Here is a 72,089-nt window from a genome sequence, read left to right as displayed (position 1 = left end):
TTTATAAAGATAGTAATAGAGAAAAAAGCATTCATTTTAACAATTTGGGACACTTCAATGCTTTTTTGTTCATTCTACTTTTCTCTGGGATAAGGTTTTATTGAATATTACAGACAGAATTTTTCTCAATGGTTTTCACGCATGAAACACCTTGTTTGAATGACGTTTCTATGTTTATCCTTAGGGCCAGGGTAAATTACATATCATCGAGTCAAATATATTATGACGTAGTAATAGCTAATGCAATAATCATATTTTTAATCTTTTTAAGGTTCAAAAAATTCCCAATTTTAATTTTTAATATAGGACCTAACTACTCGATGATCAAAATGAAAAAGACGAAAATTAATTAAATTATCATTTAAAAACTACCTATTGATTTATTTAAGTATAGTAAAATATATATTTTATATAGTATAACCATGATAGACATATTAATATATTAATAAGTCTATGAGTATAAGTAACATATAAAGTATTTTTTAATTTAAAACTATCTATGTGCCATTAAATTTATAATTATTGACGTTTTAATAATAAAAATATATCACTCAGCTATTTATTGAGGTTCTAAACTGCAAATAAATTAATTTCGTTCAAAGTTTAACCATATTCTTTTAAAAATTCAAAGTTTTGCCTTGATAAAACTTTATAAAGCATTGAAGTACTAAAACACCTTGACTTGATAAATTGTATAATTTTTTTTTTTCGTAAGATGCTAGACACATTTTATTGGCACTCATCCGAGTATCACTCAATACTGATAAATATATTGCCTTTCATAATGCATAGTATTATTATAATTGATGACTATAGTATGAAGTACTGTCTTCCTCTAATTTGTCTCAAAAACTTATATAATAATATCATATTTGTATCTCTACTTTTTAGTATAATAGTATTAAGTAGGTAGGTACTATTGTAAAAGAAAGTTTTGTTGGTTCTTTTTCATAGTAAAAATACAATTAAATTTAATTAGGTAAGTCATTGCTATTAAAAAATTAAAATAATCTGTTTCCTTTGCATGATTATACTTAATATTGTAATATAATGAAATACTATGTCAAAGAATTTATTAAAAACTTGTCAATTAAAAATATAAAACGAATTTATGCAATTTTTCGTATTTTTCAATTTTAGAACCAAAGTATACGGTTTAAAATTGTCTGACTATAGTGTTCGTAAATTATAAAATCAAATTTCAGTCGATTTGTTAAAGATAAAATATCTATATAATTTATAATAGATTATATTTGGTTAAATCTTATTGAATATTATAATATTTCGGTGGCAGATCGCGGAAAGAATTCGATGAAACAATATCTCTTAAGCAGTAACACTACTAAACAGTGCACGACTGAAAATAGAAGTATACTTAGCGGCGGGTTAAAGTCAATGCGAATTATTGTAGTGAGCCGAATACCCACAATGTAATTTGCGTCAAGTTCTGTTAGCAGTAATAACTCTCAGAGTATAAGTATACTCTGAGAGTTATTACTTGGTGATCCATAAATTCATTTAAGTGTCTTCATTAATTTCCTTGGTCAATTTTGTTGTTTTGCAAAATTTAATTTATTCATATAATGGTCGATATTTGTAAGACTATAAAGAAACATTTTTTACCAATTTTCATTTCTCCGATTTTATAAAAATGTTTAATGACCATATAAGCTCTATAAATAAATGTTACTTACATAAAGGCAGGTAAGTACATAATATATTACAAAAATGTGAAAAAATAATTGGCATTTAAACGTTTAAGTTTTATTAAACAATTGATGAAATACTGGAATTAATAACTTATTATTTTGTAAAAATTACAATTTATTTTGATAAATGATTTAATTTATTTTGTAAAAATTACAAATTACAATTACAACCCATTACCCTATAGAGGTGCAAAACTTGTTAAGAATTTTGAAGTCAGCAAAATATGCCAAATGAATGTCAAAAGCTAGGAATTTCAGTAGTTGTATATCTTAATCATTATTCATGTTTTATTAGGAAACATAATATCATGATATAAACTTATATATCTTACTCGTGGACTCATCAATATAAGTATTATAGTATGTTTAGACACTTATATAGATACAGCAGTTTCTGTATATATAGTTACACTCTACTTATACACTAAGTATGATAAATGTGAACGCACCGTATAAATACATATTATACCAGCTCGATTATTATTTTTATTGTAGTCCTATTTTTGTTGTACCATGGTTATATATATATTTCACGTAACCACTTACCGCGTGCAATAGTGAGAGTGTTCAAAAAATGATATGCGCCTCTATACATGTGGTAAATGGTGATTGGAGTTTTTGAAGCACAGATTGTACATTATATAGATCATATTTGAAATTGGGCAATCAGAGAATCACGAAAAATAAAGGAAAAAATATTGAAATTTACGGCAAAGCAAGTTTAATCAAAATCCGTTAAAGGTTGTTTATTCTTCTTTAAAAAAATATATATGTCCATGCTATTTTATTACACATTATAATATATTATTATTTAGCTGAATTGCGAACCTAACGTAATTTACAATACAATATGAATACATAATATTATTAAATGCGTTTTTAATATAAAATTAAATATAACATATTTTAGTAATATTCAGTACAGGCCAATGTTGGAAAATCAAAAATATAATAGTTAGACACTTAGACGGTTTGAAATCGGAACTTTAACTCAATACAATTAATTTGAGCCCGATGTATTTGTGTGTCGGATTCTATGCGGGAAATAGAGATGAGAGAAAAACAATTAAGTATGGATACTGTGAGGGTTCTGTTCGTCTATTCAAACACCGAATAAGAAAGCAAACAATGCATTTCTATAATAATTGATGAGCACAGGACAGTTGAATGGGACGTGAACAAAATCGCAAACCTCCATTGTATCGCGAAGGGTGGTTTGGCAACGTTATAGTATGGTGGTGAAGCGTTAAGACCTAACGAGTTTGAACGAGTGCGGGCGAATGGTTCTGCACGTCTGGCGAAAAAACACTATATACCAATAATATTTAGCAAAAAGTCGAAATTATTGAGGAAATGAAATTTAATAACAGGTAACTGTATATGTATTAACCGATACCCAAGTCGGACCAAAACGAGACGTCCATTGGTCATTCCAGTGCATTTATTCGAGGCAACAATTAGAGCATTTTTAACATATTATTTTATAAATCAATTTTTAAAAGCAATATCGAGGTTAAAAATATGATCACTGGGTTTTAAAATTTCATAAAATGTATTTTCTTGAAGTATTTAATTTCTGTGAAAAATAAAAATAAATGTTTTTTAATATCTAAAAGTTTATAGTCACCAACTTCCTAGTGGACATATTTAAAAGTTGGTTTATTGTATGAAACAAAGAAAATACGTAACATATTTACGTATAATGTAGAACTTGTTTAATAAATCTATAATAGGTATAACAAATTTAAACATAGTCTTTTAACTCTTAAATTACAAACTCATATACCAAATCAACATAATAACATATTTCACAACTCATTCAAAAAAATTATTCATGTTTTTTATTTATTACTTTTTAATTTAGGTACTTAATATTATAAATTGTTTCGTGATTATTTTTAAACCTTATTTAATTATTATATATTTGTACAGTTATAATTTATAAAAGTACAAAGTGCAAAGTGATATAACTTTATTTATGATTTATAAATTAGAATACAAATACCAATATCCAATATACCATATTTTATACGTATACAGTTAGGTACAATCTTAAATTATAACCATTGACATATTATAGTTATCGCAAACACATTGGTTGATATAATATTATTTCTAATCACTAAACATGTATAACCCAACGTGTTTAAAAAAATAAATAAAAAATATTTTTCATAATTTCATTGAAATATTTCAAGAAGAGTAAAATATTTCAAATTCAGAAACCTTGTAGTCACACACAATGTCATCTTTGTAAAATCAATATGTCAGTATTTTGCTCTACTCAGATTTCAGAATCATAAAAATACAATTAACTAATAGTTCAGAATAATATCACTAATATTTACTATATGAGTTGTCATCTAATATAGTGATAGTCGATATATTACAACAAAGTATGCACCAAGTATTTTTATTTAGGCTCCATTATATTTGAATTTTATAGGCATCATCATCGATTTCATAAATTACAAAATATTTATTACGTACAACTTCTTTAAAATAACAAACTTATAATATTTTGATGTTTATTCATTCATATAGTATTAAATATACCTATATATATATATAATATATACGGATGTATAATTTGATGAACATAATTTAAATTCTAAAGAAAATATGAAGCGCTATCTATAATACATATTCTTATCATCCCTTATAATCCTATTATATTGTACAAGTGTAAATATGTGTAACGTGTATTCAGATATATATTTTTCAATGTATCTTGGTATCAATTTGATCATCGATTACTAATCAGTACTTCGTGTAATCAATATTTGTGTGATTTTGACAATTTACCGTACCAGAAAATGTCCATTTCTGATAGCGTCACAAACAACGTTTATTTAATTGAAATATAATATAGTATTTTATGTGCTAGGTAATATTGTATTGTTCATTATTTTATACTGTGCGATTATACCAAACTATTCAATTCTAAAACGATGTACGCTTACAATGAAACAGTTGTGGATAAATGGAGAGAACATCATGGGCAATTAAAAACAAAAAACCCTTCTAAAAATATATGTAGGTAGGCAAGTGAAAACTTCGTTTAAACACGATATGCACCTAGTTGTGAACAACAGCAGTTAATAAAGTAAGATAAAAAATCCCCAAAGTTTGGGGTTATTGTGATAAATTAGTGTAGTACCTACCATTCAAATACCGAGTTAAAAACTAAAAAAATACATCAAGTCCAGTACAAAAGATAATTATTTATTATCATTATTTAATTGCTAGGTAATAATGAATAAAAGAAAACTGAAATATTATCTTTGTTTGTAGAATTATTACAGATAAAGTTGGAAATAAATAGGTAGGTATAATGTATGTCGTTAATAATTTATAATAGTTGCCTAACGAAACTATTTTTAAAACTGTACCTACTACACTTGAATATTTTTTATTGTAAGTAAAATAAAAACATATCAAAAATATTGGAAGAAAATGAATACCTAAGTATTGTATTATTTATATTTAATGGTAAATGTGTTGTAAGCAAACAATTTGAATGTAATATTTAATATTAGCTCACTGTAATCTAATATAAAATATTATTTTTTTTTATCCGCGTTTTTTTGTATTTGTTCTGGTCCACACTACAGTCGAAAGCTTCTACAAAAATATTATATCCACAATAATTATACCAGTAAAATATCAAACAGTTATTACACTTGCCAAGCGAAATAGATGTAAGGGACATATTCTCTAGAGGTGAATATATTTTATGATTTATGAAGTATAAGTCATACATGCGGTTGTGTTACCAAAAAATGGATCATTAACCGCTGCAGCACTAAACAAACTCACGTTATTTGCTAAATATATCCTCATTACGAGCGAAGAAAGTGGACTTCACCAAAGTGTTACAAATTGCAATGACGCATTTTTTTTTTTACATAGAAACTGTATTTCGTATAATTAAAATAATGCTCCAAAAGTATTATATTTATAATAGTATATGATTCTGTTTTAATTTATATTGAATAACAGGACATGCTAAAATGTTATTTATTAGAAACATTTAAGACAGATAAAGTATTGGTAGATTATTCAAAACTAAATTAAATTAAACTTTTAGATGAGAAGTTCCCAAAATGTTTTAGCAAAAACATATTATTTTACTAAAAAAAAAATAGAAAATTGTTATTGCCTAAATAATTATATACGTATAATATAGTGTAAAAAGAAATCGAAGTAGGAATACTTATGACGTGGTGATCAATGAAGTAATAAGTTAATTGAATAAAAAAAATGTAAAACACTTTCCAAACAAAAATTTTAATTACTTTTATGTAAGTAATTAGTAAAGGTCATATAGAACAGTTGCCTGAAAATATTGGTTTTGAGAAGTAAGAAGTTTTTAGCCACTCCACCTCTGATATGGGTAGGTAGTGAAAATTTCATTTTTTAAACAATGCTTTTCACATCTCGATAAACAGTTTTATCATAAATATGTTTTTGGTATGAATACACGTTTTTTGTTTCTGATTGATTTTTCAATATAAAATTTTAAAATACTCAGATTTTTATATCATTTACATTTTACGTAGTGTCCTGTGGCTTGTGTTACTCATTTCCTCGAATAATTACCTCTCTCCCCTCCCCCGTAAAATATTATTGACATGACTTTTGTTTAATGTGTAAATGTGTAGAAAAATCGAAATTCTAACGAGTAACTTTTGAGTCTTTTAACATTTAGTGCGAAAGATGATAATTAACAGTACCATTATAATAGATTTAGAAAATTATAGTTATTATCAAAAATGAATCAACAGCTTGATATGTGTACACATTGTCCAAGTATAATCAATAATAAGTAACTATTGGCTATTACCTGTTAATAATAATTAACATAAAAATATGTATGTATACTTTGATCGGAATAGAAAACATTTTTTTTTCTACCAGGTCAGCATCGGGTGAGCGTCACTGAAGGTCAGGCAGGTCAGCAGCGATGAAGATGCGCATCGATAACATGACCACTACAAATTAATATTATAATATTATGATAAATGTCAGGCGTGGCCGCACTGTTTTTCCTCGTAGGCACCTTACCTATGATATCGTATAATAATATTATTATTCCAAAATATGTTATTGGAATCGTAAGTACGAAAAATAAATGCGTCAAAACGGCTAAACGGAATAGCACACACTGCCGTTAACATTTTTTTTTCATAGGTATTAGTCGCTAATAAATAATAGGTACGCTTCCAATAGCTTGTTTACCCTACAACTCGTGGCTCGGCGTGTGGAACATATATTATGTAGTACGTCGGTATCGCGGTATTTACATGTCAAAATATTTTAAACACTCGCCGGTGTATATAGTTTTGGACCGGCGTCTTATAAGAAACTGGTTTTTTTTTTATTGTAAGTTGGTAACACGTTACTCACGAGTGAAAATATTTCAAAAATGCAGGCCTATAGTCTTGCACCTATCTTATTGAGCTGCGTTATAACTGCAGTGGGGCGCCATATATCATTGGCACGACGAAGACGCACACGGACAATATAATATTGTATGCGGAAAGTACATGTGCCGGTGTGACGCGTGTCGGTCCGCTACCAATCGATAGTAAATTATTCCATTCCTCAAAAGTAAATAATATAATATAAATCTATAATACGTCATCATCCCGCAAAAGTGCATACAAAACCACTGATTTAATAATTGTAAGTATAGGTACTTGATATTGATATGACGTATTAGATGCATATATATATATTATATTAATTATATTATAATATGTATATTTTTTTAAACATAATAATATTAATAATACAATGTTAATTACGTAAAAAACAATTATTAAATAATCAGATAATCGGTATTTGGAATGAGACGTAGCAGCGCTCTACATTATATAAGCACTTGAAATGTTAATTTTTCTATTTTATCCTAAAATAAAACAAATAATGTAAATTAAAAAATATTTGATGCAAATGTATTTTGGTCTACATTATTTTATTAAAGGTAGGTACCTAAAAATGTATAAATTACGTATTTTTGGACACTGGCAAGTTTAACAGTTTTACTTGAGATTTTCCCTTGTAACCATAACGTTCTTAACTATAAACGAAAATTTGCGTATTTTTAATTGATATCACAATTATTATAACACATTATATCATGTCATATTTACATAAAAGTAACTATGGTATGGTAGCGAAGTATTTTTTATTGCAAGTAGGTACTTAGTATTAGTGACTTCCGATCACTGACTATTTGATGAGTCCAGCAGTAAGAAAAAAAAATATTACCTTTTGTTAAAAATATAAAGTGGGAGGAACCCTCTCCCTCTCTCTAACGGTCACACATACACACACACACACATACACACACAAGAAGTAAAATACTAAAAACACAGGTGTTTAAGAATAAAAAAAAACTAATTTTGTTTTGACAACTGCAAATAAATTATTGTTATCATAGTTTGTTTTAAATTATAGCGATAAACGGAAACATGTGTGGGTGCGGAAGTAGTACAGAAGAAAGGGATAGTACTTACGGTGATAGATACTACTACCCTCGCAAACCTCTTCATCAAAACTGCTCTGACTGCAGACATTATGGCCGTTCCGTCTCCTATGCTGGCAGGAGAACTAGAAACAACGGTGGTGGTTATTACGACAGTGGTACTTACGCCGGCGAACTTCGTCATGGCGGTGGAGATGTTTTTGGCGGCGGATACGACGTTGGAGGTGACTACGGCGTCGGCGGAGGTGACTACGGAGGAGGTAGAGTTGACAGCGGTGACAGCGGTGACAGATGTGGAGGTGGAGGTGACTTCAGCGGTGGTGGATGTGACGGCGGTGGCGGTGGAGGTGACAGCGGTGGCGGAGGAGGAGGTGACTGCGGCGGTGGTGGAGGTGACTGCGGCGGTGGCGGTGGCGGAGGTGACTGCGGCGGTGGCGACTAGCTAACGTTTTTTCATAACAGTTTTTTTTTCAAATAATTCACTTACGAATAGATTTATAAATATTAAACAAATTATACCTACCTATAATTTTAATTTAATACCATAGGTAGGTAATAGCTATCGATTACACATAATAATATATTATTATAATATTATTTATTAGGTAATTCAAATTAATACAATAATGCATACTAGTATTGTGCGCATAAAAACATTTAAAACGCAGTATTATATTAACTTATAACATTTATTGTCACCAAATGGTAAAGAATAATAAAATATAATTTATGACTGCAAACGTACTATTATATTCACGTGTCTCGAATCTCTATCTTGCTATTATTATACGACTCATATTATTATATTGTGTTGAAAGAATTTCTCAATCCCACCTGAAGCTGACGCACTCAGAATTGTTATGTAAATAGGTATATATAGCCTGCATAGAATTTTTTTCATTTTTTATTTGAAAAATATTTTCATTTTATTTATTATTTTTCTCATTTTAGTATATCAAATAATTATTATCCACTGGCCAAAGCAAACCGTTAGGGTATATCGGTACAGCAAAAAAAAAATTTGCTGCTCCCGTGCACCTATGTAAATTAATTATATAGTTCATAAGCCACTTGTGATATGATTTTAATTAACTCAATTAATATTGTACTTAAAAAAATAATATGTAGTATGAGTTGTTTATTCGATGTGTTTTATTTGTGTGATCTTAGCTAGTTTGTAAATAATAATCAATTAAAAAATATATACTTGTATTTTTAAATTATGTATACTTAATACTATGCTTAAACAATTTAATTGCTAAGACATTGTTATACTTTTATAATATTTATACAATTTCAAGATCGTCATAGAAGTAATAAAATATGTCTGAACTCAAAAGTAGAAACATTTTAGTATTGAATATTGTTTATTGATTATAAATTAGTGTCCAACATTTTATTAACACAATTACTGGATACTTGTATTTTATTATTTTAACATTCAAAGTATAAAAACACTTTATTCTATTGATTATTGCTTTACCGAAAATATAAAATTATTCTTAAGAAAATGTTAGCATACTGTTTGTCTTGCCTTTTCAATCTCTGGACTACGCGCATCATAAAAAAAACGCATTAATGCAAAATCAATTAAATTTTTATGTTTTGACGTTTTATGTTGTTATAGTGTTATAGTAAAATAACCCATTATAAAAATTTTACAGAATAGTATTCTTGAGGAGTTTGCCAATATGTTTATATCGATTTGTCTAAATATTGTCTCAAGCAAATTTAATATCCATTTAAATTTATAAAAAAATTATATTTTAAAAATACGTATTTGTATTTTGAAATTCAAATAATAATAAAATATAAAATCAATATGTCAAACTCTCAAATATATATTGTCCTCTATAATTTTTGTAATAGGTGATTTTACTCGTGAATGCGTTTTATCTATGTTGTACGCGGATCCGAGAGATATAACATAATATAGTTCATTGACATCATCTTAAAAGTAATTTTATATTTTCGTTGAAGCAGTAGGCGTATGATAATATTATTGTTTCTAATGCAAAAAAGCCAAAGACTCGCTTTAAGAACTGAGAGAAAGAATCAAAAAACCATTGGCTTATATAATTACACCTGTTATAGCCAGCAGAGTTTGGGACGTGTTTGGTTATCGTCGAAATTTCATAATTGTTGGTGCGGAGGGAGGGACATATTGAACATTTGGAAAAACATTTTAGTTTTTTGATCGATACCTACTTAAATTTGTGAGTGTAATACTTTATTAAATATATTGCTTTGAAACTAGGATATTGTTTATGGAACATTCTGTATATTGCTTATGACCAGTGTACCGTTACTAGGTTATCTAATTTAAAAAGAAATGTCCAATTCGCTGACAACGATGACATGGACTACGTGCTTCTTAGCATAGAAATTCATGAACTTATCTTATTGTGAGGTACCTATCACAAGATTATTGACATCGATAAATATACTAGATATTTTATATATAGGTAAGGAACCTTAATGTATAAATCAATAAATATAACTGAAAATTCCACTGCGGTTTTTAAATAAAAATTATGACATTAGATTGCAGTAATATTTGATCTCGTAAACTTGACCAACTAGGTATTGTATAACAAACATATAACTCATACATTTTATTTTTTCCGCCTTTCTGGAATGTTTAAAAATTAAGTCAGGAAAAAATCAGTATTTACTAGAACAATATTATATTCACAATCACAGAACAGACTGAAAACGCAGAGACAGTGAATACTATGATATATAAAATGTAAATGCTCGTGGATAACTGTCGCGGTCGTACATTATTGAACAATTTAAAATATTTAGTTACATCCAAACCGTTCATACTGCTCAAAAATAAGTGCACGTACAATATATTATTCATTGTTGTATATAATTTATTATTACTCAACCAGTAATTATTCATCAGAACTTTTTTTAGTTCAATGGAATCACAGCAGTCTTATTTAATGAAAATTATTGTTTCTACCGTCCAATCATCCGTATCAAGTGACACGCGCTTAAACAATTCAACCTGAAATAATTCTCGTTCACTCTAAACTAATGACCACAATCCAAAATTAAATTTGGCTGGCTGCGTTCACTTAACTCGAGGTACGATGGCCACACGTTTTCCGTTGTTTCTATATCGTATGCGGCCATAATGATATATATTCCGGCGTTGTAACTCCGTAAAGGTAGAACGTCAAACGATTGTAACAATAATTGTTTAACGCGGTTTTTGTCGGAATCACTTTTATTGGTTTAAAAATACTAACATACAAAAATACACTTAGCCCGTATTACTGCAGTGGTGGCTCACTTGCGTACAACTTACGCTCTTACCGAGTTTCAAGACAACAGCCGGAGACTGCTGCAACGGTGTTAAATAGGAAGTATATAATATTTTGTGCGGCAAGAATTCATCGCTGAAAACCCGGGTGGTCACCCATCCGGAAACTAGTGACACCGGCCAGTGATTGCACTCGAACACGTTTCGTGACTGAATGCAACCACCGCGACACAACAAGCCATTATATACAATTTTAGTGTTACCGCAGCACATAGGTATATTGCTTCGCTGGGTCTGACCTACACTATTAATTGCTAAAATATATTATACCCAATTTTATGCTATATGTATATGACAGTATTATACTGACGACTGTCTACAATATACTAGGGTTACCATATTTTATTTTACTTAAATCCAAACAAACGTTTTTTGTATAGTTTGTATTGTCAACCAACAGTTTTAACATCCTATTTTTCGGTAACTAGAATAAGTCCCACACAAAATGGTCAGCAACGACGACGATGTTACAAATCAGAAAGAGTAACCGTTCAAAATATCAATTAGTGCTTACAAATATTGTCGCGAGAACGTGGGAAAACAATAAACGGGCGATTTTAATTGTTGCTCATGATTTTTTTCTATGCAAAAAAAATCGATACGTACACTCAGCTTGAATAAAAAAAAAACACCCTGATCTTTTCATATATTTATTTATTTGAAATACACGACCATAAGCATTCAGTACAGAAAATTACAAATACCTAATATATTAATTTGGCAATAAACATAATATAAATTATATATAACAGACATTTACAAAAAAATGTATCTGTTGGCCCACTAATTGTATAGGTTAGCATACAACATATTAAATAACAAAATATATAATAAGTATTTACCTTAAAATATTTACTAAAATATAACATATAATATATCTAAGCATAATAAATACATTATTGTGTTATAAGTTATAGCTATGATATTTATAAATTGTTTTGTTTTGAGTCATTAGATACGTACCCATGCGTAGTTAAAGATATGTAGGTAGTAAAGTTAAAAAAAACATCGGTCTTCGATATATTCGGCATTAATTATACAAACATTACACAACTATAAAAATAATAATATAATACAGTAGAACCTTGATTAACCGAACTACAATGTTTGCGTATTATCCGAACGTTAAAACGCGATGAAGCGCACTCGTACACTCACGGCCGGCAACCGATTTCATTTTTATCTTAATTTATTATTAACGCATTACATACATATTATGTATGTTTGTAAATGTTTTGCAGATATTCGAAACGCAATGGGTTTATCTAAACAACGTCCTCGTGCTCTACTTGTCAATTCGTTTTGGTTTTCTACCGTGGACACGTCTCTTTAAATAATAAATATGTATAATAATACATAATAATATGTATATAATAGTGTGTGTATACTTGTATGTTAAAAAAAAAAGTTTTTTTTAAAAAATGTCCTGTATCCAAACTAAGCGGGGTCCCAATCAGTTCGAATATTCGAGGTTCCACCGTAATTCAATAAAAAAAACAGGTGGTACCTATATAATAAGTCAATAAAAAAAATGTATGGTAATATAATAAGTTGGAGGGGCCTCGCTATGGCACTGATTTAAGGAGAATCATTTAGGCAATTTCTAATCTCGTCGTCGCCACCCGAGATCTATGTGTTAGTCGTAAATGATTATTATTAATATTATTGTAATTATTATTATTATTATTAGTGTATGTGGCGTCAATGCGGATAAATTGTAGTGGTACGGAGGGCTCTCGCACGAACTAGCACGCGCATGTCAGTATGTTATATTGTGATCAAGAAAACATTTTTGATTTTTCACTCCAACATTTGATTTTAATTCCAACAATACGTCGCAACGATTACCTCGATTTGTATTCTGATAAAATATTCTTTTTTCCCACACCATGTACGAAGGATCGATCGAGGCACATTTTTAAAATTGTATTTAGTTAATTAAATATTTAAGTTGGAAATTCTGAAATTTTTTGAAATTTTTACAATATTTATTGCAATTTAAATTGCAAAAATTAAAGATGTGGCTCAACGTTCCCTTGTATATATTACGGACAATCTGAATATTTTTTTCAGAGTGAAAATCGTGATAATTGTTGACACGTATCGTTGGAATTAGAAACAGTAGTTTTTGACAAAAAAAGACGTGGTGGTGAGGCCCCTCTAAATATATAATTATAAATAATGTATACTATATAATAATTAAAATATAATTATAACTTATAACATTGCTCTGGCTTATATTTTTTAGCCAACACGTTTAGAACCACTTATACGTTTATTACTTGTCCATTGGGAGGTGACTTTAGTACTATAGATCCTTTTGTTTACGATAAAATTGAGTTGGGAGGCAATTCTTGTAAAAATATTGATTTTTTGACTTCGGAGGCAACTAGTATAATTAGTTATAACTAGTTATGACTTAATGGCCTACTATATTCGGTGGCCTGCTAAGGGATCATCGCTGAGGACAAACGATGGTGTAACAATGTCACACGACGCACGCCGCAGCTAAATTTGGATCGTACGAGATTACCGAAGGGATGATACTATGACAATTTACACACACATACACATAAACGCACACACACACACACACACACACACACCTACACACACACACACACACACACACACACACACACACACACACACACACAAGATCTCGTGATTATTCGGTGTATCACATACGGTTTCGCCCTGCTATGTATATAGAGTATTATATATAAATATAGCATGTGTGTATATATCTTATTTGTATTTAGATATACGTATCATACATATTCCCCTAAGTGTGATGGCCCGGCCGATAAACCCCAGTGGTTTAATACTGTGCACCAGATTAACGGGTGTATTCCCTACGCGATTCCTACATATTTTCGTATAGATATATCGTATGTGCATATTGTAGCTGTGTGCGCAATATGTTGTATGATAATACATATGCATTGATCGGGAAAACGTGTCCAAGAGGTTCCATATCGAAAAACGTCCGGTTTTGGCGTAGTGTTCTACACGACTGTGGACTTACGTTTAACTGGCCGTAGGTATAGTGTACGGCGAACAGTAATAGTAAAGTTAAAAGCGATTTACTGATGGAAGTCACGGCATGATTTCTAAAAAAAGTATGATTTTCATTATTTAGCGCCTAGTTTTCCGGGAATTGTATGTGTGTAAAACTTAGATTACTAATCATAAGTTTTTAGAACGAAAATGTTTATTATTTTATGGTCAGCAGTAAACCGGGAACGGAAGAAGTATCGTCGAGACGTGGTGTAGTAAGTTTTTTTTTGAGGGGGGGAGGGTTGTATTCAATTTATGGTTTGAATTTCAGTGTTTATATATCGTAAGAAAATGACTTGAATATTTTTAATAAACATAATCAAGTGGGCATTAGGTAAAAGTAAATACAAATCAAATATTTAGATATTGAATATTTCAGGTTTATAGTAAATAAATTTACCTATGGCCTATCAGGTTATGAAAATATTCGTTCGTTAATGTGTTCTAAAACTTGAAGAACAACTTTCTTAAAAACCCGGAATCTCGCCCTAAAATCATGATCATTCCAAAAGGTCAATGACAACTATCACACAAACGGTGTAGGTATATGTACGACGTATGATGATTTAAAAATTCTGTGATTTCTTGATCATCGTCTTCATATATTTCTAATAACTACATCCATTGTAATAATAATACAATGTATATTATATTATGTTATATTATAACATCACCGCTTAAAGCAATGCATAATAAAACATTTATCATTTTATTCGTCAAATAACTTGTTATTTGGTAAAACAAACTACTTAAAAACTATACTTGCGGTTTGTTCATCGAATGATTCTAATTCCAACACTAAAAAACATATATAAATCTTTTTTTTTCTTATCAATAGATTCGATAAATAAAAATTGTTGAAAAACCGGGCTTCAAACATAAACATTATTTTAGATTCTGAGCGGAGCGATAAATGTATTGATTTTACAATGATGTGTGTTTTTCCTTTTTTTTGTTAGTCCGTGTACACAATAAATAGTTTAAATAATGCTTCGATTTGCAACTTCAGTGTTTTTTCTGGTGGGAAAGTGAATCTAGTTAGTGCATTAGGAAGGTCAAAAATTAAAATTATAGCGCAGAGAAAAAAAAAAAAAGGTGGTTAAGTGGACGTCGCTCTGCTGTACAGTAGGTTACAAGTGGGTCACTGCAATGGACGGTGTTAAATTTGAATTCAATGATATAATATCATTGTATAAGAAAAACGATTCCGAGCGAAAACGGTCAGTCAGCCTATGATACCTATTACCAAGTATATTTGATGATATTATTGTGAATAAAGTAATTTTTATATTATATAACCTATTTACGTGGAGCCTTGTTTTAAAATTTCAATCCTTAACTATAAAAGTTGAACATTTTATACATTTTAAACTACAAAATAATTATTAAATTTTAAAATTGATACATTTTGTCAAAATTTGAACTTTAAAAAGTTTAAATGCTTATAAAAAAAAATTGTGCCTATGTATTTATAATATTTTTCAACTGCTATTGTAACAATATATCAGGAGCCTTGCATTCAATTTTCACGCTTTTTTACTCAACAAATAAAATTTTATTGATATTTATAGAAAAAAAAACTAAAAAAATTGAAAACTGATGTGGTGACCACTCGATTTCTCATGTAACAATTTTCTTATTTTGTTGTAATTAAAAAACGAACGACAGTATAAATACTTGAAAATTTCATTGAATGTTTATATTAGCATTTTCTATACACGATACATTCTTAAAAACATTTTGACTCTTTTTGAACTGTTTACGGACATTGTCAGTTTTCAATTTTTTTAGTTTTTTTTTCTATAAATATCAATAAAATTTTATTTGTTGGGTTAAAAAAGCATGAAAATTGAATGCAAGGCTCCTAATATATTGTTACAATAGCAGTTGAAAAATATTAAAAATACGTGTGCACAATTTTTTTTTTATAAGCATTTAAAGTTCAAATGTTGACAACATTTATCAAATTTAAAATTTCATAATTATTTTGTGGTTAAAAATGTATAAAATGTTCAACTTTTGTAGCTAAGAATTAAAAATTTAAAACAAGGCTTCACGTAAATAGGTTATATATAAATTACTTTATCCACAATAATATCATCAAATATACTTGGTAATATCATAGGCTCGGTTTTCGCTCAGAATCGTTTTTCTTATACAATGATATTATATAATTGAATTCAAATTTAACACCATCCATTACAGTGACCCACTTATAACATACTGTACAGCAGAGCGACATCCACTTACTCATTTTTTTTTGTTTTTTTTTTTCTATACATATCAATAAATTGTTATTTGTTGAGTCCAAAATCTTGAAATAATACAAGGCTCTTATCACATCGTTACAATATCAGTTTAAAAATATTAAAAATATAAAGATACAGTTTTTTTTTAATATTTAATGTTCAAATTTCGACATTTATCAAATTGAAAATTATAACAAAAACTAATTATTTTGAAATTAAAAATGATAAAATGGTTAATTTCTATAATTAAGAATTTAAAATTTAAAACAAGGTTCCACATAAATTGTTCATACAATAACCATACAATTTAAAAAATATATAGACACAGTTTTTTTTAATAGTTATTTTAAGTTCAAGTTTGGACGAAATTAGATATTTAAACGGAGAAGAACGATTTTAGTTTTGTGTTATAATTTAAAAATATTATTCGTGGGTACTTGAAACTTCTAAAGTATATTATTATATACAAATATGATAATATACTAATAATATTAATTGAACTTCTCAGCTACCATAATAATACATTTATTTATTGATTTTAATATTGTGGGCAGAGCTCAAATCACATATTACATAGTACATTAGATAACTATACAACAAAGTGGTTACAATAGAAAAGTTGGTTGTTCATTAGCCATGTGCATCATACGATGGATAGAGTTATTACGACCGTAGTTTGTGAACAAATTCAGCACTGAAAATGGAGTATGGAAACGGAGGGAAAGCTGTGCCAATCTAAAGTTGATACTGAAGAGCAGAGTGTGATCATCTATAGAACTATACAAGAGTTTGTGTAGAAATTATAGATTTGCAGCTACTCTTCTATCAGCCAGTGAAGTATAGAGATATGCCTATAGTTCTTCACGTCGGATTGTGGAGTAATGGAGTATGGAAACGGAGGGAAAGCTGTGCCAATCTAAAGTTGATACTGAAGAGCAGAGTGTCATAATCTATAGAACTATACAAGAGTTTGTGTAGAAATTATAGATTTGCAGCTACTCTTCTATCAGCCAGTGAAGTATAGAGATATGCCTATAGTTCTTCACGTCGGATTTATCATCTTATTGATGTATTTGAGTGACACATCAAATGAGCATCGGAAGAGTAGCCATAAGGAAAAAGTTAATAGAAGATATTTAATGATATATAAGTAGATACTAGACAGCCCGTCACAACCACTCAATTTGACGCTCTTAAACTCATCTAGACCAGCTTCGATATCTGATATGCTGATTCTGCTGTTGCTAGACAAATCATGTTGCCTGAATGGCATATCAAATGTATTATATGTGTGGGATGTGTACACGGAAGTAAAGTGTATGGCAAATAAATTAGAAACCGTTTTAGGGCTGGTGCCAGAGGAGCTATTTGAGTAGACGGTATTAGGTAAACAATTTTTGGATTTGTTCTTCCTAACGAAATTCCAGTAGGTATTAGGGTTTCTTTTTAAAGTTTATTTAGTACCATAATAACAGATGTATGCTTTATATTGATTTTTGGATTCAAAGTTGAAAGTTGAAACGAGCTCGAAGATATGAGAAATCTGTGGAATCGTGTTGATTACAAATCAATACCTATTTGTACTTTGCGTGTGCACGTATTTTTTCAAATACAAGTGCTTTTAAGTATGCAGTAAATCAGGCTAGAAAGTTAGAAGAAGTGTAAGATACTTTATGCAAAAAGTGTAGTATACAGTAAGTTAGTGTATACTGGTCAGAGCATTTCTGTCGAATCGAAATAATGTATAATTATATAAACCTAACTCACTATCATTAATATTATGACATACCTAGCCATGTTTCAGCAAAATATATATAAATATAGACTATAGTTGATACATAACAAATTAAAGTTTTTAATTTGGTTCTCAGACCTCTACAGTCTATACTTTTGGTAATACCCAATAGCAGTGGCGCCGAAGTACAAAATTTTACCAATGACATTAGACACCTGCACATAAAACGTCGACACCCACCTATTTCTTATAATTTTACCTTACTATACACCAATTATAGTTTTTTATGTTGTCTATTCAACAAATTTTCATAAAATAACTATAGAATGACAAAGGTGACCCCCTACCTAGTAAAATCACCTATGACAATAAATTGTTATAGGTGAATATATATTTTGGCGCCACTGCCCAATAGGTAAAAAATCGTTTGGAGCAAAAATAAGTGTGTTTGAGTTATTTATTGGAGAACAGCAAAGTGCAGGTTGGATAAATTATTAATTGAACACGATAATAACAATATTATTATACTTAATATAAAATGTACTAGGCTGACAAACCGTGTTCACGCAGAATCGTTTTTCACATACAACGATATATTATTATATCATTGTATTAAAATTTAGCACCTTCCATTACAGTGACCCACTCGTAATAACCTACTGTACAGCAGAGCGACACCCATTTTTTTTCTTAATTATTCCTTTTTGTAGGAAATCGGATGAGAGTAGAGGAAAATGGGCAAGATGTATTAATTTTTTTTTTTTTCGAGGAAAATGGCCGGCGGAGATAAACGGCTCGTATACTGTCGTTTTTCTAATACGTCAGCGTCGGGTGTGCGGTCATTGCAGGTCGGCAGCGGTGAAGATGCTCACTGATGAAATTACTACTACTGATGAATATATAATGATGTGTTACGTCGACGTGACCGCAGTGTTTTTCCACGGCTAGTTTTTTTTTTTTCCCGGTACCTTACCTATTATACCAGAACGTGTCATTAAAATCGAAAGTATACGAAAAATCAATGTCATTAAACGGCCCGAACGGGATAGCACGCACGCCGTCATTAACAATTTGTACGGGTATAATATGTATTTTTCACTGTATTATGCCTCTATAAATGCATGTTTACTCCAAGCCCGCGGTGTCCCGACGCGTGTGTTACCTAACCGTGTGTTTTTGTCGGCATAGTTGGTAGCGCGTGTCAAAATATTCAAACGCTCCATAGGCCTACGGTTTCGAACCCTCGTGTAAAGGTCACAAAAAACTGGTTTGATTACTTCACAGCCCGGCGGTATCCCTACGCGAGTAAAATGCTATGTTGGCAACACACGCTGACGCGGAACTAACGAATCAAAATGTTACAAAAACGCAGTCTTTCAGCCATGAACCCGAATTATTGAGTGTTCGACTGCACCGGAGCGCCATACACGACGACGACGACGCGCACGGACAACATTGTACGCTGTATGCATGTGCTGGTTCACGGTCGCCATTCCATAATTATTCTTCGATTCTTCAAAAGTCAATATAATATATTACATATTTTATACATCGATATAATATTATCGTCCGGCAAAAGTGAACGGAACCACTCTGATTTCGCTGTAAGTAAATACCTGATATCAATATATTTTATTCGATGTATATTACACGCTTGCCATGTCGCCCAGTCTGCGTAACAGGTTATTATTTATAATAATCGATAACTTCTTTGTTTGTTAAGTTAGAGAATCGATCAAATGCCATAAACCTTCTCCGCAATGAGCTCTTCGATTTTAAAAAAAAAACCATAACGATCGGTTCAGTAGTTTCCGAGAACATAGGCCTCAAAGGTTTTCATTTTCACATTTATATATAAAAATTATAATATATATATATATATATATATATTTTATATTTACATTTTTTTATTTATAATAATATTTAGTAGATAGGTGGTATCATTTACAACCGTATATAATATAAACTCGACAATATTAATAACACGTTACATAGAAAAACAATTATAATTAAATAATAAGATAATTGGTATTTGGAATACGACACTACAATCAAATGTATTTAACGCTAATTTATTTTGGTCTATATTATTTTAATACGATAATCTTGAAAATGAATAAATTACGTTTTTTTGAACACTGTCGAGTTTAACAGTTTTTCTTGAGATTTCCCCTTCTAACCATAACCTTGACCTCAAGAATTCTCGACTAAAAACGAAAGTGCGCAAATTTCGTAGTGATATTACAATTATTACAACAATTTCTAATATCGTGTCGCATTTTCAGTAGCGATTATGGTAGCGAAGTATTTTCAATGTCTTAGTATAATAAGTGACTTCCAATCGTTGACGCTTTTCGATACTGAAAAAATAAACATTATCAACAACAAAAAGTGCGACTTGGGAGAAACTCTCTCACTGTAGCTCACAGTCTGACATACACACTCTCAAGAAGTAAAATACTGAAAACTTAGGGTTAACTTGGGAATAATAAAAAAAAAAAAAAATCTAATTTTGACAAAAAATAATTAATAAATATTGTTATCGATGTTTGTTTTTAGCCTTATATGTACATGGGAGAGCTATGTGTGGCTGCTTAAGTAGTAAAGTAGAAAAGGATAGCGCAGCTCATTATGGAGACAGTAGATACTACCACTGCGAACGTCGGCACCAAAACTGCACTGCACGCGGCCATCGTTTCGCTGTCGACACGGGCGCAGGTGAAGATACTAGTAACAACGTTTATGATAGCTGCGTTAGTGATCGCCGTGACGGTGGAAGTGATAGACGCAGCTGCGACTCCTTTATCGGTGACGGTGGTGGCGGCCATCTCGGCGGCGATGGTCTCGTGGTTCGCCACGACGTTGATCCTATATGCCAATATTATGACGTTGACCACCATAGACAGGATTGCGGTTATTTCATTGCCCATCGTGGTGATACCAGTGTCGCCTCATACCTCGCTGTTCGTCACGTTGACGGTGGAACTTACTTTGAATTATAATACGGAGCAGGCGGAGGTGTCGGTGGCGGTGGCGGAGATAAGGACGGCTGCGGATCGGATGGCGGAGATGGAGGTGCGGAGGATGAGGCGGCAGCGAATGCTAAATAACATGTATTATATGGGCTCACACCAAGCTATTCGTTTTATTGAGGACGATCCTTTCTTTGAATGAAAATTCGCCGTCGTCGTCGGCGGGTACTAGCTAACGTCTTTATATAACAGTTTTTTTTCTTCAAATAATACACTTACGAATATATCTATAAACATTATACGTTAATTTAATACTATGTGTACCTGCTGGCTACTACCTACCTATTAAACTTACACTTATTAAGTAATTCAAATCAATACAATGATGCATACGAGTTTTATGCGCATAAAAACCCAGCCTGGGCATAAACAAATTAAAAAGTTAAGTTAATTTCAACGTTTTAACTTTAATTTCTTTTCAAATTTAATTTTCATTGACTTAATTTTTATTCATATAAACTCATAAACAACGATTTGATTTAAATCAAATCTAAGTTACGTTAATTTATAAATAATTATATAATAAATATAATACAATTATAACTGATGATGTATATTGCATAAACATTTACTTTTTATTATTTTAAGCCATATTACTGGTTAATTTTATATTTAAAAAAATAAATAAAACAATAACTTAAATTAAATTAATAAGTAAGCTGTAAGTTCCATATACCATTTAACTTAACTGAGTTAAATAGATATTGGGATAACTATACACTTTTAAAAATATTTTCTATCAACTTAACTTAACTCATTTAAAAATTATCATTCACTGGACCAGGCTGCTGTAGCTCTGCGCAGATTTTTGTATTGACCACATTATTATGTAGGTAGGTATGGCCTGAAAGGTATTTTTTATTTTTTTATTTGGAAAACATTCATTTCATTTATTATCTTTTTCATTTTAGTATATCAAATAATTATTATTAACTGGCCTAAGAAAACCATTAGGTTTATAAACATTAAAATTTGTTGCACCCGTGCACCAATGTGAATTAATCATAATTCATAACCCACGGGTGATAGGAAATTTTAGTGAACTCAATTAATATTGTAATTCAAAGAAATTACAAATATGTAGTATGAATTGTTTTTTCGATGAGTTTTATTTTTGTGTTCTTAGTTAGTTTTTAATAATAATGAATTTAAAAATTTATACTTGCATTTTCAAATTATGTATTCTCAATACTTATGCTTAAAAAATTTAATGTTAAGACAATTTTTATAATATTTACATGATTTTAAAACCGTATACAGAAAAGTCAAATATCTTAACCCTCCACACCACCATTCTTTTTTAAAGTAGAAACATTTTAGTAGTGAATATTGTTTATTGACTATTAGGGTTCAACATTTTTTTTAATACAGTTACTGGAGTGCATTTTATCATATAAAATAAAAAAATCTTTATTCCCTTTATTACTGCTTTAACGATAATATAAAATTATTATTAAGAGAGATTTAGTGCACTGTTTGTTTTCATGTTTTTCTCTCTCTGGCCCACGAGGATCAAAGACAAAGCTCATTCTGCAAAATCGTTAATTTAATTATTATGTTTTGCCGTAATCTTAGAGTTTTATTTTTTATTTAATACATTTAAATGTGTCAGCATATTTCATACAATTACAAGTTTAAATCTTAGAGTAAAATCACACATTATAAAAATTTTAATAAAGAATATATTTAAGGAGTTTGATATCGATTTGTCAAAATATTGATTCGAATAATTTAATATCCGTAGTAATTGACAAAAATTAATTTGTGTTTTTAAAGTTAAATAATAGTAATATAAAGAACCGATATGATTAACTATCAAAAATATTATTCTCTATAATTTTTGCAATAGGTGTTTTTACTTTGTTACTAAGTACCTAAAAATCATAAAAACGATTTTACGTGAATGCGTTTTGTCTATATGTTGTGCGTAGGTCTGAGAGATAGTACAATTAATATTTTGATAACTTAATATTAAGAATAATTTTATATTTTCGTAAAAACAATAATGATGAGAGTAAAGAGTTTTATATTTTAAAAGTAAAAATTATGAGTATACGGTATCTATATCCCTATTTGAAATTATTTATCAGTTACGGCTTTGTATCATTTTAATTGTCCATGTCCATCACAAATCACTTATATTTTATGTGGTATTTGGTTGCATATTATACTCAGTATGTATATCTACAACTCCAAGACGCGTAGTTGTACAATAACCAACTTATACGTACCTATACGCTCTTGCCGAGTTTCACGACAACGATGGAAGACTACTCGTTCCGGCGCGTGTGGCGTACACTGGCGTTGTTAAATAGTATAATATTTTAGTGTCACCTCAGCACATATTATTGCTTAACGGGTCTAACCTATTTTAATTACAATAAATTAATCAAGCCTAGGCGAGTTAATGATAATTTGTAATTGAGTTAAATTAAGTTTATAGGAAACATTTTAAAAAGTTTAAAGGTTATAATTATCATATTAAAAATTACCATATTATTTTTTTTATAAACAGCCAGTCATTTAATTTTAAATAATAAAAATGCAAATGTTCATGCAATATGTATCATCCGATAATAATTTTATTATATTAATTATTTGATTATTTATAAATTAACGAAACTTGAATTTAATTAATTAATTAAGTTATTTATTCAATTTATTTCAATTTATAAAAATCAGTTAAGTAATAAATTAAATTCAAAAAGTTAATATTAATTTAACTGTTCACTTAATTTAAACTTTTTAACTTATTTATGCTCAGGCTTGATTTTTAGATTACGTTGTATCGCCATTTTTATATTTTATTGGTCAAAATTGTCGCGCCGAGTTTACATTTGCCTCAACACATTCGTCAATCATATTATCAATTATGTGATCACCAAATCAGAAAAAAAATTTTAAAATTTAATTTGTCGGTCAATCAATAATCGATTTGTTTCATTTATCATTAATCAAAACAATATTTTATTTTTGTAGTAAAAAAAAAAGTTAACATAAATTATTGAAGTTAATTCTGAGACAATTGGCCATTATCGGGTCCTTAATCGAGATACTGGAATATATTACACCGAGACGTATTGACAATCCTAAAATATACCAACGATCTCATCTCGCGTGAAAAATATTATATTATTATACATTTAATACCTATACTGGTTTTCCTAATAAGTCTTAAGATAATAAATAAAACGCAGATAAGCTGCGTAGGGACTTATAGAGTATAACAACAACAAAATAATTCTCAATAAATTATGACATAAATCGTTTTTCTACGACAAAAATATTATGTTGCATATACTATGGAATATTATTTAAAATTATTTATATATCTTAACATAACGTGTTTATTAATATGGAACACACATGTAATACATTTTACACTAAGACCGCGTGTGGTCGAAAGATCAAAGTTTTAAATAACTGCCGCACAAGTCACAACCACGTACGATATAAATTTGTTCACAAGACGAATAACCACAGAAAGACATAATACACAATATTCATACAACGATAATAATATTATCACTATCTCACATTTTACGGTTCACGCGGAAAACGACTTCGTCTTAGAATCGTTCGCTCCGAGGCAGTGACGTGCCCATAATATAATATATACGGTGTACACAGCGATCGTATCATCGGTTCGTATTGTATATTATCATTGCATAATATAGAGCAGAACGAACAGAGCAATAGCCGGTTATCAAACTCGTAGCACGTTGCTTCTGTGTGTACTATTTAGAGTTGTGTCGTGTCAGCCACAGACACAGGTAAAGGTTAGGAACGGTATAGTGAACGCATAATGTAGGCATGTAGCGTACAATAATAATATATATTGGGTGACCGGCAAAGGGGTCATCTCTGCAGGAGAACGAGAGTGTAACGATCAAGTCCGGATTAAGGGGGGGGGGCATGGTTAGAATTAATTTAGAGGCCTCGGATTTGTCCATTACTTTTTTCGTTATAGGCTAAGACAGTGCATATATCACCTAAAAAAAATCGATGATTATTTAGCGATGAAAAAAGCTTGTAAATTATTATTTATAAATAAAGTGATACATTATTCGTTGTTTATTGCTATGCGCCTAATATCTATATATATTTACTATAACAATACCTAAAATCAAATAATACACATTATTTTTTTTTTCGTACAAGGTGCTCTTTTAAAAATTTGGCCCCTGGGCCTTTAAAATGTATTAATCCGGGCTTGGTAACGATGTCACACGACTGTATTTGGATCGTATATACGGGATTACTGAAGGGATGATCCGATGCCAATACACACACAAACACACACACATACACACACACACACACACACTCACAACTCTCTAAGCCCTCGGTGTCCTGACAAGTGTGTTACCTAATAATATTATTTTGTTGGTATAGTTGGTAGCACGTGTCAAAATATTCGAACAATCAAGCCGGGTCCACACACTACACCGTGACGTGTAAAATTAACACCGATGCCATAGTTATCAAACGATACTGCATATTCAACTTTTGACCGTGTGGTTACATTTGTGTGCGAAAAATTGATAATTAAAATAAAATAATATTATGTTATACCGGGTACAATATTCGTATCACTGATATTGCATTTTGGGTATAAACATAATAATACGAAATCACACGACACGGTGTTGTGTGAACCCTGCTTCACGAGCCTACGGTTTTGAACCCGCGTATAGGTCACAAAAAACTGGTTTGATTACTTCACAGCCCGCTGTATCCCTATACGCCAGTAAAATACAATGTTGATAACACACTAACGCGTTATTACCGCATCAAAATATTTCAAAAACTCTGTCCTAACCATGAACCCGAATTATTGTGTGTTCTAACTGCAGTGGGCATTATAGGCACGACGACGACGCACACGGACAATTGTACGCTGTATGCATGCACTGGTTCACGGTCACCATTCCATTATATTATTCAATTCCTCAAAAGCCGATATACGTATATTACATAATTCGTATATAACATAGTATCATCCTGCAAAAGTGCACAAGACCACTGGCTGTAAGTAAGTACTCGATATTAATATTTATTCGATGTATATTATATTATATTATATTATATATTTATAATTACATTTTTTTATTTACAATAATATTATGTTGATAGGCGTTCGTTTACAACCGTATTTAATAAAATCGACAATATTAATAATGTTACGTAGAAAAACAATTACTATTTAATAATCAGATAATTGGTGTTTGGGATACGATACTACAATACAATTTATTTAATGCTAATTTATTTTTGTCTATATTATTATTTTATTATGCTGATCTTGAAAATGTATAAATTACGTTTTTTTGAACAATGTCAAAAGATTTTCCCTTCTAATCATAACCTTGACCTCAAGATTTCTCGACTAAAAACGAAAGTGTGCATATTTCTTCGTGATATTACAATTATTATAACACATTATAATATCGTGTCGCATAATAAGGGACTTCCAATCGTTGACTTTTTTTGATACTGCAAAATTAGACATTAATAACAACAAAAAGGGTGACCTTGGAGAGACTCTCTCCTGTAGCTCACAGTCTCACGCGCACATACACACTCTCAAGTAGTAAAATACTGAATACTTAGGGTTAACTTAAGAATAAAAAAAAAAAAAAAACTAATTTTGACAAGAAATAAATTATTGTTATCGATGTTTGTTTTTAGTTTTAAATGTACACGGAGAGTCATGTGTGGCTGCTTGAGTAGTAGAGTGGAAAAGGATAGTACACATCATTATGGAGAGAGCAAAAATTACTGCTATAGATATCGGCACCAGGATTTCATTCGACTCGAAATTGGTCACGTTGACGACACCGGTGCAGGCGGAGATACGAGGAACAACGTTCTTGGTAATTGCGACAGTGATCACCGCGATAGCTGTTTTGATAAAGGTAGTTGCGATTCTTCTATCGGTGACAGTGGTGTCGGTCATCACTACTGCGAGCGTAGCTTGGATGATAACGACGTTGATCCTCTATGGAGATACTATGATGCGGAAAACCAGAGAAGGGATTACGGTTACTTCATTGCCTATCGTAGTGATGGTCGTATCGGCGCATTTCTTGCTGTTCGTCGCGTTGACGGTGGAACTTACTATGAATTATAATTCGTCGCCGACGGTGGGCGAGATAACGACGACGGCGGAGGAGACGACGGAAGTATCGGCGGCGGCGACTACCTCATCACGTCCTTAAATAACATTTTTTTTCTTCAAATAATACACTCACGAATCGATCTATAAACATTATACGTTAATTTAATACTATGTGTACCTGCTGGCTACTACCTACCTATTAAACTTATATACTTATTAAGTAATTCAAATCAACACAATGATGCATACGAGTTTTATGCGCATAAAATCCCAGCCTGGGCATACATGAGTTAAAAAGTTAAGTTAATTTTAACTTTTTAACTTTTATTTCTTTTTAAAATTTAATTTTCATTAATTTAATTTTTAACTTTAATAGTTTTTATTGATATAAACTTCATAAATAACCATTTGATTTTAATAAAATCTAAGTTACGTTAATTTATAAATAATTATATAATAAATATAATACAATTATTACTAGCTAATGATGCATATTGCATAAACATTTACTTTTTATTATTTTAAGTCATATTACTGGTTATATTTATAATAAAATAAAAAAAACAATAACTTAACTTAAATTAATAAGTAAATTGTAAGTTCCAAATAACATTTAACTTAACGGAGTTAAATAAAATTGGACTAACTATAAACTTTAAAAATATTTTCTATCAACTTAACTTAGCTCAATTAAAAATTTTCATTGACTGGCCAAGGCTGCTATTGCTCCGCCCAGATCTTTGTATTTACTACATTATTATGTAGGTAGGTATAGCCTGAAAGGTATTTTTTAATTTTTAATTTGGAAAACATTTTCATTTCATTTATTATCTTTCTCATTTTAGTATATCTAATAATTATTATTCACTGGCCCAAGGGTGATAGAAAATTTTAGTGAACTCAATTAATATTGTAATTCAAAGAAATATGTAATCCGAGTTGTTTTTTCGTTGAATTTTATTTTTGTGTTCTTAGCTGGTTTGTAAATAATAATTAATTAAAAACTTATACTTGTATTTTTAAAATTCCTCAATACTTATACTTAAAAATTTTTTTTAAGACATTTTTATAATTGTTAAATGATTTCAAGGCCGTAACAGAAGCTGCTACCCCCATTTTTTTTTTAAAGTAGAAACATTTTCGTTGTGAAAATTGTTTATTGAATATTAGGGTTCAACATTTTTTTAATACAGTTACTGAACACTTACATTTTTTTTACTTAAACGTTTAAAATATAAAAAACTTTAGTCTCTTTATTTATACGAAAATATAAAATTATTCTTAAGAGTGTTTTAGCGCACTGCTTGTTTTCACTTTTATCTCTGTGGCTCACAAGGATCATAGACAAAACTCATTCTGCAAAATCATTTTTATTTTTATATTTTGACTTAATCTTAGAGTTTTTTTTTTATTTAATAAATTTAATTGTGTCAGTATATTTCATGCTATTACAAGTTAAAATCTTAAAATAAAATTACACATTATACAAATTTTGATGAAGAATATATTTAAGGAGTTTGATATTGATTTTCTAAATATTGATTCAAAAAAAATGTAATATCCATTTATATTTGTGTTTTAAAGTTAAATAGTAATAATATATAACAGAACTGATATGTCTAACTCTCAAAAATATTATTTTCTATAATTTTTGTAATAGGTGATTTTACTCTATTACTATTTAAAAATCATAAAAAAAAATTTACGTGAATGCGTATTTGTATATTATGTTGTGCGTAGGTCTAAAAGATAATACAAATACTTTGCTAACTTAATATTAGAAATAATTTTATATTTTTGTTAAAACAATAATGACGAGAATTAAGTGTTTTTATATTTTAAAAGTAAAAATTATCAGTATCCGGTATCTTATATATTGAAAATTGTTTGACCCAACCCCCTATTTGAAATTATTTATCAGTTACGGCTTTGTATCATTTCAATTGTTCATGTCCATCACAAATCACTTATATTTTATGTGGTATTTGGTTGCATATTATACTCAGTATGTATATCTACAACTCCAAAACGCGTAGTTGTACAATAACCAACTTATACGTACCTATGCTCTTGCCGAGTTTCACGACAACGATGGAAGACTACTTCCGGCGCATGTGGCGTACTGGCGTTGTTAAATAGTATAATATTTTAGTGTCACCTCAGCACATAGTATTGCTTAACGGGTCTAACCTATTTTAATTACAATAAATTAATCAAGCCTAGGCGAGCTAATGATAATTTGTAATTGAGTTAAATTAAGTTTATAGGAAACATTTAAAAAAATTTAAAGTTTATAGTTATCTTATTTTATATTTATATTTATTTTTTATTTCTCAGTTTAGTTAAAAGTTATATGGAAACTTACAATATTATAATATTATCATATTATTTTATGTCATTCAATTTTTTTAATATATAAACATCTAGTAATTATTTGGTTTAAAATAATAAAAATGCAAATTTTTATGCGATACGCATCATCAAAATAATTTTATTATATTAATTATTTAATTATTTATAAATTAACGAAACTATGATTTGATTAAAAGTAGCATGATATTTATTAAGTTTATGACAGTTTATAAAAATCTGTTAAGTTATAAATTAAATTTAAAAAGTTAGTATTAATTCAACTGTTCACTTAACATTTTAACTTATTTATGCCCACGCTTGATTTTTGGATTACGTGTCGTCATTATTATATTTTTTCGGTCGAAATTATCGCACCGAGTTTACATTTGTCTCGATGAATTCGTCAATCATATTATCAATTATGTGATCAGGGGTCATTTGCCCCCGGGCGCCACAGCTTGGTGAAATCAAGGGGCGCCTCGAGCTTGAGAAACCGCTGTTGCCAGTAGCCTGTTGGTGACTCCTCAATTTATATTTAATAATAATTTTAATGAAAAAATTACGATGATTACTTCCTTAGTTATATATTTAGAAATATCTTTTTGTCATACAGACAATAAAATAAAAATTAATCGAATTAAAGTATGTAGGTACTAAAAATAATGATATAATAAACTGGTTAACTGGTCACAAACTTCTTATCGCGACTTATTTATACTCGCACAGGTTTTCCGATGAGTGACTGCTGAATTGTGACCCTTCAACCATAATAGTTAATAAATTCGCTAAAGGTAAAGCGAGAAAAAAATTGTTATAATTTGTTTATGTAATGCAATTTTATTGAATAAAACCAAATTAAATTTAGATAAAGTTTTCAACATTATAACTATATGATAGCTTAATAAACTTATTATACCCACTAAATCTATGTTAAGGTATTGTAATGCACATTTACAATTGACCAAATTAGCCATTTCAGTTCTATTTGTCTTATGTCAACACAACATCAGGGATCAGGATCATCAGACAATTAAAAATATAGATGATAATCTTTTGGAGTCGTCAAAAAAAAGTCATCCTACACTTCTTCGCATACCTCAAATACTAAATAACGCCGTGCGAAATAGTCAATAAGTGGATGATATAAAGAAGAGAGGGGGGCTGGGGCGCTAAAAAATAAGTGCCCCTGGGCGTCAAAAAGCTTAACACGGCCCTGCGGCCTCACTCGATAACGTATTATATAATAATATAATATTATAATCGCCCGCCTCAACCGTCGCCACATGCTAATAGATCATATTACACTAGCATAATATTATGATCTAAGACCGTATACCCGCATTGCTTAAATGCGATGACGGATGAAAGAAATAGACGGTTTATCGATTTTCTACTGTATACTGTATGCATGATATAATATTATTGGGTACATCGTTATACGTATGCGTGTTATGGTATGAGCCGTTCATTAGGTTTTTATCTTGTGCCGACTGCCGATTCTCGCAGTCTCGATGTACTTTTGCGAATCCGCTCCATAACCCATTACCGAAAATATTGAGTTAAAACAATATTACCATTTAAACAATTTATTTAATTTTCCTTTCCTCGTCTTGAAAATATTGGTTTAATTCAGGTGAAAATAAATTCCATTTTTCCGACTGAAAATCAAATATTGCCTAGTGGTGGGGGGGGGGGGCTGGAACACCCCCCCCCCCTCCATGACCCACCTTCGGTTCGTCCCTGATTATCATCTCACATCATACGGTTCACGCGGAAAACGACTTCGTCTTAGAATCGTTCGCTCCGAGGCAGTGACGTACCCATATAATATATACGCACTACACAGCGACCGTATCAACAGTTCATATTGTATATTATTGGATAATATAGAACAGAACGAATAGAGCAATAGCTGATTATCAAACTCGTAGCGCGTTGCTTCTGTGGGTACTGTTTAGAGTTGTATCTTGTCAGCCACAGACACTGGTAAGGGTTAGGAACGGTATAGTGAACGCATAATGTAACCAGTGGCGTATTTAGGGAGGTGGCTGCGGGGGGCAATAATTGCCCCGGGGCGCCGTCGCTAGAAGTTATAACAAAAAACATTTGTTGAGACATTATATTAAGGCTCTGTCAAACATAACGCGTTATAACGCGCGTTAAAGCGGTAAATGGCTTGTCGGCGTGGGGCTTTCACGCGCGTGATTAACGCCGCGTTGAAACAAATTACAAAATCACGCGACGTGAAAATAACGCTTTCTGTTTGACAGAGCCTTTAGTGATAACTGATAGGTAAGTGATAACCTGTATATTTCTGCACATATTTCTGTATGTTATGTATATATATTATACAATGTGTTTTATTTGATTATAAAGGTTGACTTTTTAAAAAAAGACATAATACACAATATTCATACAACGATGGTACTATTATTGTTATCATCATCTCACATTCTACGGTTCACGTGGAAAACGACCTTAGAATCGTTCGCTTCGCGGCAGTGACGTACCCATATAATATATACGGAGTACACAGCGATCGTATCATCGTATATTATTATTGCGTAATATTGAGCAGAACGAATAGAGCAATAGCTGATTATCAAACTCGTAGCGCGTCGCTTCTGTGGGTACTGTTTAGAGTTGTATCTTGTCAGCCACAGACACTGGTAACGGTTATGGACGGTATAGAGTGAGCGTGCATAATACAACGTACGATAATAACATAATATATTCGGTGGCCGGCTAAGGGGTCATTTCTGCGGACAAACGAGAGTGTAACGATGTCACACGACTGTATTTGGATCGTACATACGGGATTACCGAAGGGATGATCCGATGCCAATACACACACACCCACACACACCCACACACATATATGCGTGTAAAGATCTCGTGATTATTCGTCGCAACATATACAGCTCTGCTGGGCCATATTTATATATAGGCAGTGTATTATATATATATAAATATCATGTGCGTATAATATGTATATGAGTATATAAAATATATGTACGTATTATACAATATATTCCCTCACGTGTGATGGCCCGGCTGATAAACCCCAGTGGTTTAATGTCGTGCACCAGATTTACGGGTGTATTCCCCACGCAAATCCTACATACCGTATGGATACAACATTTATGCTCGTATACCTATGCGTATTGTAGCTGCACAGTGTGTTGTATTATAATAATACCTATGCGCTGACCGGAAAAAACGACGCCGTCGGCCGAGAAGAAGGCGTGTCCGAGAGATTTGTCGAAAATCTTTTGGCGGAGTGTTGTCCATGACTGTGAATTTACGTTTAACTGGTCGTATATAGATACAACGTATGACGGCGTATAGACCATTTTTTCCTGAACTTACAAATGTGGTTTCCATGAGAAAAAAAAAATTGAACAAACAAACAATTTTGTACGGTATTCATGAAGGGCTTACACGCATTTACAAACAATTTTCGTTGATTTTTTAAAGATGCCCATGAAGTGGGTGACTGTTATGGATAGTGTTACATTTGAATTCAATGATATTATTATACGAAAAACGATTCCAAGTGGAGACGATTTCACAGCCTAGGATATTGTATATTATACTTATATTGATATTATTAAATATTATTAATACCGTAAGTTGAGTTATTATTATTTGTTTATTATCATATTTGTATATAATAATACATTTTAGACGTTTCAATTACCCACGAATAATATTTTTAAAATAGGTATATAAATTACAAGTTACAACGAATTATGAATGATATTTCAAAAATTAATTGCCAAAAATCTTAGTTTTTAACTGAAAACGACAGAGAAGTCTGAATTTGGCGGTCAGTCTTATTTTTAAGTTATATTATAGCTAATTGAACTTTTTGGTATTTTCATATAATATATCCAGTGTAGTCACTCGCACACTGCGTTTGCTCGAACAATTAAAATCAAAAACATCCCTCGACTTGTTATGTAAATCCACCATGGGTGGGTGTCAGAATTATTTTTGCATCATCAATTTTAAAACGTTGATTTACCTAGATTAAAAAAAAAATTAATTTGTTATACTTAAGCTCGGTAAACTTTAAGCGTTGTAGGGGTGCGTAAAACACTGAAAATCGTGAACTTCGTAAGGCTGTATCATAAATACCAATGGCTTCCCGGTAGTAGAATTTTGGACAAGTACCTACATAGGTAACTTATAATAATTCATATTGTAAATTAATTAGGTACCAAAAAAATATAACTTCTCAAACACTGTGTCTATTGACACTGCCGGGAGAATGTATTAGAATGTCTATAAACTTACGGACCAGTTTGTATGGTTAAATTTGGCATGCGAACTATAATTGAAATAGAAAACCAGAATAGGTGCATTGCAGATGACAAATATTTCTGTAAAAGAACATACGATTTATCAATATACCGTATAGGTACTGATAATACTGATAGTACTAGATAATACTATAATATATAAGTTCTATGGATTTATCATAATAAACAATATATTTTATAATATCTATGGCAATCGTCAATTGTCGAAATTCGTCGGCGACGGTTAACAATTCTAATAATTTCAGCAATTACTATTGTATTATGAATATAATATATTGTATATTTTGATTTAAGTGAACAAAAAAATAATAAGCCACTAATATAAACGGACAGTTCGTTAAACCGTACATATTATAATGTAAGTTTTAATACAAACTCGCAAATTTCATTATGATCAGGTTATTTTCATAAAGTATTTCGATACTTTCAAGTTTCAATTCATCGGAGTGAGATGATTGGATGGAGATGGATGAAGATAGCTGTTTCTTCGGCGACGGCGGCACTCTAGCTACGTTTCATCGGAAGAGTAGATGTTTACGAGTAAGTTTGTTTTCATATTATTACCTACTATTTTACATTTACTTTTTGGACTTAAATTAGGCGTAAAATAGGAATTATTCTTGTTTTTTTAAATAATTTTTTCGAAAAATATATGTAACATGTATAGCTCATACAATTATGAATTTATAGTTAATATAAATGCGGATGTTTATTGTTTATACTTCATAGATATTTTTTTATTGAAATCGTGTAAATAATTTGATTAAACAATCAGGTACCTACTCATCACTAGTATCAATTTTATTATATTACGTGTAAAATCACCGACACAAGGTGCAGACTGAATTTAAAAAATTAAAAACATAAAACAATGTTGTAGTAGAAGCAGGAAACTGTAGTTTTTATAATCCATATAATGTGACTATTAAATTGAATCATTGAATTATTATTCAGAGATAACTTTGGGATAAATGCCAAACGTATAAATGTAAATTAAATTAAAAATAATTAAAAAACATTTTGTGAAAGGAACAAGATTACTGCTAATATTTAAGTCTTAATTATTATTAACAAATAAATACAAATAATAGATATTTTAATAGCTTTTTACTATTAACATTCAGTGTAAATATAGTTTCTGATCGACTTACCTATATGTAATAAACATAATGCAAGGATTTTCATAAATTGATCTTACAGCAGCCTTAAAACACCAAAAATACTTTTGTACATCATTTACAAAATTTTAGTTCCCTATTATGGTGTAGGTACTAATACAAACAATAAATTGCTATTCGAAAAAACAATTTCGTATATCTATTATTATTTACTAAATACCTACAACTAAACTAAACTAAAAATAAACATATGATTACATATACTGAGTGCCTATAAAATAATATTATATATGAAAATTGAATCTTTATTACGAATACTTATCGTTTACACAGACCACCAAGAAAAAATAATTAAAAATATTAAAAAATAAAGAACACATCATTATAAAATTAATACAGTCATCGATCCGCTCAGAATCTAGAATTATGGACTTGGAGTTTAAGAAATATAGTTGGTATTATAGTATTTGATGAATTTACTGTACCTATAAAATCCAGTAATCACATTTTTATTTAATAATTCATAAAATACAATATGCTCTTAAAAAAATATTCTTGTGCTTCTGATATCTATTCACCACCTTAATCAATAATTAAATTGATAAACGAAAATAATAATTTAAATAATACCCATATCATATTATTATATACAAAATTATAAACTATTTTGGTTTATTGTCCTATCAAATTTCAATGAACAAATTGTTCCTTAACACGGAACTCTTTGATACAAAAAGTTGCATTATATCATATCCGTGGATTCATCATATTGATGTACCTAGTATAATATCTATCATTTATTTATTTATCTATGGCAAATCTCAGAGTCGTTGTAGAAGACACATTCGACTAAAAATTCTAAAATTTCAATAAGCATAGTTCTGTATTCTGGAGCGTTTCCTCATCGGCGTCGCAGTTCACACACGTCACAGATACCGCCGTAAGAGTCTATAATTCAAGCAAGTTTGTTTTTATATTCTTTTGAGGCTTAAATTTACTTTTAAGACTTAAAATAAATATTTAATGTCACGAAAAATGTGCTATCCAAGTGTTGTAGGCGCATATTTTAGTTCCGAACTAGAAATGTATAAAACACGTGAGATATAAACGTCGTCGTCGTTTTTCCAGTCCCCGTTCGTAGAATAATTATAATTAATAGGTGCAATAGGTTTAATTTATAGAAATATATGTTATAACTTAAAATTGATAATAGTCATAAGATACAATTTTAATTAATAATTGGTATTTTTTTTTTCAAATGCAACGTTATAAGTTATAGGTAGCTATTAATTTAGTGTCAGATTCTTAACTTCTATTGTTCACCTAATATCTATATTCTATATCATAGGGATTAGGGCCGTATAACCATGCACACATAAAAGTAATATTCACGGAATGGTCAACTGCCTAGCCTGACGTGTGCGCACTTATAAATAACATACCTACTCATAGACTCGTATAGGTATATAAATAGTGTAATACTACATACACGAATGTGTTACCTATTATGTCCCTAAAAGTTCAACAGTTATTATTATATTTATTTATTTTTTACATATAGGTAGGTACATTACAAGACTAATTAAAATCACATTTATTTTTATTTTTTCGAACACAATGTTTCAAAAATTATTAATTAATATATAATTTATTGGAATAGTATTAAATTAATTAATGAAATAAAACAAACACACCTACTATAATTATTAGTAATAATAATATATCTATGTATAAGTTATTAAAATACAAAACGAACAAACGAAAAACGATTCTGAGCAAAGACATCGTTAACTAATAAATAATATTGAGCTTAAAGTAATTTATTTTACTATTAGACATTAGCACCTACAATAGTAGGTAAAAGTCATTTTTGCCCAAATAATAACATTTGAAAGTGTCATCGTGTCTATAAATTATAATAATATACACTAAAAGTTTCATAAATCCGCGAATACTTACTATTTTTAAATTACAACGAAATAACTAAAATTGTTATTTTTGGTTTTAATATGTAATTTCGTCCAAATTTTAACTTATAATATCTGTAAAAAGTAACTGTGTTTATAATAGATTATTTAGATTTTTCGGTTACAATATGAACCAGGGGCGAACTGGGCCGGCGGGATACTGGGAACTTTCCCGGTGGGTCACTACTCAAAAATGATTTGTTATTGCTATATATTTATAATTATTATTAATATAGAAGATCAGTATAAATCGGTAGAAAATCGGTATAAATATGAATTATAAATATTTTTTATTTTCATACTATGACGCGTGTGTGAAAACTTGTTTATATTAAGTGTTTAAGATGTTAGATTTCGGTTCGGCTGATTGTGCACCTCTCTCACTCTTCAGCATCAATGCATCAGAAATTATCATTAATAATTAGGCCACGGATTTAAATATAAACTGCATTTTCTGAATTTTCTAAACATTGCTTTCCAAGCAAAGAATTCGTTTCATATATTACCAACGAATTGAAAAAATTAAATAAGAACATTTATATGGGTTGAAGTCAATATTATAAAAACTTATTAAGAAAAAATTAAATTCAATTAAATAAAGGTAATTTTTTTAAATTATTTTTCTATTTTTTTACGTACCCATTATGCTCGATACTATAACTTCGGTCTTCAGTTATAGAAAACAACACTTGCCAATATGGAATTACTGTCGAAGTTTTTTATTTTAAAATATTAAATAGCATCTGATTGACTGTTGTGCTATAATGAAACTCAAAATATAACGAATACACTACCTATACACCTATCTAAATTATATTTTATATTCGTTTAAATTGGACTTTTAATTTTTCTGGACATTTTAATAAGCTACTATTTTATATCAATTAGAATTTGTTAATAAACCAAGTTATAAATGAATGGTTACCAAGTAAAAAAAACCGTTATCTATATTATAAATTTGAATTCAATTTACCGCATTTGCGTCTAGTAGAAACAAATAAATGTTTTTTTGAAGATAATGTAAAAATATCCATCATCCATCGGTTAGGACCATATATATATTTTCTATGATTAGGACGGTGAGGTTATAATTATAAATAATCTATGGCAAATGACAATCGTCTGAGACGAACAGCGATTCCAATACGTACTCACATATTTCGTTCCATTCTGGTTATTGAACTAGGTGCCTATTTTTATAAATGTCATTAATCTCAATACTTCCAGACTGAACTTTTGGATCGGAGATATGAAGACGCGCGCTGCATTTTCCTTGGCGGATATGCACATGCAGCTCTGACACTAGACAATATTATACACTCGAAGGGAACGCGTTTCGCCAGAAGAATAAATAATTACGTAAGTCTTGTCCTTCTTTTCTGTTGAGGCGGTAGACCTAATGTAAATATTTATTGTCAGACAAACTTATATAACCGCTAGACGTAGATTAATTTTTAAAATCCAGTTTTTATAGGTGTACAAAAATTATGAAAAATACCTTAAATTATAATACTTTGCCTACAACTGTTAATTTATTGTTATAGTAGAATAATTTTTAAAATTTGAAATCAATGATTAGGCAATACTTTTATAAGTAGGAAGGTAGGTTTTTATACCTACCTAATAAAATAAGAAAATACATAATGATTAATGTTATTTAATATGGTTTGTAAGTACATAGCAGATCATACCTAGAGAACAACTCAAACGTACGTATTTTTGGGGGGTTTTACGGGATATACCTAAGGGAAATTTTCTTCAAATTTTCACATTTCACTATTTGATATTGTGATATTATTTGTGCCTAGGTTAAGTTTCTATTTTAGAATCGATCGATAGGTTACCTAGGTATATCACATTCTTTAATTTTAATTCTGTTAGTCGAGTATTGGACATTTACCTACGTAATTTATAATTCGTATCGTAATTTAATTACTAATAAAATATATTTTCCCCAACAGTGTCACCGGCAGGAGAATACATTATAGAATGTCTATAAACTTGTGGTCTAGTATATGGTTAAAATTGGCATGCGACCAACAACTGGGGGCTTGTTCTGGACAATTTAAAGGATCTAATAAGGTTCATCTCATTATTTGAATTAAATTAATTTTTAACCGATTGTTGTGTTAACCAATTTTTTAATTTATTTCATTCGACACACTCGTCTCAGTTTTCTAGTAGATTTCTCACGAAATTCATATCGATCATCTCACAGCTTTCATATTCAAAACCAAAAAAATATGTATTTTTATCTTATTTCAATCTTTTTCATCGAACACCAGAATATATTACAGATCATAAAGATACTAGTATTGTATACTAGATAAATTTCAATTAGCGAGATGTAGACGGATAAAGATAGCTGTTTCTTCGACGACAGCGTGTGCTGCAGTACAGCTAGGTTTCACTGGAAGAGTCAATGTTTATACGTAAAATTGTTTTTATATTATTTTGGTCTTACATTTACTTTTTAGACTTGAATTAAATATTTATTGTCGCGGAAAATCTGTTAACTAAGTAACGTAGAAGTATATACGTTTACTACTGCTTACCAAAGGCGCAATGTATAATAATAATAAATTATACGCCAGTCCGAACAATCCAAACGCTGTCTTACTCGTAGTCGACTTCTAGTTGATAACTGACTTGTGAATAAATGTAATTTTTGTTAGGTGTAAAAATAAAACTAATAAATCCTTAAATACAACATTTAAAAATACAAACTCTGTGTAATAAAAATTAATATTAGGTATTTTATTGGTAGGTTTATATAATATCTGTAGACTGTAACTAGGTCATTAGAATATTGTAAAACATTTTACTGCATAAGATGCGTGTTATTTCATAAATGGTATTCGTCAGTGAACATTTTCAAACTGGGAATAATATATCATAAACAGATTGAAATGTGTGAACGTTTCAGTGTTTCGAAGACTAAGTTTCGTAGCAGATTTCAATTCCGTCACGGGGTATGTATTTTCTTATTTCTCAGTAGGTTTTTTTTTATTATAGTTAATTGTTCAGGGAATGTATTGCCCTAAAATTTTCAATATTTGTATTGTAACTATACTGGTATAACACTATTCGGGCTATCAATAAAGTCGTGTTCAAAATTAGAAAATTGGTGAGGTATGATATTTTTTTAAGCAATTTTTTCGAGTAGGGAATTCGTTCAATGATATTTAAATATTTTCAACGATAATCAAGTACGATGACTTGTAGGTAACTAGAGACTGAGTGAATAGGAATTAGGAAGTGTGTGATATGGTGAAGATAAGGAAATGGGTCAACAGGATTTCAGAATGTTTGGTGTATGAAAGGGAAAGATGAAAAAGAAATGTAAGGTTAGGGTAGGTAAGTGGAGTGAGAGTAGCAGATATGAGAATAATAAGTAAGGTGTTAAGGTACAAAAGAGGATAGAATAAGAAATTAATTAATTAAGGGTAGTGTAGGTTAGTGTACATATTGTAGTGAAAACAAGAGAGAATAGTTTAGGTGGTTCGGTCACAGTATGATAAGAGATAGTGAGAGTGACTATAGAAGTTAATTTAGGGGAGAAATGATGGACGAGAAGACTGAAGAAGAGATGGATAGACAGAATATCGAGCATATATGGAGGTGTGGAATGAGAGTGGCTGAACCTGTATATAGCTGTGAGAGACGGGGGAAGAAAAAGTGTAAAGGTAGCATAGTTATGTTAACAATGCCGAATACGTAGGAAAAGATCTTGAATTGCAAAAGCCTTATTGACTCTTTGGCTTCAACTAACCATAGGTTTACCTAACTAACTTTCTTAAGACTCATTAGGACACTTTGAATAAAAAGATCCTGAGATACAGGTTGCCGAACTTAAGTGTTTGATTATCAAGTTGATCCTTTGATTGTTGACACCTTAATCCATGCTGTGGATGAAGCCCATAGATAATAAGACCGCTGATAAGACCATTATGTCCTATCAATATCTTTATTATACTCTGTCCTACGAGAGAACATGCCGGTTCTGCGCATCCCCCTGCGTTACCCTGCTGTCGAAACTGGTTCCCCAGTGACGGGTATGAAGCGTGGGGGGACTAGTTTTGGTCGGTGCGCGGCATGATCTCTCGTGGGACAGAGTATATCTATGATGGAGCCATACCCAGCTCACTCGTGTAAACTTGTGGCCGGTTGGGATGTCAGCGCACTATTTATTTTCCATCTTTGACCCACGCGTAGCATACCAAATGTACGATTAAGAAAACACTACAATGATTGGGTCAGAGAGAGAAATAAATGGTGCGCTAAAAATCTGACATCCTCTTAGTGTTATCAAGTTGAAGAAGCAGTTGATTGTTGACAATTTGACATTAAAATTAACTGTGGTAGTTATTACGATTGGAAGTAAAAGTAATTAGCAGGGCTGTGAATTTAATGCAATGAAAAAGTGTTAAATATTTGCCTGCATGTATGCACTAAAAACAGGCAAATATATGCACTGAAATATTCAAAAATATGCACTTAAAATTCAAAAAAATACTGAATGAAAACGTTTTTATTAAAATTTTTTTAAATCAATAAATTATAATTCAAATTGGTTTACAAAAAAAATTCTTTATTTACACACTTGGTAGGTAGGGAGGTAAGTATAGGTAACGGATGAACCGAAAATATAAAAAAATTTTAAGAAAATAAGCATAAATACAAAGAAATCATGAAAACATGCAATTATATTAACTAACCCCAAAAAAACGCATATTGGTAACGGTGTTGTAATAATAGGGATCTCCCAAAAAAAATACGTACCTACTAATAGTTCAAACAAATCATAAAAGCCAACTGTAATAAATATTAATTTATGAAAAAGTATATTAAAAAGCATTATTATTATAAATGAAACAAAACTATGAACTATGGACCGTGACATAATATAGGTATTTCTATATTATTAGCTCCATAATTTCTGTTAAATTATTAGGAAAATGTATTAAGTGTATTAACAATGTATTAACATTCTAGTAGAGTCTGATAAAATTTGGTTCCACGACTTTGATCATACAAACTTTAAATACTAAACTATGGGTCTGAAATTTAGTTTATATAGATCTCAATAATCCAAAACATACATCGCTTCAAAATATAAAAATTAAGTGTCTTGTATAGTAGTAGGTAGGTAACTTTTAAAAAATTAAAACTAAAAAAATCTTACTTGAAATCTATGTATAATATACGTATATTGTAATAAATGTTCAAATGTTTACTATAGTACATCATAAAAAATTAACTCAAGTTCAATATAATACATTATAACGGGTGTTCAAATAAACATTTCATACCAAAAATTTTGTTGATTCACACAGTCTCTCTTCAATTTTAAATTTTTCTTCAAATTATCTACAAAATAAAAATGTTTAGTTTTTCTTTTTTTTTATTATTTAAACATAAGACTTTCCTAGCCTAAGGCTATCTAAATCTAGGGATATTGAAAGTTTGCATAATTTTTAACATCATTATAACATGATAATTAAAATTTTTAAGTACTATGGATAATTACAATTGGTATAAAATATAGTATGACATATAAAATTAATGATATTTGTTAGCATGAGCAAAATGTATACAAATAGATAAAATAGCAACGTGTTTATATAAACTAAAGTAAATAAAGATAAGTAATTGTAGGTATGGTCTGATATACGATGAAAAGATAGATAAAAAGGGAAAAACCTGTACACTATGGACGGAAACGTTTATTGACAATCTCGGTAAGGAGATTAATTAGTGGAGTAATTAAAGAGTTAAAATTAGAAATAAATTCTGATAAAACATTTGTGATGGATTCCACGGAAGAGGTTACCGTTTTGGTCGCTGCAGCATAGGATTTCCTTGGAAGCTGCCGAGCATGATCTCCTGGGACATCGTTTGACGAAGACTTTGAAGGCGTTGGTACATTTGTATTTTTGCGTTTTTTTGTAACGGATTGATAAACACGGCATCCTTTGTAGTTGGCCGTGTGTACCTCAGAACAGAGCACGCGTTTGGCTGGACTAGCTCGGTCCTTTGTGCAGTTCACGGAGCGGTGGTCTCCACCGCATTTGACGCACCTAGATTCATGTTGACAGTAGTTATCGGTATGGCCGTAGGCTTGACAATTATGGCACTGAGGTGGACCACGGCGGGACAGATGAGGTTTTTCGATTATAACTTTGGTATCAAGTAGCGAAGTGATATTGAAAATATCTTTGTTATTATTCTGACGATATAAATCAACAAAAAATAATGGAAGACCGCGTCTATTTTTATCTTGGACATTGATAACTTGTTTCACAGAATGTCCTTCTTCCGACAATGCAACAGAAATTTCCGTACACAATGTGGAACGGCGGAGATTTCTTATTGCGACTCTTAATGAGCGATTAACGCGAGCTTGAAAAGTATGAAAACTGGAATCAGTATATTATTGAGATGATTCAGAATAGTGTTGTAGTTGAGTACGCCTCTGGGATATACGATCAGTTATGATTTAGTAGACTTACAGGTAAATGCGTTTGGACCGGTCAACCTTGTTAGCTCATTTGTGAAGGCGGAGAAATTTGAGATGTTGGAGATGTAAAACGGAGGTGGCGTGACGACTTGTGTATCGAGCGTAGGCTGCTCGATATTTTGTTTTGCAGGACCTGATTTTTCGTTGCAAACTGTCGCACTGTTGGTGGATGTATTAAATATGTTGTCACTAGAATCATCAGAGTACAAGGCGGCATACCGATTAGGTGTAACGAAAAGTTTTTTGACTTTTTATCAGCAACTTTTGGCGAAATTGACAAATTTGAAAAATTGCGTTTGTTAGACATATATGTCTGGAGTGAGTCGCCACCGGTGTCGTGGACTTTGTCTACCATATTATCGAACTGCGAGTGCGATAACGGAGCTCATAGGCAACTACGTGCGTCCACGTTGAGCGTAATAGCCGGACTTATAAATGTTTAGTAAATTGGAAGACTTGATTAAGTATTTAATCATTTATCTAAAAGAGATGTGCCGGGTCGCCACATTACTATATCGAGGGGCTATGGTGAAAGTGTCGTTCATAAATATCATAACATATAATATATTAGAAATACAAACTTAATATTTCACTAACGGTAAATATTATAAAAAAATATTACGAAATGTACTATACTCATATTATATTATGATTGTATTAGTTACAAACTCTTAAATTAAGAGTTATGTTTGAGGATTTAATTAATTTCCTAAGAGGAAATGCCTCAAGGTTGCCTCAGTAAGTTGAGGGACCGTAATTAAAGTGCCGTCCACCAATAAAGTACACGAAAAAAAAACGATTAATTCAAATATAGAAGGTACTTATAATATGATATACTTTTATCAAAGTATGATTGTGTTAGCCACAGTCTTGTGTAAATTATATTGTTTTATGTTTTCCCAATCTAATAATACAAAATACTGAAAATTAATGAAATCACAAATATTAGTACAATAGATAGACTGTGCATTGATTTACAAATTTGTCTTAAATATACTTTTTGCTTAGAGAATAATATGAAGGTGGGCTGGGCTTTTAATATCAGAGTATGGGGCCCAGACCCACACTGTTTACACGAGTGAGCTGGGTATGGCTGCATCATAGATAATAGAGATATAACATAATGGTCTTATCAGCGATCTTCGAGGGGAACAATTGAGGCCAAATAAAGTATACCTATATCGAGTATCGACTATCAATATATAGGAGCCTCAATTGCCTTCCCTTCTGGGAACGCGGCCTCAAATGTATTGAGCATAAGCGTGGCCTATCCATATCTTTATTATCTATGGGCTCCATCCATAGCATGGATTAAGGTGTCAACAATAAAAGAATCAACTTGATAATCGAACACTTAAGTTCAGCAACCTGCAACTCAGGGTCTTTTTATTCAATGTTTCCTAATAAGTCATACGAAGGTTAGTTTGGTAAACCTATGGTTAGTTGAAGCTATAGTGATGATAGACGACTATCATCACTGGTCGTGAGCTTTGCCATGATCTTTTCCTACTAACTATCAAGGTATTCGATATTGTAAACATAACAATGAAAGAAAATATTTAAATATTATTAATTTGGTTATGTGAGGTAAGGTGAGGATAGGAGAGGAAACTAGACGTCTTAAAGACTGTCAGCTAGAGTTGTACCAGTATAGTTATTAAAAACTCAAATACAGCCAACATTAATTAATGATTTTTTTACCACAACAAATTATAAAATATAGATAGATATTTGACTATGTTTATATTTGCATTTAGACTTAATAGTTCGTAATTTAATACTGACAGTGGACCCAGCCAAATACAATATTATTTTAAATTTAACATTATTTTATGTCCTTCATAAATAACAATCACATAGTAGAGTTTTTCTCATTTAATTTCTTTGCATCCATTATAAATTACAATCATTTTTATACATTTTCTTATACATATATTACGGTGATACACCTCTGATCATAATAACTATTCGTATTATTATAATGTAAACAATACCTAGTTTGTGGATTGTAGTTAACATGTATTGCAGTATTTAGCTTCCATCGTATTTTTTTGGTTAGTGTTATTTCACCCAGGTTTCTCATTTTAGTTTGAAGTTTTGAATTTCAATTTATTTTTGTTTTCTAAAAAGCATTTGCCTGCAGGCGCCAACACCCTCTTTCAATTTTTTTTTTTGTTATGTAACTTAAGTTGAATTTTTTGTATATACTTTTTGAACATTGAAAATCTGGTGCACTTTGATAATCCATCATTAATGAACTAAATATTTTGAATAGTTTTTTTCTGTTTAAGATTCTGGACATTTTAGTTTGAAGTTTTTAATTTCAATTTTTTTTTGTTTTCTAAAATTCATTTGCCTGTGGGCGCCAACACCCTCCTTCAATTTTTTTTTTGTTATGTGACTAGTTGAATTTTTTCTATATACTTTTTGAACATTGATAACCTGGTGCACTTTGAAAAATCCATCATTAATGAACTAAATATTTTGAATAGTTTTTTTCTGTTTAAAATTCTGGACATTTTAATTTGAAGTTTTTAATTTCAATTTTTTTTTGTTTTCTAAAATGCTTTTGCCCGCGGGCGCCAACACCCTCTTTCAATTTTTGTTTTTGTTATGTAACTCTAGTTGAATTTTTTGTATGGACTGTAATGTGTATTCCTACAATAAGATTTTTTTTTAAATTTTGTTGTCTAAAATGCATTTGCCTGCGGGCGCCAACACCCTCTTTCAATTTTTTTTTTTGTTATGTGACGAGTTGAATTTTTTGTATATACTTTTTGAACATTGATAACCTGGTGCACTTTGATAATCCATCATTAATGAACTAAATATTTTGAATAGTTTTTTTCTGTTTAAGATTCTGGACATTTTAATTTGAAGTTTTTAATTTCAATTTTTTTTTGTTTTCTAAAATGCATTTGCCTGCGGGCGCCAACACCCTCCTTCAATTTTTTTTTTAGTTATGTGACTAGTTTAATTTTTTGTATAGACTTTGTAATGTGTAATCCTACAATAATATTTTTTTTTGTTTTCTAAAATGCATTTGTCTGCGGACGCCAACACCCTCCTTCAATTTTTTTTTTTGTTATGTGACTAGTTGACATTTTAGTTTGAAGTTTTTAATTAAATTTTTTTTTTGTTTTCTAAAATGCTTTTGCCTGCGGGTGCCAACACCCTCCTTCAATTTTTTTTTGTTGATATTTAACTCTAGTTGAATTTTTTGTATATACTTTTTGAACATTGATAACCTGGTGTACTTTGAAAAATCCATCATTAATGAACTAAATATTTTGAATAGTTTTTTTCTGTTTAAAATTCTGGACATTTTAATTTGAAGTTTTTAATTTCAATTTTTTTTTGTTTTCTAAAATGCATTTGTCTGCGGACGCCAACACCCTCTTTCAATTTTTGTTTTTGTTATGTAACTCTAGTTGAATTTTTTGTATGGACTGTAATGTGTATTCCTACAATAATATTTTTTTTTAAATTTTGTTTTCTAAAATGCATTTGCCTGCGGGCGCCAACACCCTCTTTCAATTTTTTTTTTTGTTATGTAACTCTAGTTGAATTTTTTGTATAGACTGTAATGTGTATTCCTACAATAATATTTTTTTTTAAATTTTGTTTTCTAAAATGCATTTGCCTGCGGGTTCCAACACCCTCTTTCAATTTTTTTTTTAGTTATGTGACGAGTTGAATTTTTTGTATATACTTTTTGAACATTGATAACCTGGTGCACTTTGATAATCCATCATTAATGAACTAAATATTTTGAATAGTTTTTTTCTGTTTAAGATTCTGGACATTTTAATTTGAAGTTTTTAATTTCAATTTTTTTTTGTTTTCTAAATGCATTTGCCTGCGGGCGCCAACACCCTCCTTCAATTTTTTTTTTAGTTATGTGACTAGTTTAATTTTTTGTATAGACTTTGTAATGTGTATTCCTACAATAATATTTTTTTTTGTTTTCTAAAATGCATTTGTCTGCGGACGCCAACACCCTCCTTCAATTTTTTTTTTTGTTATGTGACTAGTTGACATTTTAGTTTGAAGTTTTTAATTAAAATTTTTTTTTGTTTTCTAAAATGCTTTTGCCTGCGGGTGCCAACACCCTCCTTCAATTTTTTTTTCGTTATGTGACTAGTTGAATTTTTTGTGTAGACTTTGTAATGTGTATTCCTACAATAATATTTTTTTTTAAATTTTTTTTTGTTTTCAAATATGCATTTGCCTGTGGGCGCCAACACCCTCTTTTAATTTTTTTTGTTGTTATGTAACTCTAGTTGAATTTTTTTGTATAGACTTTTTAATGTGTATTCCTACAAAAATATTTTTTTTTTAAATTTTTTTTTGTTTTCTAAAATGCATTTGCCTGCGGGCGCCAACACCCTCTTTCAATTTTTTTTTGTTGTTATGTAACTCTAGTTAAATTTTTTGTATATACTTTTTGAACATTGGCAACCTGGTGCTCTATGAAAAATCCTTCTTTAATGAACTAAATATTTTGAATAGTTTTTTTCTGTTTAAGATTCTTGACATTTTAGTTTGAAGTTTTTAATTTCAATTTATTTTTGTTTTCTAAAATGCTTTTGCCCGCGGGCGCCAACACCCTCCTTCAATTTTTTTTTTTTTTTATGTAACTAGTTGAATTTTTTGTATAGACTTTGTAATGTGTATAACTACTATAATATTTTTTTTAAAATTTTTTTTGTTTTCTAAAATGCATTCGCTGGCGGGCGCCAACACCCTCTTTCAATTTTTTTTTGTTGTTATGTAACTCTAGTTAAATTTTTTGTACATACTTTTTGAACATTGATAACCTGGTGCACTTTGATAATCCATCATTAATGAACTAAATATTCAGAATAGTTTTTTTTTGTTTAAGATTCTGGACATTTAAGTTTAAAATTTTTAATTTTAATTTTTTTTTGTTTTCTAAAATGCTTTTGCCTGCGGGTGCCAACACCATCTTTCAATTATTTTTTTTGTTATGTAACTCCAGATGAATTTTCCTATAAACTTTTTGAACATTGAAAATCTGGTGCTCTATGAAAAATCCTTCTTTAATGAACAAAATATTTTGAATAGTTTTTTTCTGTTTAAGATTCTGGACATTTTGGTTTGAAGTTTTTAATTTTAATTTTTTCTTGTTTTCTAAAATGCTTTTGCCCGCGGGCGCCAACACCCTCCTTCAATTTTTTTTTTTTTTTATGCAACTAGTTGAATTTTTCGTATAGACTTTGTAATGTGTATAACTACTATAATATTTTTTTCTAAATTTTTTTTTTTATTTTTCTAAAACGCATTTGCCTGAGGGCGCCAACACCTCCCTTCAAATTATTTTATGATTTTAACTCTAGCCCAATTTTTTAAACATTGGTAACCTGGTGCCATACGAATAATCCTTCTTTAACGAACTAAATATTTTGAATAGTTTTTTTTGTTTGAGATTCTGGACATTTTAGTTTGAAGTTTGTAATGTTCATTCACACAATATAATTAATTTCAAATTTTTTTTTTAATCATGTTTAAAGACTTATTTATAATTATAAGAAAACTTAACACCGAATTATTAAAATCATCCGGCTTCAATGAACTTATGGAATTGGAACAAGCATTTAAAGGCTTGTAAATTGAATAACATTAAAAATGGTGCAGGACGAACGCAAGATATAAAATCTTTTTTCACTACATTTAAGTAAGTACTATAAATAGTTCTATTAACAAAATATTACGTTGTTTTTACTTTTTACCCAAAATAGTGCTTAAGTATTACAATTAATTTCAAAATTTACAGAAATATTATGATACCTAATTTAAAGAGCTTTTTTAAATATATAAGTAACTTAATGTCTTCATGACTTATCAGTTCATCACTATTTAGGTAGCTGGTTTAATATTTTTGGTCAAAATCGTAGTTTAATACAATTTGTAAAAAACATTATAATATTTCATATTTTTTAAATAATTATAATATGAATCTACATATTTTATAGATTTTTATTGCTTATAAGTCCAGGAACTACTTATCAGTTAAACCTAGGGCTGGGATTTGTATGTAAATACATATTTTTACTACAACATGATAAATTATTTATTGCAAATGATAGATTCGTTTCACATGTTTTGCAATGAAAAAGATAAAAAATAAATATTTTATTTTATATAATTTTACATATTTTTTCATAATTTGTAAAATGTCTGCTTTAATTATACATATTTCGTACATTTTGACAATTTTGGTGGTTTAGTAGTAGTAGTACTGTAGTATTATTGATTAGAAATTAAAAACAATGAATCGCATTATTAAAAAATGATTTAGAATTGTATTTTAATTTAACACGTTAACATATTTTTTATTTTATACTACAGATTTTGGCCATTTTAATTACATATAAATGTACATAATTTTGGTTTTTTATTACATATAAATCCTAGCACTAGTTATAACTTTTGTGTATAAAATACAAAATACCTAACTTTTGTTTATATTATGCAAAATGCATTAAATTGAATTTGCTCCCGTCTCTGTTTTCTTTTAAATATATTACCTACCTATTTTAACTTTTATACAATAAGATATTGAATCATAAAAATATATTAGGTAATTATGTATCAACAATAAAATTATTAGGTATTTACTTTTATTTTAAAAGAATTCCAATTATTTCAATAAAAAAATATTCAAATTTACTAAGTTGGAGCCGGTTAACTTTTTTTCTCATGAGGATCATGGTTCATGGTTATATTAATAATGTATCCAAATTAATTCATTTTATTATATTCACTCAATGTTCGCAATTGACTCTAAACCGTTAAAATAAGTAAGAAATAAGAAATTATCTTGAAATTTTCAATAACTACAGGTTAGTGCATACAAAGTACAAACTGATATCACATGAATTTTTTTTTAAATTAATATCATTAAATTAAATTTTTAGTTTAGATTATTGTTGAAAATATTACATTTAATACTTAACATTTAGAATATAATGTATTATTATATAATATTTTCTAAATGTAATGCATATATTGATATGTAATATAAGTACAATTATTAATTGGTTCAGGGGTGATACAGGGTTATATAATATTTACTGTGTATACCAATTAAATACCTATAACTGACATAACTTATCCACAAAAAAACTATGAATTCACCTTTTGGAGAGCAGTGAAAATTTTTTTAGAGTGATTGGTGTAAAAATATTAAATGTGAGTCAAGAAAAAAAAAGTTCAAGCCGCCACTGCGCCAAGTGCCACACTTTTAACTTTTAAACGCCAATATTCGAAAGAAGAATATTTTTCTAAAAATCGAAACGTTCATACTGTTAATACATCAGATACTGAACGATTATAATAGTTTTAGTTTAACATGTCAGTAACCGTTTAAAATGTGTAGAAGTGGACCACAATGTCTACAACTTTTTTGGGCACCCTTTGCCGTTTTACACCGGCGGTCTGAACTTTAAAAGGTTATATTAATAAAAAAAACTATTTGTTCAATACTGTACAACAATGGGATGTAGGTACATATAGAAGCCATTTTCATACATGGACTGATGTGAATAATAACGTCATTATTGACGAATAATTTATCAACGAATATTTCTTTCTTTTTTCATTATTGACAGAAATATCCAGGATTCCTTCATATTAATTACTGCATTCTATCCTATTGTCGGTATATATACTATATTTTATTCCATTAAGTAAATTAAAAACATAACAATAGAACATAAGCATAATATTATATCGATATTCAATACTCTATATTACAGTTCCGTGTACACTCGTCATACACACACACACACACACACACACACACACACACACACACAAGTCACAACCTATGTGGGTATAGGTAGAAGTCATAGCGGTGAAGCAAAATCAACAGAATGGATGCATACATAAAGTTCATAACCTCTCTACATTTTATTAGCCATGTAAACAGTATATTGTAAATTATACACCGTACATAATGCGATTGTGAATAAAGAGGATTTTCCTAGAGGAAATAATATACAACTACTACCAAGCTGCGGTGACACATTAAACTGCAATTTCGATTGCGAGGTGGGAACGGGTTTAGGAGATTATTTCTCATTAAACTATATTATAACTTTTATAGTTTTACCGCCATTTATATAGTTTGGCCCGCTATTACGTTACGGGTGTAATAATAATATCAAAATTGTCTAATAAAATAAGTCCATTAAGAATAGGAATAAAATAAAATTTGATAAATGTTTATACAATTATAAAATATAAATGCGCGCAGTGCAACAACAACTGCTGTAAATGCTGTAAATGCAATGTGGGTACCGCCTAATATATTGTTCTCACATTTATATACAGAGGCTTTGGATTTTATCATACACTTTTTTTTTAAAAAACTAATTGCGTGATTAAAAATAAATAACTCCATACAACAATGATTGCCACAGTATAATATTATAATATTATGGGGGACGGAGTGGCCGATCCGACTTGTGACGCGCACCGATGACGGTTCAAAACCTCGACTTCGGGCGGCATTTTTCTCCGGGCAAGTCACGGTGTCCGGAGAGAAGTGCCCCACCCGGGCATGGCAGATACCTATATGGATGTCCACTAAACAATCTGCCAAACTGTGTAAACGTGTTTAAAACCTACAGTATCTACCCTCCCACACAGTAAAAACCACCCAAAAGTTGCCACGGGTTAATTAATAGAAAAAAAAATATATATATATTATGAATATTGCGAATTGTACGAGCCTATAGTTATAAATAAATTTCTATACACACTCGTAACAGAATGAACTATCGACTTTCCTATCCAACACTGTGTCTTGACGAATTCACAAACTATTTTTGACACAATCACAGTATCTATATTTTGGTTCACTCGTGAGTCGTGATGTGACCCACCGCCGCCTCGTCTCAGTTGTGGTGTGGCGCACGGAGTTCCTATGGAAACCGACAATAAATTTCAAACGATGAGCGGCCGTTAGTTTAATGTACGATAAAAATGTTGAATGGCATGTACAATACCTGACTCGGCACTAAATTTTGATTTTATGCGATTCTGCGGCTTTCAGGGTGTACGATATAGCAATACCGCAGGCAACGAACGGGACGACTGTTTTGTACCAAATATTATTTATATTTCATACGACCACTTAATCGACGGTGTTATATAGTCACTAGTACTTACTCATCAATCAATAATAATATTTAAAACGTTTACACGCAAAATGTATACTTTTATGTATTTAACTAAAATAAGTTTTCAGAACTTATTCGCTTTCCAGTGCTATTTTATTTGCACCTCTCCCATAGTTATACATGATGTCAACATTTTACGATCACGGAACCTATGATCACTGAAGCACGCGAGACTCAGTGCTTTTCTGTTCATCTTTGGATTCGATCGTATTTTTGGATTCGTTAGTGCATGGTAATAAAAAAAAATAAAGAATTACTTTCAAAACAATTCAAGCGACTATTTGATCAAGGTTTTCACGTTTTTGGTTACCCACTGAATCCAAATTTTTGAGTACGGTCGCCAACCTATAGTCCAGATATAGTGCCACTCAACTCCAGAAACTTAGAAAAAAATGTTTGTCTAGTATAATAGAATATACATAATATTATATTGTATACTTATGTATATAAACGCACTCATTATGAGTAGACGTGTAAGGAATAATAAATAAAAAAACCGGCAAAGTGCGAGTCGGACTCGCGCACGAAGGGTTCCGTAGGATTATCCTTAAAAACCGACCGGTGTTACAATACATATTGGCAACACTGCTTATATCATAATATATTCTGTCGGATTTTTAGTATATTTTGTTGTTAAAGCAGCAACAAAAATACATCATCCGTGAAAATTTCAACTGTCTAACTTTCATGGTTCACGAGATACAGTCTGGTGACAGACGGACGGACAGCAAAACCTTAGCAATAGGGTCTCGTTTTGCCGTACGGAACCCTAAAAACCAACGATTGACTAGAATGTATTTTATTTATATTTAATTAATGTGAGGTGGATAAAACTCAAAATATAAAAATATAAATAACCAAAATATAAAAATAACAATAAAGTTTTAAGATGCATATAATATATATTTTATAGTATAGGCACCGAAAAAATATAGGATAATATAAAAATTTAAAATACATAATAATATTATCATCAAAAACAAATAAAACTATGACAATAAAAATAAAAGTACCAGCCGAGGCACAATAATAATATGAAGTAATAGTACCTATTGAGAAGTTTTTAGTTGTTTATATTAACTACTTAACCATTGCACTTTTGCCCGATCATAATAGTTGATAAACAAAATAAGAAACTTGTTTTCGGCAGTGAATGGGTACTATGGTCATAGTAGGTTATTCAACGAAATAAGAATACATCTTAAATTATAAAATAATACGAATGAGCAAAAGAAAAAGAAAACTACCTATCAACTCATTAAACGTGCCAACATGCTTTTACTGTGGAAATAATAATAATTATTATTATTATTAAAAGTTAGTTAATCTTAATCCTTTTACAGTTGGAAATCAACAATTATTATGTTCTCTGATGGATTACAAAAATGTTTAGCGTAATCGTTATGGGTGACTATAATGTCAACGGACAGGTGGTGGAGGGTAGCTCACTATATTTGATTGTCTTTTTACTGAACATAATTATTTTATATATAACAAAATTCAGTAGAGGTTCTGTAGAGTGATATACGTTACAACGTTAAATTGAAATAGTGCTGATCTGCATCTGCACACACCTCAACTGCGCAACTACAATGTGTTTTAAATACCGGTCGTGGAGGCATCCTTTAGTCCCGAAGAGTTTGTGAATCATTGACATGATATAATTATGACTATTGACTCACCATCCAATTCCCGTTTTTCCCAGTGCTTTTGAAAACTATTGTGAATTTCAAATTTTGACCTCCCGAAGCATCAACTAGATTCACTTTCCCATCGAACAAGATACTGTTGAAGAAAATCGAAGCAGTTTTATTGCCCCAAACGGTGGTAACAGACACAAAAATAAAAAAAAATAAAAAACATTGTAAAATCAATACATTCATCAGCTCTGCCCAAAATCTAAAATGGTTTATAAAATTTTCTAACGTGTATTAGATATAATTTATAGCTATGCTATTTCCTTTCCTTCACTATATTAGACAATGGCTGAGTGGTTTTTAATTTTTATATTTATTAACCTGTAAATTGGGTTTGTAAAAAAATAAACGGTTATGGTAATTACTCAATTTTTTTTTACGGGTACCATTGGCGCATATAGCGTTTGAGATTTTGGGGGAGGGGTTGAAGCCCTGCTCTAATTATATTGAATAAGCTTAAAAAAAATGTAGGAAATGAATGGTGGCTGGGGGGGTTATTGAAATTTTTTTTCGGTGGGTGGCTTATATTCTAAAGCCCCCCCCCCCTCAACACTATTTTCGCTCTTAGCGGGTATGTACAATTGGAACAAAATTGAATACAATTATATTCTCGTTCTACAAATGGTTTTGTTTTTTTTATGTTAATACCTATAAGTATTATATTACCGTATTTTTTTTCCAAACTACTTAACTGCATCATTTTTATAGTGTGGTTTTGTTTAAAACAAATTATTTTAAAACAAAATACAACAATATAATATATAGTTTCAAAAAATGTTTGTGTATTACATTTAATCCTTTACGGTAAAATATAATATCACCTTCCGTAATATTATTAACTACGTACCCATGCGATTTATTTTTATTTTTTTTATAAAAAAAACATAAAATTAGGTACTTATTTATTTTATATTTGCATTATTCGTGACTTCCAGCATAAAGTAAGCAAACAATTTTTTTCTTACAGTCCACGTATATAATACGTATTACATTTTTATAATGAAATCGAATGACACATTTTACTAAACACAATTTATAAAATATCTGTTGTTTTAAAACGATTATGTGACCAAAACGCGATTAGTATTATTTTTTATTAACCACCTACCTACCGTCCCACCTATTGTGTATGATGATGAATGCAATATAAGCTAGACCGCTAATTCCCTTGGCTGGTTACGCCAATACATCCACCGAATAAACGTGAATATGTAATAGAGAGACAGAGAGTTTACCATAAACTGAATCATTTGTAATTATATTATTAATGTTATTTGTACGAAAGAAGATACCTACCTCCGTATAAGCGAATAATGTTATACTCACGAGTCACGATGCACTGCACAAAAACGGGTTCGCATAATAATATGATAATGTTATATCGCACGCTCGTATGGTTATTTATTCATAGCTCAAACAATACTAAAAAATACATTTTATTGCGCCAGTTGTTGTCTGTGGACTTTTGTCGATAAAGTTTTGATGTTTGAATAAGCCAAACTGTTATTTATAAGACGCGTATTGCCTCGAAATTTCACCAGGTGTGTTATCCGGATCTGGGAATAATAACTAATAACATTTAATATTTAGGCCCGTAATTTCGGCGATCCATTAGAACAATATATAATAAGCTACAGAATTTTACCCAAGATATAGGGCCATATTATAGTACATATATATATATATATATATACTTAAGCTACCTAGTTAATAATAATAAATAATAATAATAGACGATAGGTATAAAATTAATAACCAAGACTGTTGAGGTATTATCTTCATATTTTCGTTAAAATAAGACGATAAATTATTAATATTATGGTTTATTTCAAAGAATAATGGGCATACTGAGCATACTCGTGTGGAGGCCCACGAGGACTTATCTAACAACTTTTACGTTTTTTTTTTCTTATAATAAGTTAATGACAGGCTTAATGCCAATATATATGTATATATTCTATATTAAAGGACATTTAAACAATCATATTAAAAACCATGAACCAAAAATAAAAAATACAAAAAGTAAGTATCTAAAAATATACATGGAGTAAGACAATTATTAAAATACAGAATACATTTGCAACATGTTAATAAATTATTATTATTAGGTCTCTAGTTTGTTGCACAAACCAATTTTGTAGTCTGAAATTCTCTTTGTTCGTAATTTATTTATTTATTAGTATGAATTTTATCTTGAGATTTTCACCAAGTAGCGATTGATAAAGTTTATTGTATATACGTGGTCCAACAAATGTGTGTGATAAACGGGAGATTAGATTATACATTTCCAAAATAATGTAATTGTACAATAGGCTAATTATTAATTATTAAGATTAATCAAACTATAGCACCAATACAATATTCGTGAATTTATTTTAACAGTTCATCGGTACTTTTTAAGCATACAGTTTTAATAAATTTAACTTTGATACAATAGTTTTTATGATGTTATTACTTTATTGAAAAACCTAATATTATTATGTACTGAAATGTTCGTACTATTATTTCTGGCCAGATATTATTTTCATTTGCACGCGATTGAAAATTTCTTGATGTATCGAAATATTTGTAAAATATTATACGCATAGCTACTTGCACAACAATAACACCTAAAAGCCGAAAGACAAAGGGCAAAACAGTCTAGCACAATTATTTAGATATAGCACAAAATAGCAAATGTTCAAAATGGCTAAAATGTCTCATCATACAATATATCAAATTAAAATGATAACAATGAAACAAATATTAACAAGTGAAAAATGATTTAAAATTACAAAATGCCAATAACTCATATACAAAGTATACACGTTTTTTTAATTTTTATGAACTAAATTCATATTCAGGTTAAAAATACCAACAACAGAAAAAGAGCTTTTTATTACTTAATATGAAAAACGTCAAATATAATATACAGTAACAAGTAACCAGTTTTAGTTCTTGCGCTATTATATTTGCATAATCCCATAAAAGTACTACAAAGCGTATTCTACTTTACTCTCAAAATATTGAATAATCCGATATCGTTAATTCCAAAAATGTCGAGTTTATTCTCAAAATTAGCCATTGCTACGCTTTGTTACACGTGTGCTGGACAGACACAACACATATTGGTACGAAATCCACTTAAACAATGACACGAAACATAACGTTTGTGTGATGTACAATATACCAACGTATAGGTATGATGTACGATGTACAATGTATAACACACGTACATAGTATAATATAAGCATCGCCACACGAAACTTTATGGGCACGATAGTTGTTAAAACTCTACTCGGCAACAACGCTACACTTTACATTTTGTGTGAAACTTTAAAATTATCGTTTTATTGGTGGAATTACACGAGAAAAATGGTCAATGCGTGTATCGTATAACTCTGGATTTTCTATAAAACTAAATGAAAGTAGGTAACTATATATAGTTTTAATTGAATTTGTTTCCGTTTGACTCCGAAGCAGTTGTGCTGTAGTCAAATTATAATAATACGCTGTGAAAGAAATACAATTATATTGAAACTATAATATAGAAAATATAATTATTGAGTTAAGTCGGTACACCTAACACACACATTTTATGAGTATTAACCATACTACTGTACATGTCTACATATTTTATGAATAAAATATAAAACCCGGTATGAACCAACCATTATATATTTATTTTTGTTTTACAGCCTTATTCAGGCCCTATGCAACTTTAACATTTTCGAACTTATCTGCATCTCCAACTCTCGATCCATCTCTTAATCCATTTGAATCGTTTATCACTCGGTCCATCTAACTTTGACGTGAAATTTCTACCGTTCGTTTTTTATTTAGCTTGCTATAGTAAGCAGTAGGAACTCGTTCTATTAACTTCCCCACTGCGAGCCATATATTATGTCCAAGCCGGACAGTCGCCGGCCATTGTTTATTTTAGAAAATCTCGCAAACTGTGCCCATTGTACTACATGTTTAAGTCCAAGTTCTTTCTCTCCTTGTATTCACCATTATTAGGATTTAGGGTCTATTTTATATATTTGTCTAAGTACTTTATCTTCGAAAGTCATCAGTTTAGTCTCGTTACCTCGCGTTGGCTACCACATCTTACACCTGTACCGCGTAGTTTAATTAAGTCCAAACTGTTGTTTTACATATTAAAAAAATCGATTCATTAAATTATTTAGTCCAACAAACCCTAAATATATAGTTAAATATTCAGTGTTAAACATTAAAATGCAACTATCAACAATTAATATTGTAAATAGTAAAATTAAAATGTTTAATAGTTTGTTGTAATTTATTTAAGTTTCATTTAAAATCAATATTTTTCAATTTAGAACAGTTGAAATGATTAATTTTAAAAATGTATACAGGTTTATCTTGCTAGGAGTTCTGATATGACTATTTGACTCATAGCGTGTAAATAAAATAAATAAATCAATATGCAATAAATACATAAAAATCAAAGTAGTGCTGAGAATTACATTATCTTAAACCAAATTATATGAGTTTAATTAGGTATCATAAATCATAATAATATTAATTATATGTTTTGAATAAAACACTATTAAATTAACAAAATTGTATGGTAATAACCATCACAATGGGTTGAGAAAATTTTAAGCATTGATGTGGAGGTAGTCATTAAACGATGCATTATACAAATAAAAATATTAATGAAAAATTGTTAACATTGTCAATAGTCAATAAGCGTTCAACATGTCATTAAATAATAAACATTTAAACTGACATACAAACATTAGAAATGTAAGTATTTTTACGGTCTTAGTACAACGATAAATATATATTTATTATTTAAATAGGTATAGGTACTAGGTACATTTACTTGCCCATACAATAGAAGCAGTAGTATATTATATGTCGTATTATATACATAAATAAAAAATGTTTACATATAATATTACAACATTTAGAATAAAAATCTTATAGTATCGTGATAATAAATAATTTTAAAATGTATATTTTACAATAATTGAATGTTTTGGTTTTGAGTTCTGAGTGGAGCGATAAACTAATTAGTTTTAAAATAGTGTGTTTTTGAAACAGTAAAAATGTTTCAATCTTCAACTTCAAGGGTCGTTTTTAATAACAACATGGATTTAGTTGGTAAGTACTTTGAAAGGTTAAAAGTATAAAAATATTATCATAAAAAAAATATTACTTTTTAAAATAATCGGAAAAATCTAAAAAACAAAATATGGAAAACGGGAATTTTGGTGCAAAATATTTCCGTTCTTTTTGTGCAATTTATAGGTTTGTTAAATTTTAACATTTTTTAAAGTTTATTTTCAATTCATGCATGATAAAATGTTTGTTTTAGGGTAAAAATCTTGAAAATGTAATACATTTAGTTTGAGGTTCCTCCTGCGTAGTCTTTACAATTATGAATTCATAAGAATAGTAATGGTAATCTATAAGAAAGATCACTAATGTAAAAATCTCTATCATTACATAATTAGTAATCACTGAGTTAACTACTCTTATTTGAATATCTGTCTTTATTTTCTTGATTGCCAAATAAAGCTTATACCACGAAACAGTGGCGGCTTGAACTTTTTTTTTCTTGACTCACATTTAATATTTTTACACCAACCACCCTAAAAAAATTTTCACTGCTTTCCAAAAGGTGAATTCATAGTATTTTAGTGGATAATTTAAGTCAGTTATAGGTATTTAATTGGTATACGCAGTAAATATTATATAACCCTGTATCACTCCTGAACCAATTAATAATTGCACTTATATTACATATCAATATATGCATTACATTTAGAAAATATTATATAATACTACATTATATTCTAAATGTTAAGTATTAAATGTAATATTTTCAACAATAATCTAAACTAAAAATTTAATTTAATGATATTAATTTAAAAAAAATTCATGTGATACCAGTTTGTACTTTGTATGCACTAACCTGTAGTTATTGAAAATTTCAAGATAATTTCTTATTTCTTAGAAAACAGAAACGGGAGCAAATTCAATTTAATGCATTTTGCATAATATAAACAAAAGTTAGGTATTTTGTATTTTAGACACATAAGTTATAACTAGTGCTAGGATTTATATGTAATGAAAAACCAAAATTAAGTACATTTATATGTAATTAAAATAGCCAAAATCTGTAGTATAAAATAAAAAATATGTAATAAGAAAAATTTTAAAATATGTTAACGTGTTAAATTAAAATACAATTCTAAATCATTTTTGAATAATGCAATAAATTCATTGTTTTTAATTTCTAATCAATACTACAACAGTACTACTACTACTAAACCTCCAAAATTGTCAAAATGTACGAAATATGTATAATTAAAGTAGACATTTTACAAATTATAAAAAAATATGTAAAATTATATAAAATAAAATATTTATTTTTTATCTTTTTTATTGCAAAACATGTGAAACGAATCTATCATTTGCAATAAATAATTTATCATGTTTTAGTAAAAATATGTATTTACATACAAACCCCAGCCCTAGGTTTAACTGATAAGTAGTTCCTGGACTTGTAAGCAATAAAAATCTATAAAATATGTAGATTCATATTATAATTATTTAAAAAATATGCAATATTATTATGTTTTTTACAAATTGTATTAAATTACGATTTTGACCAAAAATATTAAACCATCTACCTAAATAGTGATGAACTGATAAGTCATGAAGACATTAAGTTACTTATATAATTAAAAAAGCCCTTTAAATTAGGTATCATCATATTTCTGTAAATTTTGAAATTAATTGTAATACTTAAGCACTATTTTGGGTAAAAAGTAAAAACAACGTAATATTTTGTTAATAGAACTTATAAGTACTTACTTAAATGTAGTGAAAAAAAGATTTTATATCTTGCGTTCGTCCTGCACCATTTTTAATGTTATTCAATTTACAAGCCTTTAAATGCTTGTTCCAATACCATAAGTTCATTGATGCCTTAATTTTACCACACGCACATTTTGTTTCATTTTCATCCATAGCATATATTTTAAATGTTTACGTTTTAACTTTAAAAAAAGTTTATTTATTCACTGTAAGTTGCAACTGCCAATACTGCAGTAAAACTTAACAGTATTATTATAAACTTCAAAATGTATAAAAATTGGGTACTACCGTGGTATCTCGACTACCTTAGGTTCACAACCGTGTTATCTCGACTACCAAAATATTTCCAAGACTACCTATTATATGATCAACCGTGATATTTCGACTACCGCAATAAAAATATATAAAATATATAGGTTAAATCTATTCTGAATAATAATATAAATCTATTTTGAAACACGATAAAATGGCATAAAAATATGTATAGAAAATATTCTAATAATATAATATAAAAAATAAATAAAAATTGTAGTTAATAATTTTTTTAAGGAGGAAAGCATGTTTTAATATCCATTAAAATCTTATTAAACGGTGGATCGTTACCAAGGTTTTGTCGCCAAACAAATTCAGTCAGGTATGAATCTAGATGATGGCGAGCTGTTCCCCTATGGTTTTTGTTTCACCACTTTGCCGATCCCCAAAGGCGTTCAATTGTTTGGGTGTGTGCTCCTATGGTTGGGTCAACAAAATTGATTAACAGTATAGTGATGGAAGCCGGATGATTTTAATAATTCGGTGTTAAGTTTTCTTCTAATTATAAATAAGTCTTTAAACATGATTCAAAAAAAAATTTGAAATTAATTATATTGTGTGAATACACATTACAAACTTCAAACTAAAATGTCCAGAATCTCAAACAGAAAAAACTATTCAAAATATTTAGTTCGTCAAAAAAGGATTATTAGTATGGCACCAGGTTATCAATGTTTAAAAAATTCGGCTAGAGTTAAAATCATAAAAAAAATTTGAAGGGAGGTGTTGGCGCCCTCAGGCAAATGCGTTTTAGAAAACAAATAAAAATTAAAAAAAAAAATATTATTGTAGGAATACACATTAAAAAGTCTATACAAAAAATTCAACTAGAGTTACATAACAACAAAAAAAATTAAAAGAGGGTGTTGGCGCCCGCAGGCAAATGCATATTTGAAAACAAAAAAAAATTTAAAAAAAAATATTATTGTAGGAATACACATGACAAAGTCTATACGAAAAATTCAACTAGTCACATAACTAAAAAAAAAATTTAAAGAGGGTGTTGGCGCCCACAGGCAAATGCATTTTAGAAAACAAAAAAAAATTATTAGTGTAGGAATACACATAACAAAGTCTATACAAAAAATTCAACTAGAGTTACATAACAACAAAAAAAAATTGAATGAGGGTGTTGGCGCCCGCAGGCAAATGCATTTTAGAAAACAAAAAAAAATATTATTGTAGGACTACACATAACAAAGTCTATACAAAAAATTCAAATAGTCACATAACTAAAAAAAAAAATTTAAAGAGGGTGTTGGCGCCCACAGGCAAATGCATTTGAGAAAACAAAAAAAAATTGAAATTAAATACATCAAACTAAAATGTCCAGAATCTTAAACAGAAAAAAACTATTCAAAATATTTAGTTCATTAATGATGGATTATCAAAGTGCACCAGGTTATCTATGTTCAAAAAGTATATAGAAAAAATTCAACTAGTTACATAACAAAAAAAAAAATTGAAAGAGGGTGTTGGCGCCTGCAGGCAAATGCATTTTAGAAAACAAAAAAAAAATTATTAGTGTAGGAATACACATAACAAAGTCTATACAAAAAATTCAACTAGTCACATAACTAAAAAAAAAATTTAAAGAGGGTGTTGGCGCCCACAGGCAAATGCATTTTAGAAAACAAAAAAAAATTATTAGTGTAGGAATACACATAACAAAGTCTATACGAAAAATTCAACTAGTCACATAAAAAAAAAAAAATTGAAGGAGGGTGTTGGTGCCCACAGGCAAATGAATTTTAGAAAACGAAAAAATATTTAAAAAAAAAATATTATTGTAGGAATACACATTTCAAAGTCTGTACGAAAAATTCAACTAGTCACATAACTAAAAAAAAAATTGAAAGAGGGTGTTGGCGCCCGCAGGCAAAAGCATTTTAGAAAACAAAAAAAAATTTAAATTCAAAACTTCAGACTAAAATTACAAGAATTTTAAACAGAAAAAAACTTTTCAAAATATTTAGTTCATTAATGATGGATTATCAAAGTGCACCAGGTTATCTATGTTCAAAAAGTATATAGAAAAATTCATCTGAAGTTACATAACAAAAAAAATAATTGAAAGAGGGTGTTGGTGCCTGCGGGCAAATGCATTTAAGAAAACAAAAAAATATTAAAAAAAAAATATTTTTGTAGGAATACACATTACAAAGTCTATACGAAAAATTCAACTAGTCACATAACTAAAAAAAAAAATTAAAGAGGGTGTTGGCGCCCACAGGCAAATGCATTTTAGAAAACAAAAAAAAATTATTAGTGTAGGAATACACATAACAAAGTCTATACGAAAAATTCAACTAGTCACATAAAAAAAAAAAATTGAAGGAGGGTGTTGGTGCCCACAGGCAAATGAATTTTAGAAAACGAAAAAAAATTTAAAAAAAAATATTATTGTAGGAATACACATTACAAAGTATATACAAAAAATTCAACTGGAGTTACATAACAACAAAAAAAAATTGAATGAGGGTGTTGGCGCCCGCAGGCAAATGCATTTTAGAAAACAAAAAAAAATATTATTGTAGGACTACACATAACAAAGTCTATACAAAAAATTCAAATAGTCACATAACAAAAAAAAAAAACTGAAGGAGGGTGTTGGCGCCCGCAGGCAAATTAATTTAAGATAACAAACAAAAAATGAAATTAAAAACTTCAAACTAAAATGTCCAGAATCTTAAACAGAAAAAAACTATTCAAAATATTTAGTTCATTAATGATGGATTATCAAAGTGCACCAGGTTATCTATGTTCAAAAAGTATATACAAAAAATTCAACTAGAGTTACATAACAACTACAAAAATTGAAAGAGGGTGTTGGCGCCCGCAGGCAAATGCATTTTAGTAAACAAAAAAAAATTAAAAAAAAAATATTATTGTAAGAATACACATTACAAAGTCTATACGAAAAATTCAAATATTCACATAACAACAAAAAAAATTGAAGGAGGGTGTTGGCGCCCGCAGGCAAATACATTTGAGAAAACAAAAAAAAAATTTAAATTAAAAACTAAAATGTCCAGAATATTAAACAGAAAAAAACTATTCAGATTATTTAGTTCATTAATGATGGATTATCAAAGTGCACCAGGTTATCAATGTTCAAAAAGTATATACAAAAAATTCAACTAGAGTTACATAACAACTACAAAAATTGAAAGAGGGTGTTGGCGCCCGCAGGCAAATGCATTTTAGTAAACAAAAAAAAATTAAAAAAAAAATATTATTGTAAGAATACACATTACAAAGTCTATACGAAAAATTCAAATATTCACATAACAACAAAAAAAATTGAAGGAGGGTGTTGGCGCCCGCAGGCAAATACATTTGAGAAAACAAAAAAAAAATTTAAATTAAAAACTAAAATGTCCAGAATATTAAACAGAAAAAAACTATTCAGATTATTTAGTTCATTAATGATGGATTATCAAAGTGCACCAGGTTATCAATGTTCAAAAAGTATATACAATAAATTCAACTAGAGTTACATAACAACAAAAAAAATTTAAAGAGGGTGTTGGCGCCCGCAGGCAAATGCATTTTAGAAAACAAAAAAAAATTGAATTTAAAAACTTCAAACTCAAATGAACAACCTGGAAATAACACTAACCAAAAAAATACGATGGAAGCTAAATACTGCAATACATGTTAACTACAATCCACAAACTAGGTATTGTTTACATTATAATAATATGAACAATTATTATAATCAGAGGTGTATCACCGTAATATAAGTATAATAAAATATATAAAAATGATTGTAATTTATAAAGGATGCAAAGAAATTAAATGAGAAAAACTCTACTATGTGATTGTTATTTATGAAGGACATAAAATAATGTTAAATTTAAAATAATATTGTATTTGGCTGGGTCCACAGTCAGTATTAAATTACGAACTATTAAGTCTAAATGCAAATATAAACATAGTCAAATATCTATCTACATTTTATAATTTGTTGTGTTAAAAAATCATTGATTAATGTTGGCTTTATTTAAGTTTTTAATAACTATACTGGTACAACTCTAGCTGACAGTCTTTAAAACGTCTAGTTTCCTGTCCTATCCTCACCTTACCTCACCTAACCAAATTAATAATATTTAAATATTTTCTTTCATTGTTATGTTTACAATATCGAATACCTTGATAGTTAGTAGGAAAACATCATGGCAAAGCTCACGACCAGTGATGATAGTCGTCTATCATCACCATAGCTTCAACTAACCATAGGTTTACCTAACTAACCTTCGTATGACTTATTAGGAAATATTGAATAAAAAGACCATGAGTTGCAGGTTGCTGAACTTAAGTGTTTGATTATCAAGTTGATCCTTTGATTGTTGACACCTTAATCCATGCTATGGATGGAGCCCATAGATAATAAAGATATGGATAGGCCACGCTTATGCTCAATACATTTGAGGCCGCGTTCCCAGAAGGGAAGGCAATTGAGGCTCCTATATATTGATAGTCGATACTCGATATAGGTATACTTTATTTGGCCTCAATTGTTCCCCTCGAAGATCGCTGATAAGACCATTATGTTATATCTTTATTATCTATGATGGAGCCATACCCAGCTCACTCGTGTAAACAGTGTGGGTCTGGGCCCCATACTCTGATATTAAAAGCCCAGCCCACCTTCATATTATTCTCTAAGCAAAAAGTACATTTAAGACAAATTTGTAAATCAATGCACAGTCTCTCTATTGTACTAATATTTGTGATTTCATTAATTTTCAGTATTTTGTATTATTAGATTGGGAAAACATAAAATAATATAATTTACACAAGACTGTGGCTAACACAATCATACTTTGATAAAAGTATATGATATAAGTACCTTCTATATTTGAATTAACCGTTTTTTCTTTCGGGTACTTTATTGGTGGATGGCACTTTAATTACGGTCCCTCAACTTACTGAGGCAACCTTGAGGCATTCCCTTTTAGGAAATTAATTAAATCCTCAAACATAACTCTTAATTCAAGAGTTTGTAACTAATACAATCATAATATAATATGAGTATAGTACATTTCGTAATATTTTTTTATAATATTTACTGTTAGTGAAATATTAAGTTTGTATTTCTAATATATTATATGTTATGATATTTATGAACGACACTTTCACCATAGCCCCTCGATATAGTAATGTGGCGACCCGGCACATCTCTTTTAGATAAATGATTAAATACTTAATCAAGTCTTCCAATTTACTAAACATTTATAAGTCCGGCTATTACGCTCAACGTGCACGCACGTAGTTGCCTATGAGCTCCGTTATCGCACTCGCAGTTCGATGATATGGTAGTCAAAGTCCACGACACCGGTGGCGACTCGCTCCAGACATATATGTCTAACAAACGCAATTTTTCAAATTTGTCAATTTCGCCAAAAGTTGCTGATAAAAAGTCAAAAAAATTCGTTACACCTCATCGGTATGCCGCCTTGTACTCTGATGATTCTAGTGACAACATATTTAATACATCTACCAACAGTGCGACAGTTTGCAACGAAAAATCAGGTCCTGCAAAACAAAATATCGAGCAGCCTACGCTAGATACACAAGACGTCACGCCACCTCCGTTTTACATCTCCAATATCTCAAATTTCTCCGCCTTCACAAATGAGCTAACAAGGTTGACCGGTCCAAACGCATTTACCTGTAAGTCTACTTAATCATACCTGATCGTATATCCCAGAGGCGTACTCAATTACAACACTATTCTGTATCATCTCAATAATATAATGATTCCAGTTTTCATACTTTTCAAGGTCGCGTTAATCGCTCATTAAGAGTCGCAATAAGAAATCTCCGCCATTCCACATTGTGTACGGTTAGGTTACTACTGTCAACATGAATCTAGGTGCGTCAAATGCGGTGGAGACCACCGCTCCGTGAACTGCACAAAGGACCGAGCTAGTCCAGCCAAATGCGCCCTCTGTTCTAAGGTACACACGGCCAACTACAAAGGATGCCGTGTTTATCAATCCGTTACAAAAAAACGCAAAAATACAAATGTACCAACGCCTACAAAGTCTTCGTCAAACGATGTCCCAGGAGATCATGCTCGGCAGCTTCCAAGGAAATCCTATGCTACAGCGACCAAAACGGTAACTATATCAGACCATACCTACAATTACTTATCTTTATTTACTTTAGTTTATATAAACACGTTACTATTTTATCTATTTGTATACATTTTGCTCATGCTAACAAATATCATTAATTTTATATGTCATACTATATTTTATAACAATTGTAATTATCCAATTATCCATAGTACTTAAAAATTTTAATTATCATATTATAATGTTAAAAATTATGTTAACTTTCAATATCCCTAGATTTAGATAGCTAACTATAATAAGTATGTGGAATAACAGTACCTAACCTTCTATGATAATTTGTTATGAATGTAATATTTTAAGTAATAGCTCAAATTTAGCACTTTTACGGTACTTAATACATTTTCCTAATATTTTAACAGAAATTATGGAGCTAATGATATAGAAATACCTATATTATGTCACGGTCCATAGTTCATAGTTTTGTTTCATTTATAATAATAATACTTTTTAATATACTTTTTCATAAATTAATATTTATTACAGTTGGCTTTTATGATTTGTTTGAACTATTAGTAGGTACGTATCCCTATTATTACAACACCGTTACCAATATGCGTTTTGTTGGGGTTAGTTAATATAATTGAATGTTTTCATGATTTCTTCGTATTTATGCTTATTTTCTTAAAATGTTTTTATATTTTCGGTTCATCCGTTACCTACCTACATACCTACCTACCAAGTGTGTAAATAAAAAATTTTTTTTGTAAACCAATTTGAATTATAATTTATTAATTTAAAAAAATTTTAATAAAAACGTTTTCATTCAGTATTTTTTTGAATTTTAAGTGCATATTTTTGAATATTTCAGTGCATATATTTTCCTGTTTTTAGTGCATACATGCAGGCAAATATTTAACACTTTTTCATTGCATTAAATTCACAGCCCTGCTAATTACTTTTACTTCCAATCGTAATAACTACCACAGTTAATTTTAATGTCAAATTGTCAAAAATCAACTGCTTCTTCAACTTGATAACACTAAGAGGATGTCAGATTTTTAGCGCACCATTTATTTCTCTCTCTGACCCAATCATTGTAGTGTTTTCTTAATCGTACATTTGGTATGCTACACGTGGGTCAAAGATGGAAAATAAATAGTGCGCTGACATCCCAACCGGCAACAAGTTTACACGAGTGAGCTGGATAAGCTCCATCATAGATATACTCTGTCCCACGAGAGATCATGCCGCGCACCGACCAAAACTAGTCCCCCCACGCTTCATACCCGTCACTGGGGAACCAGTTTCGACAGCAGGGTAACGCAGGGGGATGCGCAGAACCGGCATGTTCTCTCGTAGGACAGAGTATAATAAAGATATTGATAGGACATAATGGTCTTATCAGCGGTCTTATTATCTATGGGCTTCATCCACAGCATGGATTAAGGTGTCAACAATCAAAGGATCAACTTGATAATCAAACACTTAAGTTCGGCAACCTGTATCTCAGGATCTTTTTATTCAAAGTGTCCTAATGAGTCATAAGAAAGTTAGTTAGGTAAACCTATGGTTAGTTGAAGCCAAAGAGTCAATAAGGCCTTTGCAATTCAAGATCTTTTCCTACGTATTCGACATTGTTAACATACCTATTCTTCCTTTACACTTTTTCTTCCCCCGTCTCTCACAGCTATATACAGGTTCAGCCACTCTCATTCCACACCTCTATATGATCGGTATTCTGTCTATCCATCTCTTATTCAGTCTTCTCGTCCATCATTTCTCCAATAAATTAACTTCTATAGCCACTCTCACTATCTCTTATCATACAGTGAGCGAACCACCTAAACCTATTCTCTCTTGTTTTCACTACAATATGTACACTACCCTTAATTAATTAATTTCTTATTCTATCCTCTTTTGTACCTTAACACCTTACTTATTATTCTCATATCTGTTACTCTCACTCCACTTACCTACCCTAACCTTACATTTCTTTTTCATCTTTCCCTTTCATACACCAAACATTCTGAAATCCTGTTGACCCATTTCCTTATCTTCATCATATCATACACTTCCTAATTCCTATTCACTCAGTCTCTAGTTACCTACAAGTCATCGTACTTGATTATCGTTGAAAATATTTAAATATCATTGAGCGAATTCCCTACTCGAAAAAATTACTTAAAAAAATATCATACCTCACCAATTTTCTAATGTTGAACACGACTTTATTGATAGCCTGAATAGTGTTATACCAGTATAGTTACAATAAAAATATTTAACATTTTCGGGCAATACATCCCCTGATCAATTAACTATAATAAAAAAAAACCTACTGAGAAATAAGAAAATACATACCCCGTGACGGAATCGAAATCTGCTACGAAACTTAGTCTTCGAAACACTGAAACGTTCACACATTTCAATCTGCTTATGATATATTATTCCCAGTTTGAAAATGTTCACTGACGAATACCTACTGAAATAACACGCATCTTATGCAGTAAAATGTTCTACAATATTCTAATAACCTAGTTACAGTCTACAGATATTATATAAACCTACCAATAAATACCTAATATAAATTTTTATTACACAGAGTTTGTATTTCGAAATGTTGTATTTCAGGATTTATTAGTTTTATTTTTAAACCTAACAAAAATTACATTTATTCACAAGTCAGTTATCAATTAGAACTCGAAGAACTCGACTACGAGTAAGACAGCGTTTGGATTGTTCGGACTGGCGTATAATTTATGATTATTATATATTGCGCCTTTGGTAGGCAGTAGTAAACGTATATGCTTCTACGTTACTTAGTTAACAGATTTTCCGCGACAATAAATATTTAATTCAAGTCTAAAAAGTAAATGTAAGCCCAAAATAATATAAAAACAAACTTACGCATAAACATCGACTCTTCCAGTGAAACCTAGCTGTACTGCAGCACACGCTGTCGTCGAAGAAACAGCTATCTTCATCCGTCTACATCTCGCTTATTGAAACTTATCTAGTACACAATACTAGTATCTTTATGATCTGTAATATATTCTGGTGTTCGATGAAAAAGATTGAAATAAGATAAAAATACATATTTTTTTGGTTTTGAATATGAAAGCTGTGAGATGATCGATATGAATTTTGTGAGAAATCTAGAGGTACTAGAAAACTGAGACGAGTGTGTCAAATGAAATAAATTAAAAAATTGACTAACACAACAATCGGTTAAAAATTAATTTAATTCAAATAATGAGATAAACCTTATTAGATCATTTAAATTGTCCAGAACAAGCCCCCAGTTGTTGGTCGCATGCCAATTTTAATCATATACTAGACCACAAGTTTATAGACATTCTATAATGTATTCTCTTGCCGGTGACACTGTTGGGGAGAATATATTTTTTTAGTAATTAAATTACGATACGAATTATAAATTACGTAGGTACTTGTCCAATACTCGACTACCAGAATTAAAATTAAAGAATGTGATATACCTAGGTAACCTATCGATCGATTCTAAAACAGAAACTTAACCTAGGCACAAATAATATCACAATATCAAATAGTGAAATGTGAAAATTTGAAGAAAATTTCCCTTAGTTTTATCCCGTAAAACCCCCCAAAAAAAAACGTACGTTTGAGGTGTTCTCTAGGTATGATCTGCTATGTACTTACAAATCATATTAAATAACATTAATCATTATGTATTTTCTTATTTTATTAGGTAGGTATAAAAACCTACCTTCCTACTTATAAAAGTATTGCCTAATCATTGATTTCAAATTTTAAAAATTATTCTACTATAACAATAAATTAACAGTTGTAGGCAAAGTATTATAATTTAAGGTATTTTTCATAATTTTTGCACACCTATAAAAACTGGATTTCATCCATCTACATCTCGCAAATAGAAAATTATCTAGTTTTTTGATCATT

At 29.9% G+C, this 72,089-nt stretch overlaps 2 protein-coding genes and 2 pseudogenes across 3 annotated transcripts; 3 read left to right on the top strand and 1 right to left on the bottom strand.

Annotated features, from left to right (window-relative positions):
• The first annotated feature begins 7,039 nt into the window (after positions 1-7,039).
• Positions 7,040-9,404, top strand: LOC132940902 (loricrin-like). 2 transcript variants are annotated; one of them, XM_061008705.1, is made up of 2 exons: positions 7,040-7,401; positions 8,175-9,404. In XM_061008705.1, the coding sequence occupies exon 2, from the start codon at positions 8,189-8,191 to the stop codon at positions 8,642-8,644; it is 456 nt and encodes a 151-aa protein (XP_060864688.1). In that variant the 5' UTR covers positions 7,040-7,401; positions 8,175-8,188; the 3' UTR covers positions 8,645-9,404. The 2 variants fall into 2 exon arrangements, with proteins under 2 accessions (XP_060864688.1, XP_060864687.1); XM_061008704.1 differs by having other exon boundaries at positions 7,183-7,397.
• An 11,399-nt stretch (positions 9,405-20,803) lies between these two features.
• LOC132941606 (uncharacterized) lies at positions 20,804-22,771 on the top strand. Its single transcript, XM_061009737.1, has one exon. It carries the CDS (start codon positions 21,163-21,165, stop codon positions 21,580-21,582), a length of 420 nt encoding a protein of 139 aa, XP_060865720.1. The 5' UTR covers positions 20,804-21,162; the 3' UTR covers positions 21,583-22,771.
• A 20,553-nt stretch (positions 22,772-43,324) lies between these two features.
• Positions 43,325-44,370, bottom strand: LOC132940154 (uncharacterized; annotated as a pseudogene).
• Positions 44,371-67,385: 23,015 nt separating this feature from the next.
• On the top strand, positions 67,386-68,199 carry LOC132940153 (uncharacterized; annotated as a pseudogene).
• Positions 68,200-72,089: the final 3,890 nt, after the last annotated feature.

Source organism: Metopolophium dirhodum, chromosome 3, assembly GCF_019925205.1.
Source record: "Metopolophium dirhodum isolate CAU chromosome 3, ASM1992520v1, whole genome shotgun sequence".
NCBI classification, from domain to species: domain Eukaryota; kingdom Metazoa; phylum Arthropoda; class Insecta; order Hemiptera; family Aphididae; genus Metopolophium; species Metopolophium dirhodum.
The sequence above is the reverse complement of the archived record's forward strand: the minus strand, read 5'-3'. Positions and strand labels throughout refer to the sequence as shown.

Coding starts and splice junctions, on each gene's coding strand:
- LOC132940902 (XM_061008705.1), top strand. CDS start 8,189: ATGTGTGGGTGCGGAAGTAGTACAGAAGAAAGGGATAGTACTTACGGT.
- LOC132941606 (XM_061009737.1), top strand. CDS start 21,163: ATGTGTGGCTGCTTAAGTAGTAAAGTAGAAAAGGATAGCGCAGCTCAT.